General features: G+C 36.9%; 2 protein-coding genes and 1 long non-coding RNA gene across 30 annotated transcripts in view; 1 reads left to right on the top strand and 2 right to left on the bottom strand.

Moving 5' to 3' along the window:
- Positions 1 to 30883: 30883 nt before the first annotated feature.
- LOC114323250 (UTP--glucose-1-phosphate uridylyltransferase) lies at positions 30884 to 37783 on the bottom strand. Its single transcript, XM_028270792.2, has 21 exons — positions 37394 to 37783; positions 37222 to 37269; positions 36789 to 36880; positions 36555 to 36645; positions 35021 to 35081; positions 34847 to 34924; positions 34708 to 34758; positions 34535 to 34608; positions 34367 to 34439; positions 34189 to 34246; positions 34009 to 34055; positions 33868 to 33933; positions 32997 to 33029; positions 32208 to 32260; positions 32069 to 32144; positions 31922 to 31978; positions 31739 to 31822; positions 31551 to 31649; positions 31375 to 31479; positions 31129 to 31200; positions 30884 to 31038 (listed from the first exon to the last, which is right to left on the bottom strand). The coding sequence occupies exons 1-21, from the start codon at positions 37474 to 37476 to the stop codon at positions 31012 to 31014; spliced, it is 1428 nt and encodes a 475-aa protein (XP_028126593.2). The 5' UTR covers positions 37477 to 37783; the 3' UTR covers positions 30884 to 31011.
- A 1488-nt stretch (positions 37784 to 39271) lies between these two features.
- On the top strand, positions 39272 to 42147 carry LOC145820345 (uncharacterized). The gene is made up of 4 exons (XR_014361650.1): positions 39272 to 40411; positions 40891 to 40949; positions 41736 to 41785; positions 42089 to 42147. It is a non-coding gene; the product is annotated as an uncharacterized LOC145820345 (long non-coding RNA).
- Positions 42148 to 70410: 28263 nt separating this feature from the next.
- LOC114323251 (uncharacterized) overlaps positions 70411 to 72089 on the bottom strand; it is a 4630-nt gene continuing 2951 nt past the window's right edge. For 10 of the 28 annotated variants that reach the window (XR_014340018.1, XR_003651061.2, XR_014340042.1 and 7 more), the window contains 3 exons: positions 71062 to 71197; positions 70772 to 70958; positions 70411 to 70695 (listed from right to left, as the gene is read on the bottom strand). Coding sequence is in view for 11 of the 28 variants with exons in the window: in XM_082887156.1 (XP_082743282.1) it covers positions 70800 to 70958; positions 71157 to 71197 (200 nt within the window). In the remaining 17 variants the exon portion in view is untranslated. Of the gene's footprint in view, positions 70959 to 71061; positions 71198 to 71379; positions 71469 to 72089 lie in introns of all 28 variants that reach the window. The other 18 variants (XR_014340039.1, XR_014340033.1, XR_014340041.1 and 15 more) reach the window with 5 other exon arrangements.

Here is a 72089-nt window from a genome sequence, read left to right as displayed (position 1 = left end):
GATCTAAACACAAACAGGCCTAAAACATTGTGCAAGAAATGGGCCAAAAGGGAGACAAAGAAGCAAGTGATGGTTGCTGGCCTCAAAAAGAGGAGTGCCCTTCAAAAAAATTGAAGAGGGGCCCAAAACATGGTATTTTACAGTTAGTGACCAAACCCAAAACAGTGCACATGCAAGCTTACAATACTATGCAAAATAAGGCCTAAAAAGAGGTTTAAACACAAAGAGCAAAAAGGGAGCTTCAAAAAGCAAAATTTCCTTGACAAAACATGAAGAGGGGGTCAAAATAAGGCCATTTAAAGTTCAGACCAGAGCCCAAAAATACAAGCACAAGGGGCTAACAAAACATGCAAAAATAAGGCCAAAAGAGGGATAAAGAGGCAAGTCACAAAAGGAAGCCTCAAACAATAAAGATCCCTTAAACAATGTTTAAGAAGGGGTCAAAATAAGACACTTTACAGTTTATAACCAAGCTCAAAATAGTCTACAAATAGGCCTAAAATACTATGCAAGAAAGAGGCATACAAGAGAGGTAAAGAAGCAAGTGTAAAAAGGAAGCCTCAAACAGGGAAAGCCCTCAAACAAACATGAAAAGGAGCTCGAAATAATGCTATTTTCAGTTAGGGTCGGAGCCCAAAAATGGAAGCAAGTATGGCTTAGAAAGCATGCAAAAGAAGCTCAAAAAGAGGGAAAGTGTGGCTCACCCTTGTAGACCAAACTTCAACAGCCTCTTGGCTTGAGAAAAGGTGCTCCTTGCCTCTGGAAAACCAGCTCCAAGTGTTGGAAAGGATGGTGGTGGTGTGGTGCTATGTGGTGGTGTAGAAATGGTGTAGGGTTTGGGAGGTTTTGAGGGTTGGAGTGTAGGGAGAGAGAGATACAATATAGGAGGCTTAGAGCAAAATTTGTAACCCTTCAAATGGGAGCTGGAGGGCCTGATATATAGGAAAAAGTGTGGGAAAAAAGGGGGGGAAAACGGGAGGGAAATGGATTCAAGTTTCAAAAGTGCAGCCCCTCGGATACACAATCTGGGGGGAAACAAAATATATATTTGTAATGTTCCTGGAGAGAGGATCAAGTCCGGCTGGTTTGCTAGGGTTTAGGTGGCCGGCCGGCTCTCCCCATGACCAACCGGCCAAGGGTCAAAAGGTTCAATGAAGATTAATGGCCGGTCATGCCAAAAAGAGGGCCTCTCATGTGTGCACAACACAACCAAGTGATCAAAAACTGGAGAAAGTAAACCGGGAGAGAGAAATGCCCACTTTTTGGAGGGGTTCAAAAGGGTCACACACAATTATTGGCCGGCCATATGATATTGGTGGCCTCCCAGGTGTATACAACACAAATATGTGGTTTGGGGCAAGAAAAAGTGGCCTTAGGGTGGTCAACATTGGCTTTCAAGTGAGAAAAACGGGCGACGGAGGGCGTTGGAGGAATAAAACTGGTTGTCAGAACAATTGCTGGCCTCCCACCCTTCTACGACCTTCTTAACAATGAAACAGAGGTCCCTGCCAAAAATGAACCCGAACCGATGTAAAATGAAGGTTCGAGGGCCGAAACGCACAGCCCGAGGCCCCGAAAACTGACTGTTAGGCACCGGAAGTGGTGTTCGACCACAAAGTTGGTTTTTCAGACCGCAGTGTCCCTCAAAAGGGAGCAAATAAGATGCATGCCAAAAATCGGAGCAAACGGAGGTGGTTAAGCGGTCCCGAACCGAGACATACGGCCAACAGCTCTGAAAAATTGGAAACCGGACTCCAAACGGGCAAAATAGCCTACGACCACGAAACGTAGCCTACGGCCACTGAGAGATGATCTACGAGACCTCTCCCTCCCTTCGGGAAGAGAAAACAGAGAAAACAGAGCCTGGTTCGCAAACCGAGGCAAAGCATGAAAAAGTCCGGAAGTCCGGAGGCAAGGCTCGCAGCCGAGACTCTGAAACCTCTGAACGAGCACGATATGCAACATCACCAAGAGCTCAATCGGTGACGTCTGAGTCTTAAGGTCGGTCAAAAATGGGGTGTCTACACCTGTGGGTGATGGTTGGATTATTTGGATTGGAACAATTCATTAATTGTGAGTTTTAAAGCCCACTAGATAGTGGCAAAATCATGTTTTCTAAGCCCACCTGAGAGTGGCAAATCCACGTCTTAGCCTACTTGTGGGTAGCACCATCAAACCATTTTCAAACAAACAAACATGAAATGTTTTGTTCCAATTTAGGCGATCCAGTCTATACTTGTATGTTGTGCGCATCACATAGTAATCTAGGCTAATAACCGGAATAAGAACACATAATGTTTTCAAAAATAGATATCATGGTTAGTAGAGGCCGATCTTTGATCGGGCGAGCGGGGGTGCTCACGAAGTGACCTTCCCCAATCGTACCCAAGTTCCCAAGCCGAGGCAACTTTGGTGATGACGGACACGTGGCCTTAGGCAACGAGTCAGGGTTTCCTAAATTTTCCAAAAATAAAATATTTAGGTGGCGACTCTGTATCTGGCAAAGCAGTCCATGTTTGGCACTTCTTTCAAAATCTGTTTTCTCAAAACGATTTGCCGGATTTGGACTCTATGGTTCAGATTGAGAACCGTGACAATTTGAGAGTCCTGAACTGTAGTGAGCCCAATACGAACAGAATGGGACTCATCCCTCCCGGGACGTTCGGGGACGTCTACACCACCTTTCTGGGTGGCCGACCAGCAATTTTGCTTGACCCTTTTGACCCCTAGTCGGCCGACCAGGGAGAGTGGCCAGCCGGCCACCTCAGCTGGTCGGCCAGCTTTCTGCTTTTTGCTCTTCTCAAGTGCAACACAGCTGTGCCAGCTGTGAAGCACTTGACCCACTGTCCGAGATTTTGAGTCTTTTGTTGACCTTTTTAAGTTGGTTTTGACCCTATTGCTTAGCTTCTTAGGGAAGCTTGACTCTTTTGTCAAGCTTCTTGAGGAAGCTTAACCCTTTTTGGTCTAGCTTCCTCAAGAAGCTTGACCCTTTTGGGTTTAGCTTCTTTGAGAAGCTTTGAACCCCTCTTGAGGCTTCTCCAAGAAGCCTTATCCCTTCTCCTCTATATAACCAACCCTCCATCCCATTTCGCAAGGTTTAGAAAGTTTGGCCAAGGAACATGCACTCCACCCTCCATAGCCTTCTTCTCCAAAGCTCCAAACCCTAATTTTCTTGGCCATTTACACTACACCTCTAAGCCTAACACCTCCACCATCCATTCCAGCACCTTGGAACTCATTTTCAGAGGTTCAAACCTCACTTTCTTGGTCCAGGGTTGGCTGTATTGCTGTGTTACAAGGGTAAGTCCTCATTTCCCCCATTTTTGCATTATTTTGCTCTATTGCTTAGCTCCATTTGCAAGCATTTTCGAGCCTTGGTGTAAACTGAAAATAGTCTTATTTCGAGCTCCTCTTCATGTTTGTTTAAGAGTACTTTTCTGTTTGAGGTCTTCTACCCCCTTGTATGCTTTATCTCTCTTTTAGGGCTTATTTTGCATGATATATTGGCCTCATTTGTGAGCATTTTTGGACCTCGACCTAAACTGAAAAAAGTTTTTTTTTTTTGACCTCCTCTTTAAGTTTGATTCAGGTCACTTTTCTGTTTGGAGTCATTTTCTTCCTTGCATGCTTCATTTCCCCATGTTTTGAGCCATGCATGTGAGCATTTGCATTGGCCTTGTTTTGGCCTCTTAGCCACTGAAATCCAGTGGATTTTTAGTGGCCTTGATGTGTCTTTGAGCTCCAAAATCATAGAGGGGTCACCCCTCATTCTCTTTACTAGCATTGTTGGCCTTCCAAAGAGACTCTATTTTACATGCATTGAAGTCATGTTTCAGGCCTCATTTTGTGAGTTTTATGGTCTGCATTAGCTCTGTCCGGAGCCCATTTTTCCATATTTTATGTCTATGATGCATGTGTAGAACAATCCCACTCAAGGCCTTTCAAAAGGTCTTTCATTTGCATGCTTCCTAAGTTAATTTCAGGGCATTTTTGGTGAGTCTTAGGGCTGTCATAACTCATTTCTGGAGGTGGTCTTGCCATGTTACATGTCTATCTTGTATGTGCTTAATAACCCTTTGTATGGCCCTCTAAAGGAGCTCATCATTTTTGCATGTATTGGCTGCATTTCAGTGGTTATTTGTTCATCTTTTGTCATGTTTTATTCACTTTTTTTGGTTGGTTTGATGAGTTCTCATACGCTTCATATACATGCCATGTAAACCATACTTGCTAGCCGAATTTGCATGCTATTTTTGTCTATCATGTTAGCACTTTTCGGCCATGCTTTAAACTAGAAATGTGCATGTTTTGGAACTTCCTTGGCTCTGTCTTTATACTTCATGGCCAAATAATGCTTGCTTTGCATAGTTATAATTCAATGCATGTGCCTAACTTTGAGTTTCGGGGCTTATTTCATGCATCGGGTGCCATATCTCCATGTTTCGGGACTATTTAGCATCATATTTCAGTGCTGGAAATTACATGTTTGTATGCCACATTTCATCCCTTGTCATGCTTTGGTAGAGTGGCATTTTATGCCTTAGGTTCGGTCCTCGGTACGCGTGTACGTGCGCACGCATTTCGATTCTCTCATTTCCATCACATGGCCACTAATGTGAGTGTGGCTGAGGTCCATTCATGTTGGTGTAAGTCCATAATGCATTGTGTATGCCATTTCAATTCATAACATTGCGTATGCTAGGTTGCATGTTAAAGCGTTGTGTATGCCATGTTACATCGAGCATTGTGTATGCCATTTCATAGCATTGCGTATGCTAGGTTATATGTTAATCGCATTGTGTATGCCATCTCATTTGCATCGTGTTTGGGATAGGAGTTAGCCCAAGCACGAGAAACGAGGTACGTTTCGTACTCCGAGTGACGGAACGTGTCTCAATTCCCTGTCGCCGACACTCCGGATTGCCCATGATGGAGTTTAGGTCTTGTTGTGTTTTCATGTGCATTCATTTCATATTGAGTCGTGCAATTCAACTCCTCGGCCATCATGCATCGATATGCGTGATTGGTGGCACGAGGATCGAGGACTACACTCCCTGAAGAGTAGTCATGCATACATATGTGAAAATACTTTGCCATGCCCCTTTGTTGCTCTCTGTTGCAGTAAATCAGAAATCAGCGGCCTTCTAGAGCGTTGCGCAATATTCCAAGAACAATTGCAAACAGAGGCAAACTGGGGCATCGTAATGGATTTCTGCGCAAGGCAACTCAAGCATGCATCATTCATCATTTGGAACAGAGCTGGGCGGTCCATGGATTTGCGTGCTAATTTACCTACTTTCCTAGATTAATTTGTTAATTAATTAGGATTTTGTATTTATTCGGACTGTACTATTTATTCGGACTGTATATTATTTATTCAGACTCTCCGAGCGAGGGCACAACTGTAATAAGTGTGCGTGCGTGTGATGTATGTCTTCCAACCCCACGTCTTTCTCCTTTTTATTTACCAGCTTATGATGGTTAGATTAGGGCATGTTTCAATTAACATACAATATGATAGCATGTTTGCATTCATTCATCTGTCTTGCATGCACCGGGCTCGGCGCATCATACTAATTGCATTTGTATTTCAATTCCGAGTTGAATACTTGTTAGTTGTAGCATTTCACATGTCATCTTTAGAATAGCCGAGCCTATCTTAGTTGCATTTTGCATGTGTTGCATTAGGCATTTCTGTATAGTTAGGATCATGCATGGATTTCTAACATAGCTTTTGTTTTGGCTTGGAGTACTCAGTAAGTGTTTATGCTTTAGCATCCTTGCATGTGTGTAAGTGACTGCCATGATAGCAAGCTTACCATGAGGCTATGTGCTTATGTGATATACCTGCCTGAATGCCTGTGGGTGAAGGTTGGGTTATTTGGATTGGAACAACTCATCGACTACGAGTTTTAAGCCCACTAGATAGTGGCAAAACCATGTTTTCTAAGCCCACCTGAGGGTGACAAATCCACATTTTAGCCTACTTGCGAGTAGCAAACCGTTTTCTAAACAAACATGAGATGTTTTGTTCCAATTCAGGCGATCCAGTCTATACTTGTATGCTGTGTGCATCACATAGTAAATCTAGGCTAATAACCGGAATAAGAACACATAATGTTTTCAAAACTAGATATCATGGTTAGTAGAGGCCGATCTTTGATCGGGCGAGTGGGGGTGCTCACAAAGTGACCTTCCCCAATCGTACCCAAGTTCCCGAACCGAGGCAACTTTGGTGATGACGGACACGTGGCCTTAGGCAACGAGTCAGGGTTTCCTAAATTTCCCAAAATAAAATATTTAGGTGGCGCCTCTGTATCTGGCAAAGCAGTCCATGTTTGGCACTTCTTTCAAAAAAATCTGTTTTCAAAAACGATTTGCCGGATTTGGACTCTTTGATGATTCATCGGTCTTGCATTGCACTCCGCGAGATTAGATACAAGACTGTGACACAAATTGAGTCCGAACTGTAGTGAGGCCCGAGGGCGCGTCTACACAACCCTTTGTGGTCGAGCTTGCAGATGATTGGGCTCTCTTCTCAGTACCAACCTAGTTGGGATTGAGTTAGTTTGTTATGATGCTTTCTGCTCTTCCACTCTTTTTAATGTATTCCCATCTCTTTGTATGGTTTATCATCAATAAAGGTTTCTCCTTTTTTTGCTTATCCAAAAATAAATAAATAAATAATCTACACATTTTCATCTCCATAAATAATAAAATTAGCAAACAATCAAACCAATCATTGCAAAAAACCAAAGCTCATGTACTTCAACAAGTTTCAACACATATAGGAAAAATAGTACTGAAAAAACGATATAGGGTGCCTAATACCTTCTCTACGTGTAATAGAAAATTTCCAAAAATTTCCAAACTCATCTCTGATTCAAGAAGACCATTAATAAGAGTTGTGGGAGCCAAGAAAAATATATATATCAACTTAATGGGCTAACCCAAACAAGGCCTGCCAAGGGGCGAACTATTGGACTTATTCGGCCCACACCCTTCTATAAAAGAAAGGAACCTCATAACATATAGGTATGATCTCTCTCTACTCCACACAGAACACAAAACACTCTTTACAATTCTTGACTCTTCATTCATGGATTCTAACTTCATCATCGGAGTGTTCCCGGCCGGTAACCCCGGTTGGGTGGCATCAACCAGATTTATCTCTTGCAGAGCTGTCTTCGTTGAATCTCACCAACAATCCACGTAAGAGGATATTTCATGATCTCACAATTGGCGTAGTCTGTGGGAAATGTCTACAAGAATTCAACGAAGGAGATGACAAACACCACACTTAAGGTGCTCAGATCATCATTACACATTACTAGAAACAAGACCCACGGTTGATCCTATCCTTTTCCTCTTTGTTTCAATTTATTTTTCAATCTTGCTATCTATATGCAAATACATATACACACACACACATATATATATACGATTATGCTCATAGATTTGGTCCAATACATATTGATGCTCGATAGATTTGGTCCAAACATTTGTTTAATATCTTTCTCGACATTCTCTCTCGAAGAGTAGTCGACACATATTCATTGTATTTACTTTTGCATTCTCTAAAAATGGGTTTCAACTCTTTTCGGCATTACTAACAGGGTTTCTTGGCCAAATTCATGCATGATCTATCCATTTAATTCTTAACATGTGCGCACGTGTATATGCTATTAAAAAAAAATAAAAGTGGGTCTTCACTTTTTCTCTCTCTAGACTAAATTGACATAAAGAAGGCCATCAGTTATTATCACAAGTAATTTAGCATTTTTTACTTCATAATTTGTGAGAATATGAAGCAATCTATACTGTCTCTTTTCATAATTTTACTTCATAATTTTTTACTTTTTCCCAAGACAATCTATACGGCTCATGTTGCCCTAATAATTTTTGGAGTGTTACATAAAAGAGGTTTGAAAGCTCCATCATCGACCTCATAGACAGATAGTTCGACACTTCATTCATAGAGACCAACACCACAAAGCTCGGCACTGCGCCTTAGTACAGCACCAGCATCTCAGCTTCATTGCTCAGCGGTTTAGTTTGGCATCAAAATTAACCATCTTGGCCAAGCCAAGCTACTACTCGGCAAACTACTACTAAGATCGGCAATCCAACAAGGCTACTCAGTAGCTCTTCCGCCCTTCTCGGCATCATTATGCTCACCCAAGCTGCCCATTACGCTCACCCAAAAGATTTTTAACCGACTAACATTATTTTGCATTATTCGGCCACAAGACTACTCGGCAGCCCATACACTCCATAGCATTGGACATTCTCGGGAGCCAACTACACAATATTGCCCAATTCTACAATTCGGCGTCATTATTCATTATTCTACGAATATCATTACTCGACAAAATAATTCGGTAGTGTCGCGGTAATGCCGAGTCGCTACCACCTTGAATCTCACGATTTAATTCTCGAAAATATCACAGCATTGCTCGGCACTACTCTCTCGGCATCACTTTAACATCTCGGCTTCAAATTTGTCATGATGATTGAAGGTGTCTTGTTACGATGAAATTTTTACGATTGTAACAATCTAATTTTTGAGCATACCAGTGTGAAGTACTCATTGAGACGAGTCCAACGCAACAAACCACGTCAAAATCGGAGTTAAAACAAAGTCGTACAAGCCAGTTGAAATTTGCCCAAAACATCACATATTTTGCCGAAGAAGACGACGCAGGAGTTAGCCAAACGTAAGAAATTATTCGGTGGATTGCAGCTAAGTTACATACAATAATAACCAAACATTATTATTATTATTATTATTATTATTATTATTATTATTATTATTATTTTGTAGGGCTAGATAAATTGTACTATGAAATTAGCTGGGATAAAAGATTGATAAATGATAAGATTATGGGGATAAATTATATCATGAGATAATAGATTGAATAAATGATTGGATAGAAAGAGTGATGTACTATTTGGTTTAGAATAAAATAACAATATATAATTATTTTAGGCAGTTGGTTGAAGAAACAAATAATGCTTGTTTTCATTTTTTAGAAAACACTTTTCAGAAAATTCTACTTACTTATTTTCCATATTTTTTTGTTTTTACTGAATTTTTTTTAATATTTTAAGCAATTTTTTACTTTTTAGACACACCTAACATAAATACACCTAAAAAGTAAAAAAAAAAAAAAAAAAAATTGTAAAAAAAATCTTTTAAAAATTCACTAACTAAATACCAAAAATACAAAAAAAAAATACAAGAATTCAGTATATTTTTTTATATTTTTGTGTATTTATTAATTTTTTAAAATATTTTTTCGCACATTTTTTACTTTTTGGATACATCTAACTAAGGTGCATCTAAAAAAGTAAAAAAAAAATGTTTAAAATTTAAAAAATATTCACTAAAAGCAAAAGAATATGAAAACCAAAAAACTCAGTTTTTAAAAAACTTAATCCAGAAAACTCAAACCAAACACACTGAATAATTTGAAGAGGTCTCATTCAGTGGTGGAGGGAAGTGAGAACCCAAGGGGTCACGTGCCCCCTGGATTTTGGAATTTTTTTGTTTTTGCGAATATAAGGAAAATATTTTAAATAAAAAATTATAAAAATATTATCAGAGTGAAATGTCAATGACATTTTAAAAATTATGAGAACAATAATGGATGTTTTGATTGAAAATAAAGAGACTATTATAAACCATATTATCTATGAAAATTTTATGAAAAATTTTGAATGTAATGGTGATATCATTATTATTGATATGCAAGTATAAGTAATCCCACTATAAAGATATGAAATTTATTAGATTGTTAGTTATATTTGATGTGTGAGGTTCATTATCTATGTGCTTATTTACTATTAGGTAGTGATATCACATACTAATGATGGCATAGTATTACAATTATATTGAATTTTTAATCAAATTTTCTATAAAAAAATAATTTATCATTATATAATTTATTTTAAGACTTATATCTATATTTTTTATATTGTCCATGATATACTAGTTATAAATAATGCGTGTGTCAATTTTCGACCACACTGGCAAATTAGTACTAAGCTAGAGAGCACTGGCAGAATAGATTAGTCCCGAACAACCTGCAACAGAAAGAAGAGATTCTGGCGGTGGTTCGTCCACCCGGGACACTCCGATGATTAAGTCAGTTACCTCTCAAAGATAGCAAAAGAGCTTAACTTACTATTCAGAGTATAAATTGCGTTCTTTAGACCCATGGGGGTGCCTCTCTTTTATAGCCAATACAATCCTAGTCCCAATAGAAGCCTAGCCCTATTGGACTTAGGATTATTGCTAATATTGGACTCCTAGTAGGATTGGGATAAACTCTTTAAGAGTCTTATCTTTATCCAAACTGAAGTCTTCTCCCATTCTAGGACTCTTGTCCCTTATCCGCTTATCCCGAATTCTGATATTCTCGTAGATAACCTCGGCCTATCAGAGATCACCTCGACGTTATGACCAGGACACGTGGCACCCCGGCTGGCACTTCGGTGACACCTCGGCCACTTGTTGTCACTCAAAAATTATGTCCCCACAACTACTCCCTAGGTTCTATTACCTTGGCATCCTGAGGTGATGGAACCTATATTGTTTCTTCCATTTAACACGATGGCTAAGATCACTCCATTTGTTCATTACCGAGGTCATAATACGTCGGCTCAATATGACCAAAAACTTACAATCTGCTTTCATCAATGCCTCAAAATCATTAACCAAGTTTGTTCAAGTTTCTCAGCTGAGGTTATACTCCATTAAATCGAGAATTCTAAGAGCTTCAACACGCGTATAAGCTGTCACGCATGACTACTCAACCATTCTTGCCACGCGTCTCTCTCTCTTTGGGCCGTACCTGACACGCGCCACTAAGTCGAATTGCTCTTGCATGCGCCGTCTGACACATACGTCGTTTTAGGCACATTAATTGCCTTTTTGCCGCCGTTTTTGTGTTTCAACAAAATTTCCTTCCTCTCTCTGTCTTTTCACTTTACACCATCATTTCTGAAGCTTTTTCTCTCTAACTGTTTTCCCCAAATCTACCATTGTTGCTCTCGCGAGGCTTTCTGCAACTAGCTTCGCTCTCTCCCTCCGGCGAGGATTTTTGCCGCACTTCTCCGGTTTGTTGCCACCATCTGAGCTCGGCGACCCTAATCTTCCCTTGTAAGTCACTGTTCCTCCTAGTTTCAGTTCTTGATTTACTTCGAACTTTGTCATATTTGCGAACTTGCTCATGTCTTCTGATTGTTCAATCTGTACTTCAATTTCCACCATGTGTTTGAGCATGTTTACTTCGTGATTCTGTTTTTTGCCCAATCATTTCTTGAATACTCACATTGCTTACATATCTGCTGATTTTTGCCACTGTTCTTGGCTTCACACACCTGCACAAGATTTACCACTGTATTCTTGATGATTCATCACTGTTCTTGACTCTGAATCGCATTCCTGTTTCTATTTGCCATGTTTTTTTTCCAGATTCTTGCTTTCAATCTTCACTTGCCTAGACTTAGGATTGGGATTTTGTCTATAGAACTCATGAACTTTAGGAAAAACAGACACGAATTCCCTTTAGATCCATACAAACTCTTATCATAGTACAATTTTAGGTTTTAGCTGAGGTCCCTCAAACCCGTCCAAAACACTTCTTTCTGAAATCCAACTCCTCCAATTAAGCCGACGTCATGGGTATGTGGAAACATCGGGTAGATACCCCAACCAAGTTGGGATATTTTAGGCAGGAATTTTCCATCCCCGTCGACGTCCATCTGAGGTTGGCTAGGAAGGATGACTCCATTATGCCCACAACTGATTCTATGCCCTTCCCCGTTGTAGCTTTTATTGAGTGTGGACTTAGGCTTCCACTCAACATCCTCTTCCGTGAGATACTCCATTACTATAAATTGAACCCAATGCAGCTCTCCATCAATTCCTACCGAGTCATCAATGGTATAATAGCCTTAGCCAAACAAGAGAATGCTAGGGTTACCTTAGCCGACATTCAATACTGTTACACCATGTGTGGCCCCAAATTAGAGAAAGGCTATATTTACTATCTCAAACCGAGGTCTACAGAGTACAAAATTGTTGCCGACCTCCCAGACTCCAACAAGGAAGCCGGGGATGATTACTTCATTATCTCGGGGAACTGGGAGTTCGCTCCAAATGAGGACCTCCACCTCTACCCTCTTCCTCGAACAGTTTTTGTAGAGGGTAACGGTAAGAGCCCAGTGTTTATACTTTCTTATTTTTAAAGTCTTCAATACTTCATTTGTTCTAATGTCTGTTTTTCTTGTAACTCTTCCCTAACCAGCAAAAGACTTCCGCAAGTCCTTTTTCCCTAGCAAGGGCTTGAAGAAGTTGTTGAATTTACCCATTTCGAGGCGGAATTCCCACCTATAAGTCGGTTCTTCCCGACGTTCCGAAGAAGAAGAAGAGCCAGTCTCCTCCGTCCGCCACTACTCCTCCAACAACCTCATCATCTCGGCCAGATCAAGGATCGACCTCTGATCCAGCAGAGCAACCGTCAACCTCGACCCCATATCTGATCCCACCATCTCAACGCCAACGCCGTCGTAGAACTGCAATTGTCGCCGAGATGGGTCGCAAGAAGGCTGTCGCTGAAGATCTTTTGGCCGACATCCCTAACTCAGTTGACGCTCAACCAGCCCAAACCCAGCCTCAACCAAAGTCAAAGCCAAAACGTCTGAAAAAGGCTCAGCCCAAGGCAACGGTGACTTAGATTGACACTGAGGACACATTGCCAATTTCTAAATTGGCCGAGAGCGAGAAGAACCCTTCTGCTGCCGAGAAGAGGCCCGCCAAGGCCCAACCATCCGAATCTACTAAATCAAAAAGGCCGAGGTCGTCCTCTACGACCACCTCGAGGCCATTGAAACATGATTCCCCCTGGGCCCCTCCAATCACAATCGACGACAAGTCAGTTAAGGCTAGTGATAGCGCTAATGACATTGAGGTTGGCGTTGCCCTCTCCACCGCCTTGCTTCTGCCCGAAGATCTTAATCGTAACGCTCAGATGAGCGAATACGAAAATTTTGCTCTAATGTTGTAGCATTCTGTTCAAGTAAGTTCTTTACACTTGGTATTTTTCTTTCTTTTTCTTTTTATACTATAGAGAATTTTCTAATAACTTCTGTTCTGTCCATTTTTCTTTAGGCGATCCAGCACACCCACTCCTTCTCAATGCAATCTTTTAAGACAAGGAAGGAGTTGGCCGACAAGACTAGGGAGGTTGCTAGTCTACAAAGGGCAGCTAAGAAGACTGAGACCAAGATGAAGACTTTATCAGACCAGGCCGAGGAAGCCATTAAGGCTAAAGATGAGGCCAAGGAAAAAGCGGATACTGCAGAGGCCATCGCCATAGTCTTCACGGCCAAAAAGAAAGAGGCCGAGGCCAAGATGGCTGAGACCCAAAAGGAACTTCAACATGCCCTGGCCACAAAAGAGGCCGAGATCAAGGCCACTGATGAGAGGGCGTATGCTGAGGGGGCGGCCGACGTCAAGGAGGACTACAAAAAGCAAGTGAAACAGGCATGCAATAAGGGTTTCACCCTTGGTTGGATGGCTGCCCTCAAAAAGCTTGATGCCCTCGAGGACTCCCCCCTCAAGAATGTCGACGTCCTCTCCCTTCTATTCCCCCCTACTCCAAGCCAATCTAAAGACAATTCTAAGTCTGAGGAGGAAGCTTTGGTGAGGAAATCGAAAGAAGCTGTTGCGGCCAAGTCCCCTACTCCAAATAAGCAAGTCTAGACTTGACTCATGACGAGGACGGTGAGGTCTCCAAAGACACTGTTCCTGATAAGGCAACATCAGACGTGCCTATTGCCGACAAAAGCCTCAACCAAACTCTTCAAGAAATCGATGCTGAGCTCGCGACTGAGAGGGCCGCTGAGATGTCTTCTCAGCAGTCTTCCGAACTCCAGACCCAACTGCCTAAAGACGCCGAAGAGTCTTAGTTTGATGATTTTCTCATTTTTTCCCTGTACCTTGTACTTTTTTCGTTCTTTGAAACAATGTAAGCTTTTTGTCTGGCCGATGTGCCTTCTTTCGAATATAAATGCAACTTCCTCTTTTGAATGCTTATATGTTTGTCTTCATTGCATGACTCTATACTTATAATTTGCATGTCTTCAACATTCACCTTAGTCTGTGCAATCTTCTCGGGGTGAAATACCTCGGTTATACCCACCAACGGTTTACCTCGGCAAGTACATAAGTACTTCTTTTAACTTGTAAATTTCAACAAGTATTTAAACCAATATTTCTTTGTCATAACATTGGTTTCAACTTGTAAATTTAAAATTTCAACAAGTGTTAAACATGTCATTGGTTTAACTTCAACTTGTAAACTTAAATTTCAATAAGCGTATTACCTTAGTTTAACTTCAACTTGTAAACTTAAGTTTCAACAAGTGTTTAAACATGACCTCGGTTTAACTTCAACTTGTAAACTTAAATTTCAACAAGCGTATTACCTTAGTTTAACTTCAACTTGTAAACTTAAGTTTCAACAAGTGTTAAACATGACCTCGGTTTAACTTCAACTTGTAAACTTAAATTTCAACAAGAGTATTACCTTAGTTTAACTTCAACTTGTAAACTTAAGTTTCATCAAGTGTTAAACATGACCTCAGTTTAACTTCAACTTGTAAACTTAAATTTCAACAAGTGTTAAACATGACCTTAGTTTAACTTCTACTTGTAAACTTAAGTTTCAACAAACGTTAAACATGACCTCGGTTTAACTTCAACTTGTAAACTTAAATTTCAACAAGCGTTAAACTAACCTCGGTTTAACTTCAACTTGTGAACTTAAGTTTCAACAAGCGTTAAACATGACCTCGGTTTAACTTCAACTTGTAAACTTAAATTTCAACAAGCGTTAAACTAATTTTAGTTTGTAAATTCTACCTTTCTAGGAACCATTTCCCAACTCTCTGCCCCCTAATGTGAACTTAAGTTCCACTTGGGTTCTCATTATGCATGTGTTCCAGAGACATTGTCAAGTATCTTCTTAGTCACAAGTATAAAAATCAAGCTAAAACTTTATTATTACTTCAGCTAATAACAAAGAACAAGAAAGTCTAATAATAAAAAAATTTCAAATTGCAAGTATTTCGAGGCATTAGCAACTCTTTGCCTCCATTATCTTCAAGTCGATATGCCCCATTGCCCAAGACCGAGATAATTCTATAGGGTCCTTCCCAATTTGGGCCCAGCTTGCCTTCTCTGGGATCCTTCTTGTTGCCGACGACCTTTCTCAAGACGAGGTCCCCAACTTGGAACTCTCGCGGGTTCACTTTCTTATTATAAGCCTTGGCAAGCTGCTGCTGGTATGCCCCTAGTTGAATTGCTACTTTCTCTCTTCTCTCTTCTAGAAGATCCAGATCTCGGGCTAAAAATACATCATTAGTTTCATTTTCCACTGCCTAGGTTCTGATCCCTAGGATGCCGACCTCCAGTGGAATGACTACTTCTGTGCCATAAGCCATGGCAAACGAGGATTCCCCTGTTGATCTTCTCAGCGTAGTCTGATATACCCAGAGTACACTAGGCAATTCATCTACCCACTTTCCCTTTGCTGCTTGCAGCCTCTTCTTTATCCCATCCAAGATAACTTTGTTGGGCGCCTCTGCTTGTCTATTGCTTTGAGGAAAACTTTGGGGTCGAAAAGTAATTCTTGATTTTAAACTTTGCACAGAAGCTTTTGATTAGCTTACTGTCAAATTGTGTTCCATTGTCTGTAACTATTGCTCTTGGAATCCTAAATCTGGTAATGATGTTCTTCCAGATGAAGTTCTTCACATCAATGTCTCGAATCTTGGCAAGGGGTTCAGCTTCTACCCACTTTGTGAAATAATCTGTTGCCACTAGTAAGTACTTTCTTTGTCCAGTTGCTTGAGGTAGTTCTCCGACAAGATCCATGCCCCATTGGGCAAATGGTCAAGGACTGGATACTGGGTTTAAGTCGGCTGCTGGTTGATGTATCAAAGGTGCAAACCTTTGGCACTTCTCACACTTCTTCACATAAGCTTCGATATCTTTCTACATATAGGGCCACCAATACCCTTGAGTAATGGCCCTGTGGGCAAGTGACCTGCCCCCAACGTGGCTTCCACATATTCCTTCATGTATCTCGTATAGAAAATCTTCAACCTGTGCAGGATGCACACACCTCAGAAGGGGTCCAGTAAATAATCTTCTATAAAGGTGTCCTTCTGGGGTCAAACTGAATCTTGACGGCTTCAGTCTGATCTTGTGCGCTTCTTTTCGGTCATCGAGCAGCTTCCCGTCTTTAAGGAATGCTATTATTGCATCTATCCAACTTGGTCCCATCTCCACACACATTGCTTCACGCTCTGTGTTCAGTGGTTCCATACTTGGACCGGCAAGTAGTCAACCATTATCGTCCTTGCCTTTCCAGGTTGTATTGCACTAGCCAGGTTGGCCAGGGCATCAGCGTGACTATTATCATCTCGGCTCACCTGCTGTAGTCGGCAATTCTAAAATAAGGCCACCAATCTGCTAACCTTCTTTACATAGGCTGACATCCTTTCGTCTCCGGCAGCAAACTCGCGTGTTGTCTGGTTGACTATAAGCTGAGAGTCGCAGAAGACTATCACCTCATCTGCTTCTACTGCTACTGTCAGTTTCAGTCCTGCAATCAATGCTTCATACTCTGCGTCATTGTTTGAGGCCTTGAACCCCAAACGAATGGATTGTTCTAGTATCTGTCCATCTGGAGATACCAGTACTACTCTTACCCCCGCTCCTTGTCGGTTTGAACTCTCATCAACAAACAGTCGAAAGGAGTCGCTGATGTAAATGCTGCAGGGCCTGAGTTTTTCTTCCTTCCTTTGTTCCGTTGCCCTCGGCTGGGCTCCTCTTTGTTCGCTTGGACATCGTTCACCTCGGTTCAACGGAGCCCGATGTACGATGGCTCCTGGTGTGAACTCGGCCACGAAGTCGGCCAAAACTTGGCCTTTGATTGCTGTTCTGGGTCTGTATTCTAGGTCATACTGGCCCAAGGCCACTGTCCATCTGGCTATTCTGCCTGTCAGATCTCCCTGCTGGTTTCTGCATCAGCCAGGGTTTTGTTTATGTAGTAAACAGCCCCTTGTTCCCCTTTTTCTTCTCGGATTACCACTGCACTTACCGCATGTTCTGAAACTGCTAAGTATAGGAATAGCACTTCTCCAGGTTCTGGATTTGAGAGAACTGGAGCCGTGGTCAAGCACTTCTTCAAGTCGGCCAAGGCGACTTTGCACTCTTCTGTCCATAAGAAGTCTGTGGCCTTCTTCACTAAGCTAAAGAAGGGTTTGCATTTGTCAGAACTTCTGGTTATGAACCTATTCAGGGCGGCAGCCCTTCCAGTCAACATCTGTACTTACTTCGCCGATGTTGGGCTTTTCAGTTCTGGGATGGCCTTGATCTGATCTGGGCTGGCCTCAATGCCCCTTCTGGTCACCAAGTATCCCAAGAACTTACCAGATCCGACTCCAAATGCACATTTTGATGCATTGAGTCAGAGCCGATATGTTTTTAGGATGTTAAAGACTGCCCTTAAGTCTTCCAGGTGGTCCTTAGGTTTCACAACCATGTCATCGATGTATACCTCCACTGTTCGGCCAATTAAGTGTCTGAACATCTCGGTTACCAATCTCTGGTAAGTTGCTCATGCACTTTTCAACCCAAAAGGCATCACTCTGTAGCAATACAACCCTTTTGGGGTGATAAACATAGTCTTCTCCTCATCTAGGAGGTACATGGCTATCTGATGGTACCCCCTGTAGGCATCCAGGAAGCTCATCCTTCCATGCCCTGAAGTGGCATCCACCAGTTGGTCAATCTTGGGTAATGGGAAACTGTCTTTGGGACAGGCCTTGTTTAGGCTGGTAAAGTCCACGCAGACCCTCCATTTACCATTCTTTTTCTTCACCATCACTGTATTCGATAGCCATGTCGGGTAATTTACCTCTCGAATGGCTCTGGCCTCCAGACATCTGTCTACTTCCCCTTCCACTGCCTCAACATGCATCAACGTTGGTCTTCTTGCCCGTTGGATTACAGGTTTGGCCAACCTGTCTACGTTCAATTTATGGCAAGTGACCTCGGGGTCAATGCCAGGAATTTCGTAAGGCGTCCAGGCAAACACCTCAATGTTTGCTCTCAAGAAAGCCTCAAATTCTTTTTTCTCTTCTTCGGCTAAGCCCAAGCCGAGAAGGAAGAAGCGTTCCTCATCTCCTTGCTGGACAAGGATTTTCTTTAGGGTTTCTTCACTCTTCTCGACTGGCTCTTTGCCGACGTCATCTAGGACTTCCACGTCCTCGTCTTCGATCTCTACTGTCTCTGGTTCTCGTATGCTGCAGGTGGATTTCATTGCTGCCATAAAGCAGTTCTTTGCCTGCAACTGATCCCCTCTGACCTCCTCTATCCCATACTCTGTTGGGAACCGCAATAACTGATGCAATGTTGAGGGAACAGCCCCCATTGCATGCAACCATGGCCTTCCCAAGATAACATTGTAGGGGGAGGGTGTGCCGATTATGGTGAATTCTGTTTTTATCTTTTTAGTGTCAGCCTGTACCTCTAAGCTTGCTGATCCCAATGGCCACGTCGGCGTTCCATTGAACCCGACCATTGGGCTGTTGGACTACTCCATATCGTCTGCGTGAAGGCCAAGCTCCTTGTAACACTTGACATACATGATGTCACAAGAGCTGCCTTGGTCAATTAGGATGCGCTTCACTTGTCACTCCCCAACCTGGAGGGATACTACCAAGGCATCGTTGTGTGGATGTTGCACCATCTCAAGGTCGACTTTAGTGAAGGACACTACTGGTCCCTGGCACTCCTAGGTCCGAGGTCTTTTCTCCCAGACCTGGTACACATGTTGTAAGTGCTTTACCTTTTGGGTCTCCCCCCGTATTTCGTTTTCGTTGACCTTCGAGTGAATTACATTAATTACCCGAGGTCCGCCTGCCTGCAGTTGCTGTGCTGGGGAAGGTGGAGCTGCTGGTGCCTGTGGCAGTCTTGCCTGCTCTTCCCTTGTCCTGGCTTCATCTACAAGGTCCCTTGAATGGCCTTGCCTTACCAGGTCTTCCAGGTGTGCTTTTAGGGCTCTGCAACCCTGAGTCAGATGCCCATCTTCTTTGTAGTAAGCACAATACTTACCAAGGCTTCTTCCCATAAACTCTCCTAGTACCCTTGTTGGTGCTCTAAAATAGGGATGGGTTTGGATTTTTCCAAGACTTTGTAAATCGGAATTCGGAATACGGTTGTGACTGCCTGTGCAACCCTCAGTCCTATCTCTTCTTTCTTGGATCCATTGCTACCTCAGCCTCGCTTCGGTGAGCCGTTTCCTTTTTCTTGCTTTGTCTCCTTAGTCCCTGGCATGTCTTCCTCGGCACTAGCATATTTCTCAATTTTGGCCATGAGCTCTTCCATGCTTTTTGGCAATGTTTTTGCCAATGACTTTTGTAGTGGACAAGCATCTTTTAAGCCGTTCTTGAAAGACACGACCGCCACCTCTTGGTTGCACTCGGGTATTCAGTTGAATGCCTCATAATACCTTTTAGCATAGGCTCTCAGGCTTTCGTCCTTGCCAATTTTCAGAGCCATCAGGGCGTCTACCCTTAACGGTTGTAGTTTGTTTGTCACAAACCTAGCCACAAACATCTCGGCCAGGCCTTTCCAGGCTTTCACAGTTCCTTTCGGCAACTTGTGAAACCAGTTTGATGCAATTTCTCTGAAGGATGAGGGGAACACCTTGCAAAGCAACGGCTCGTTTCCAGTGTATAACGCCATCGAGTTCAGGTACAAACCGACGTGAAAGTTGGGGTCCGACTTCCCGTCGTAGATCTGGAATCTCGGCATGCTAAACCTCTTGGGGGCTTCGAATTTGTCCAATTCTACCGAGAATGGTGTTCTCGGCTTGACCACGGAGGTTACCTCGGCATCTTGTTGCCTTCTTTGTAGGTAATCCCTTAGGTCTTCCTTGGTGCGACCAGGAGCTCGGCTATCTCCTGACTTCAGCCTTTTAGGTGCACTACTCTCAGCTTTGTTGTGAGCCCCCTTCGACCTTTCTCCATTAGTTACGTCGAAGCACAACTCCTGCCTTTGAACATGCCGATGTTCTTTGGGGTCTACTTCCTTGGTGCGATGTGTCCTTCGAGACTCTTCCCTTCTCGACTCGCCTCGCCCGACCTCCCTTAAAGGCCGGTGAGAGTGTTTTTTGCTCCTGGTGTGCTGGGGGGGCTACAGGGATTGTTTTCTGCCCTCCCTTCTGGGCATTGGCTGCTGGAATCGGCGTGTCCTGCAGCAGGAATTGTGGCTACATGACGTTGTTTTGCATCATGAAATTGACGACCGATTGCAGGTCTGCCAATTTGTTTGCCATCCCCTTCATCTCATCGTCCCTCCGTAGGCATCTATCGTTCCATACCTGAAGGTCGTCCTCATTGTCATATCCGCTTTGGTCCGTTTTCTTTGGTACATCGCCTTCCTGGCCGACGTCCTTTCCTCCGTGATTCTGATCATGAGTCTCTTCGTTGTAGTTGTCTTCTTCGACGTCAAGGTCAACAGGTTTCCCACTCCCAGTAGGAGTGGCATCCCCAATCTTCTCTTTATGTCCGTTGTTGGCCATTTATTCTCCTTTCTTTCCCACAGATGGCGAAAAATTGTGTGTGTCAATTTCCGACCACACTGCCAAATTAGTACTAAGCTGGAGAGCACTAGCAGAATAGATTAGTCCCGAACAACCTGCAACAGAAAGAAGAGATTCCGGCGATGGTTCGTCCACCTGGGGACACTCCGATGATTAAGTCGGTTATCTCTCAAAGATAGCAAAAGAGCTTAACTTACTATTTAGAATATAAACTGTGTACCATAGACCCATGGGGGTGCCTCTCTTTTATAGCCAATACAATCATAGTCCCAAATAGAAGCCTAGCCCTATTGGACTTAGGATTATTGCTAATCTTGGACTCCCAATAGGATTGGGATAAACTCTCTAAGAGTCTTATCTTTATCCAAACTGAAGTCCTCTCCCATTCTAGGGCTCTTGTCCCTTATCCGCTTATCCTGGATTCCGATATTCTCGCAGATAACCTCATCCTATCCGAGATCACCTTGGCATTATGACCAGGACACGTGGCACCCCGGTTAGCACTTTGGTGACACCTCGGCCACATGTTGTCACTCAAAAATTATGTCCCCACAAATAACATTATTTTTTTGATATTTTCTTAATCAATCGTAAAAATTTGCGTGAAATATTTTTATAAAAAATTTTGATATTATATTTAATAAGTACCTCCTCTAATTTGATTTTCTAACTCCGTCACTAGTCTCATTCTACTAATACCACACTGCCTATTATATTTTTTAATCTCCCATTTTTTTCTATTTAATTCTCCATACCAATACTAAAATTATCTGAAGTTTAGTATTATGCAAAACAAACACTAAGTTAGACTATCCGATGAAACCTACATATTCTCTACATTCAATCTCTTCCTCCTCATCTTGCGATCAAATACGTACTTGATAGACCCCACATATTTCGTCTACTTTCAACACGATTAATAGTGAAACTTGGGATGACTATTGTATTTTATGCACAGTGGTCACTATTGTGTGGTCAATAGGACCCACTTTGAATATTTTGATAATTTGAATCATTCATTTTTTACGATACATTAAGTAAAATATACTTACAAAAAATCAAGTTAATCAAATATCGATAACCCTTTCATCAAATCATATTAGTATTTTATTTTTTTTTAAATAATGGTTAAAATTGAATACAAATGTGAATGATTTTGTGTATAAAATTGAATACAAATGTACTTAGATTAAAGGGCTATCAATATCCAATTAATTTGATTTTTTACAGGTAGGTTCTGCTCGACATATCTTAAAAAGTGAACATTTAAATTATCGAAATATAACCCAAAATGGGCTCAATTGGGGGCCTCATTGATGATTTAAATCATTCATTTTATAAGTCTCTATATGCTAATCATTTTTTTTTTAAAAAAATTATCTATTTTTTTAAAAACAAATATGATGAAATTGAGTGACTAGGATTATTGAATTTAGGAGAAGTTACCACTCAGTGGTAATTTGAAGGAAAAAAATTACATATTAATAAAAAAATTTATAATTTTAATTATTAATATTTATAATTTTACCATTTATTTGTAATTAATTTTTAAGTTATAGACTGAGATGTAATTCCCCTTGAATTTAAGGGGTAATCATAACCCTAAAAAAATCAAGATTTAATCCTTGTAACAAAAAATTGGTGCCAAAAAAAATACATGTAAAAAAATAAACCTTAAGTTTTTAATTTTGTTAATTTAGATTCTAAACTTTTAATTTATTTTCAATTTAAACCATCTGTCTATTTTTGTTACGTAACATTGAAGAAAAAAAAAGATATTTTAATCATTAAACTCAACGAAAAATGTATTTTAGACCATTTATGTACACCCACTTTGAGTTCAATGACTAAAATATCATATTTTTCCTGATTTTACTTAATAGAAATAGGTTGATGGTTTAAATTGAAAATAAATTAAAATATTATGAAATTTATCAACATCTATCACTCCATGTTTTTGTCAACAACAAAGCCAGAAGCGTGAGGACGTTGCATTCAAAACTTAGGAAGAGGTTGATCAACTGTCAAAAAATGATAATGTAGACGAGGATGATGAGAATGCAAATGCAGGGAAGGAGGAAATGTTAAGGAAACAGATGATGTAGCAAGCAAAGAGGACATGGTGGACACAGATATAAAGGAGAATGAAGGAAGTAATAAATGGGAGTCTATATCAGCCGTAAAAGAGTCAGAGTGTGATGTGGGAAATCCAAATAATGGAGGTTATTGTATGGAGGTAGGTCTACGACAGGTGGATAACCCAAGAAAAGAGGTAGCAAATAAAATTCAAATAGTTGAAGGTCAGATATGTTCTCCTGGGTTTATTAGGAGTGTAAGTGGGCCAGAAAATATATGGCCTGATATAAATTTAGAGGTAGTTTTAAATGAGGCACAGCTTGGGGACTTGGCAAATGGGCCTATCATTGAGGCTTCTAACCTAAGTGAATGTGCAGATCAAACTCAGGTAAGTCCACTGGTTATTTCTTCGGCCCAACAAGGAGTGAACAATAGAGGCAATACATCAAAAAGGGGGAAGACTATTGAAAAAGTCACCGATCGAAGAATGAGGAAAGGAGCTGAAATGAAGAATAGGGGAAAGCTAAACTGAAAGCAACTGAAGAACAAGGGTGTGTTGTTCAGTAATTGCCTGCAAAAGGCAACTATATTTCGAGCAACAGCTGTTGCAATTTCATTATCAGTTTCTCAGAGTACAGATTCAAGGAGAAGGAGGAAGTTGTTGAATGAAGCGCAAGCTACAGCTCAAGTTGGAAAAATTTTAGGGCTGAATTATGAAGGCAATGAGGAGGAGGTGGTAAGAAAAATAATTGAGTAAGAAGAAAATGACCTAGAAAGAATGAAAGGTATAATTGTAGCTTCATAAGCCAATTTGGTTGCTACAAGGAGGTTTGGTGTATGTTAGTAGTTTCCTTATGAAGATATTATCTTGGAATGTAAGAGGTCTAAGAAGGCCTGAAAAGATGAGGAAAATAAAGACTTTGGTTAGGGATAGAAAGATTGATGTCCTACTATTGCAAGAAACAAAGAGGTGCAGTGTTGATGAAAACTTTGTTAAGTCATTATGGCCATGGGAGGAGATAGACATCATGGAGGCTAGTGCAGAGGGTAGTGTCGGAGGTATGCTATGTTTATGGAATCTAGAAATCTTTTTATTAAAGGAGTGTTGCAATAATAGAAACTTCATTATGTTGTCAAGTACTTCACACCACTCTTTTGATTGTGCTATTGTAAACATTTATGCACCAAATGAAGTATTGAAAAGAAGACAACTATGGGAGTCTTTAGTAAAGCTCAAATCTACTTTTTTAAGACCTTGGTGTGTAGGAGGGGATTTTAATGAAATTTGAATTATGAGTGAAAGGAAAGGGTGCTTGACGAGGGATAGAGGAATAAAGGACTTCAATGATTTGATTGATAATTTGGAGTTACCAAATATTCCAATGATAGGCAGAACATTTACATGGTGTAATGCCTTGGACGGGTATAGGTGGAGCAAGATTGATAGATTCCTAATTGACCATAGGTGGTTGGAAAAGTTCTCATTTAAGTAGTGGGGGCTACCTAGAAGTATATCTGACCACTGCCTAATATTGCTAATGGAAGATGAGAGGGGTTGGGGACCAAGGCCATTTAAATTCATAAATGCTTGGTGCTTGCATCCTAAATTTAAATCTGAAGTGAGGAAATCTTGGGAAAACAATCAGATCAATGGTTAGGCTAGTTACATGATAATGAAAAAGTTGGGGAATCTAAGAGTACATCTTAGAAGGTGGAATTGTGAAGTGTTTGGAAATATTGATGAGCAATTGAAAAAAGATGAAGATGAACTCCATGAATGGGATACAGAAGTTGAAGGTAGGAACCTGTAGGATGAGATCAAAAGAAGAAGGGAGGTTAGAAGGCAAGTCTGGGTATTGAGCAAAAAGAAGGAATGGTTATGGCATTAAAATCCCAAACTGGCATGGGCAGACAATGGGGATAAAAATACAAGGTTCTTTCATATTATGGCTAGTAGAAGGCAAAGGAAAATTTTGCTGGATTCTGTAAATGAGAATTGTGTTATCTATGATCAAGCTGATGTAATTAAACAAGTAGTGGTGAGATATTTCAACCAACTATTTTCTGATGATTGGAAGAATAGGCCAAAATTGTCAAGTGCATTTGTCTCAATTAGTCCTGCAGAATCTAGATTGTTAGAGGCAAAGTTTTCAAAGGAGGAAATTTGGGAAGCAGTCAAAGATTGTGATGGTAACAAAGCTCCGGGGCCTAATGGGTTTAATTTGTCTTACATTCAAAAATGCTAGAATATAATGAAAAGGGGAGTTAGAGTAGCTTATGAATGAATTCCATGCTAATGGTAAGTTGGCTCGATAAGTGAACAGTTCTTTTATTACTTTAATTCCCAAAAAAGATTATCCCATGGGTCTGAGTGATTATAGGCCTATTAGTTTGGTAAGTTCAGTGTACAAAAAAGTTGCCAAGCTTTTATCAAGAAGATTGAGAAAGGTGCTTTTAAAGATTATTAGTGAAGTGCAAACAGCCTTTTTGAGTAGAAGATGTATCCTGGATGGGGTGTTAATTACCAATGAAGTGGTGGATTGGTGGAAAAGATCAAAGAAACAAGGTATCATCCTAAAGTTGGATTTTGATAAAGCATATGATTCAATGAACTGGGAGTTCTTGTATTCAATGATGACCAACTTTGGTTTTGGATAGAAATAGGTGAGGTGGATGAAGACTTGTATCTCTACAGCTAGAGTCTCAATGCTAGTTAATGGTTCACCCACATCAAAATTTTCTCCAATGAAAGGCCTTAGGCAAGGTGATCCACTTTCACCTTTCCTTTTTAACATTGTTGCAGGGGCCTTAATTTATTGATGAAAAGAGCTAAAGAAGTGGATTTGATTAGAGGAGCTTCCATTGGACCAAATGATCTGAAATTATCTCACCTTCAGTTTGTAGATGACACTATCATATTTTGTGAAGCAGATTTGAAGGAAATTATTGCTATTTAGAAAATACTAAGATGTTTTGAGGTAATGTCAAAACTTAAAATTAATTTCCACAAAAGTCAGGTGTGTGGTTTAGGTGTACAGGATGATCTAGTGAAAAAAAAAAAATGCTAATAGGCTCAATTGCCATAGCCACAAGCTGCCTTTGAAGTATTTGGGTTCGCCTTTAGGAGCAAATCTAAGGAGAAAGAGTACCTAGCAACCAATGGTGGATAAATTTAAGAAGAAGTTAGCTTTGTGGAAAATAAGGTGCTTGTCTTTTGCAGGAAGATTAACCTTGATAAGATCAGTGATGTCAAGTTTGCCAATATATTTCTTATCTTTGTTTAAAATGCCAATGGGTATTGCAAGATCACTTGATATAATTCAATCTAATTTTCTCTAGGAAGGATCTGAAATAAAGAGAAAAGAGCATTTAGTTAGTTGGAAGGAGGTATGCTTGAGTAAGATTCAAAGAGGGTTAGGGGTTAGGAATCTGAGAGAGGTAAATGATTGCCTACTTCTAAAGTGGTAGTGGAGGTATGGTAGAGAGGAGAATGTTTTGTGGAGACAAGTGGTGTACAGCAAGTATGGAGGAATTGGTGGCAGATGGAGTCCGTTACCAGTGGTTTCAAGTATGATGTCTACTCTATGGCAAGATGCATTATCAATGAATTTAACTAATCCTGCTTTAAGTGAATTCTTTTTCAACAATGTTAAAAAAGTTGTGGGTAATGGTAGAAGGATTTAGTTTTGGGTTGATAGATGGTTTAACAGTGAGAGTCTTAGTGAAGTCTTTCCCAGATTGTTTTCATTATCAATTGAGAAAGGTGAGTCACTGCTGCATTTTGTCCAAAGGAAAGAAGAGGGTCGTGACTGGAAGCTAGCTTTTAGAAGGCCTCTTTTTGCTTAGGAAGAGGAGGAAGTGTCCAAGTTGAATGATATGCTGCATAATGCACATACTCTAAATGCATTGGTTGAAGATTCTTGTTATTGGTTAGCGCACTCTTCTGGGTCTTTTACTGTGGCATCAGTGTGGAAAAGAGTGGAATCATCCAAAGGTCTTGCAAAATCAATTACAAAGAGCATTTGGAGGAATGTAGCTCCGCCCAAAATGCAATTTCTGAGTTAGCTAGCTTAGAGAGGTTAGGATTAAATCCTCAGCTTTTTTACTTAGGATAAAATTGTTGAATCCAAATGCGAACCCACTGTATGTATTTTGAAAATCTAAAGTGGAGAGCATGAATCATGTGCTACTACATTGTCATTTCATATGGAAAGTCTGGTCTGATATTGTGAATTGGTGGAATTTGAGTTGGGTCATCCCTGGTTCAGTGGAGAAACTCTTACAATGGTGGTCAAGTATAAGACATAAGTTTCAAGTGAAGGAAATTTGGAAGGTAGTTCCTTTAGCAATGATGTGGTCTGTGTGGAAACACAGGAATGAGTGTTTATTTAAAGAGGAAAATCTAGATTTTGCAGAATTGACTAAGTTGGTGAAGGTTAGAGTTGCTTTATAGGCAAAATCAAATTTGAAAGAGTTGAAGCACGCAGTTCATGACATAGTATCTAATCTAAAGCAGGTATGCTATTGTGTATAGTTGGGAGTCAACCTTGTTGTTGCTGTAGATATGGAGTGTAATGCTTGGCAGTTGCTGCTACAGAGCTGCTGCTAAATGCTAAAGCAGGATTGTATTCTGTTCTTGTCTGCTGCTGTTGCTGCTGCCAGTTGTTGCTACTGATATTGTTCTTGCCTACTGCTGCTGATATTCTATTATTCTGTTCTTGTCTACTGCTGCCGATATTCTACTAGTTGCTGCTGCTGATAGTATTCTTGCTGCCAGTTGTTGTTTCAGAGATGTTCGGGCCCTGGGTGATTATCTGTAGTTTATGGGACTATTTTGCCTTGGTGGTGTTCTGTTCTTGTCTACTGCTTTTGTTTTTCTTGGCTGTTTGATTGGACTCTCTCCAATCTTGGGTTAAGTGCTGGCAAATGATAGAGCTAGCTCTTCAATGCTAACCTAGTTGAGATTGTTGAGTCTTGCTATAATACTCGATGCACTTCCCTGTTTTATTGATGTAAGTTCTGCATTTTGTATATATCTTCTTTATAAAAATTTTCTTTTTGTTGATCCAAAAAAAAAAAATTTGATAAAATTAAAATTTCAGAATTTATTTTGTTACAGGCAAGGTTCTGAAAAATGGTTGCAATTGTCGTAATGGTAGTGGTGGCGCGGTTGCGGTTGCAGGATGTAAAAGTCATAGTATAACAGTTGCAGTAATCGGGACCGTGAATTTTTTTTATTTTTCGCACAATTTGGAAAAAACTTACCAATACGCATATTTTTTTTCCATAATCATATTTATTGGGTTTAAAATAAATATTGATCAATTTTTGTAAATTTTTAAGTATGATTCACTATATTTCATATTTTTAAATCACTATAAACTGAGTTTTTTACATTTTATTTTAATAATTAATGACTTTATATTATACAAAAAAATCAATCACTAACTATTATATATAAGATAAATAATGACAAAAGTAAAAGAATAAATAAGAGCCTAAATATATATATATATATATATATCTTAATCAAGCCAAATAGATAATGACCACACTTATTATTATTATTATTATTATTATTATTATTATTTTCAAACAATATATAGATAGACACAAACAAACAAAATAGTTGAGTGATAGCAGCTGAATAGATAGCATAGGTCTTACAACTTCAACAAATCAATAACATGTTCTTCATCTTCCCTCCTCTCTCTATATCTCTTGCTCCTCCATCTTCTCTCTTTATCTTCCCTTTTCTCTCTATCCCTCTTCTCCCATTTTCAGCTTTTTTTTTTTTTTTTGTGTTTTTTTGAAAAAAAACAGTTCGGAACCGTTACGTAATGATACGTAACAGGTCATTACGGCACCGTTACGACCGCTACGACAGCCGTTACGGCCGACACACCTGTGAATCTCAATCATACTGCAAAAGCGACGGTAACGGATGGCGGTAACCACCACAACCATTACGTAACGGTTGCGGCTTCTTTTTAAAACCTTGGTTACAAGATAAAACTTTTTTGTAATATTCGCTTGAAATAATTTAACTTTTTTTCATATATTATCTACCCACAAAAAACTTAAAATATCAATGAATCAAATCAAAGTCTACGCAAGCTCAAGATGGACAATTCAATTCACTTAGGCCACATTTAATTTTGGGATTATCAATTTTTTTAATTGTGTATCGTATTTCTAGCGGGTAAAAAAAATCAATGAAACTGAACTAACAGCTCAAAACTGACCGAATATTGATTTTCAGCATGTTTTTCATAATATACTATTTGTTTCAATTTTTAAAATTTTTATACCAATATAAATTGAACTAACCAAAATATTATGTATAAAGACTTTATATTTTAATTATTTGACTATTAGAAGATAGGTGACCAAAAGTGCTGGGAATCAATTTCGAATGAAATGAAGACTACTAGAAGGAATTTGAGGCTGCTTCGATTTCTTGGTATAGGAATTTCAGGTGTGATTTCTCCAATGGTGGTGTGATTTTTTTATTTGTTTTGTTTTTTTAGGTGCCTTTCCTGTTTAATTGTTTGTGGCTAGGTTGTCTTTATTTTATTGTTCTGTTGGTTGTGAGGCTTTGGTATAGCTCCTGATAAGCTTGGTGCATGTCAACTTCTTGATATATGTGGAAACTGTCAGTCGCATACTGCTGCAAGCCCTTTGGTATGAAAAATAAGGTCTAAATTATTGGATTGGTGGAACTTGTCTTAGGCAATTCCTGGGTCTATTGGAGGTCTTTTGGAATGGTGGTTAGGTACAAGTGGCAGCAGGTTTGAAAGGAGGATATGACATTCTATTCCTTTTGCTATCGTGTGACCTGTGTGGAAGCTCAGAAATGAATGTTTGTTCCATGAAATTCAACCACCTGTTAAATCTACATTTTTCTATTAATGATGTGGTGTTCAACCTTCAGCAAGTAAGATCTTGCTCAAGGCAGCAAAATAGGATCAGAGGCTAATTTTTGGATCTTGAGATTGTTGTTTGTTGTTTGTTGTTTGGTAGATTTAACCGGTGGGGTTAGTTGAATGTATGGTACTCATCTGTTTTGGGGTGATTTTTCTATTTTTTGGTTGGTTTCTCACCAACATTTAGACTTGAGCTAGCATATGATTGGGTTTCCTTTTTGGTACCAACCTAGTTGGGATAGGTTGGGGTGCTATGATGCTATCTTGCTCTTGTCTTTTCTTTATTAATGGTTTCCCATATGTAATGTATGTTTTGTTATCATCAATAAAGTTCTCTTCTTTCGTTGATCAAAAAAAACTTCTTGATATATGATTTTTTTAGAAATGTTAGACTCACGGTTTAAATCTTTAAATTTATTCATAATGATATGATAAGATAGTGAAATCCAATGGTTGTTTTAGGAAGTAGGTTAAAAGCTAGTTTTTGACTTTTTCTAGCTTTTTTTTTTTAAATGTGTAAAAAAGTAAAGAGGTAATATGACCCAAAAGATGTTAAAAATGCTGGCTTTTAACTTCTTGCCAAGAGAGGCCTATATAATTGAGTGTTTGATAAATCAAAAGTTAATATCTATCATGATACATCATTGTGGGTCAAATTGAGAGAGCTCTTTTAGGGATGTCAAACATTTTCTATATTTTTAAAGCTTTTATGCTATTTTCTTGCCCTATTCTTTTTATTGATGTATTTTATTTGTAATTCTTGTACTTTGTTTTACATCAATAATTTTTTCAAAACAAGAAAAAAACAAGTAACCAATATAATACAATTTTTGTGATAAAAACTAGGAAGAGATTGGTCTCTGAACTTAGTCTTTGAATTGGTAATGTCCTAGGGAGAGACTGACAAAATTGTATTAATTTTGTAATTATCAATTAGTCAAAACCTGTTTTTAACCTCTCATTATGTGTACCACTCCTTTCTCGGGATTTAATAGTCTCTCATATAAGGAATACCATGTCCGAAGAGTACTAATCCACATTCCAATACCATGTCTCCAGGCTCATTTTATTAACTAAACTTGATATTATTATTTTGTTAAACTATTAATATTAATGCAACCATAAACGCACGTCCTCCACCTTAGCGGATTGGACAAAAACCCAACCGCTTCAACAAACACATCTCCATGCACGCATTGTAATTGCCATCGGCAGCACAAAATCGTGCATTTATTTTAACTATCAAAAATATTACATGGTCAAAACAAACAATACAGCACTCAACCTTCAAGTAAACTCAGTGTTACAATATGAGCTCAGTTTCAAATATCGTTAGGACCATTGATCTCCTGCACATTGATACAACACAACAAAGTATTAAGATAATAAACTTCCTATATATTAATGTCTAAAAAAAATTGTGGCCTCAAGAAAACTACCTTGTTAGCAATTACAGCTCCATCAGGGATTTCCAACTTTACCCCGGATTTTGCAGCAATTACCACTTTTCCCTGAAAATAACAACCACATTTTAAAGGAGTTTTGTGGTGGAACTTGCAAAAATAAAGGAAATGAAAACAAGAGTGTATCTGTGTACATATATGTATAGTTTCCAGACTCCACCAGCAAAACCTCAGGTAAAAGAGTGGCAGAAATGGAACAAGAGCGGACATATTGTATAATACCTTGAGAGTAATGCCAGATCCAAACCAAACATCACCAGTCACCTTTAAGCTATCAAGTTCAATGATACTAGGGATGGACTTGAAACGACTCAAGAAGTCAGCAACCTGGAAAGAAAATTTGATGACCAACAGTGTAATATTAAAAGGTGCTGCAATCCAATGGAATAAATTACTACCTTTTTAAATTCAGGTCCCAATTCAATAGAAGGATTTGCAGGATTTGCTCTAGCTTTGTTTCGGGTCACATAGCCATCATTCAAGGTGTAAAGATCAGACTGCAAAAAGAGCAAATGGATATCTTAAAACAACCAAATAATTGGATCAATAGGCAGAAGAATCCTAAATTTAGCATTGGAAGTTTAACCTGGACAAGAAGCAAATCAGAAGATGCTTTCACTGGAAGGAATCGAGATCGAGGACCATTAATACCAATAGCATGATCGAAGAACTGGTTCACAAAAGATGGAAACAAATAATGTTTTAAAACTTTGAACACAGCAATCAAAATGGCAGATATCAAGAATAATTTGATGCATGTAGAGTGTACCCGGATTGCAGCACCAGCCGCTGTTTCCAGCTGCATAACTTTTATTCCATCCACTTCCTGAGAACCAGATTAATTTCATCAAACACTAGACCATTAAAATTGACTTGTTAGTTGCATGACCATCGATGTAGAGAAACAAACAGATACCTTAGGGTTTGGAATAATCTCCATCTTCAATGCATTTGTTTCAACAAGTCGTTTAATTGCATGCAAGTTCACCCACCTGGCGCAATATGGAGTTAGTGTTTAATTTCTGCATGCTTACATGTAAAAAAGCATGACTTACAAGTTGTTGGTATTGAAAATTTTGAACTTCTCAATAGATTTGAATTCATTGACCTGGACAAAACAATTGCATCAGCAAAAACTTTGCAAAGAAATTTAAAACTAGTGAGCATGCATTTCAAACTATGATAAAAGAGGACACTAGGGCATTGTTTTAAAGAGAATCCAACTATCCCAAACTTGGAATTCATTATCAACACCAGAAACATACATTATTTGTCTTTGGTTATTAAGCTAAATTGGATTAGTATACTTGAGTGACAGGCTAGTGAGTCTATACAAATGTACCCACCCTAGAAATCATGTTCCTAATGTTCTACCTCATTAAAATCTAATTTCATGATAGCAGAAGCAAACACCTTTCTCCACGAAAATTGGTATACCGAATTTCCTTATCTGGTCCAAAATTTTCTAAATTTATCAATGGAATAAGGCTACTCAAGTCCCCATAATGTAGAATTTAGAAAATTATACATTACATCCTCATTTCATCCCCCTCTTTCTCTATAACCCCAAAGATGGGCACCTCTGCATATTAAAGAGAAGAATTTCCCCAACATGATTTACCTATTTCTTGTGGCTTTTCTAGCTGTATGAACGTTAAAAAATTAAACAATAAAAAAAAAAAAAAAAAAAAATTGCAAAAAAGGGAGAAAAAACTGGTCTAAGAAACCACCAAAAGTACAAATTGCTTCAATTAATTAAGCTTTAAGTGTGGATGCAAGTATAACAGAAATAAGGTCGGACAAACAATAAAAGAAAAAAGCAAAAGAGGGGGACTAGAGTTCACATGTGAATCAGGAACTTGTGCAATCTCCAGGAGCTGCATCACACAAAGGCAATGAAAACATGAGTAAGAAACTTGTATTTGAAGCATAAATTCATGTAATTAATTTATAGCACCAGAGTAAAATTTAATATTTTGCAGGTTGCAAACAATTAAACATGGCACAACCTGAAAAATCTTTCAACCGAAAGAAAAACTAAACAGTACCCAAGAATATTTAACAAACACAGATTAAACTACATCAGGCAACTACCAAATGCTCAAAATTATTCAAGTAATATAACAACAGGAAGTATTTTGTTGATAGTAGGAGTTGTTTGATGTAGGAGGTGATACGTTTGGTGGCACCGAAAGAAGTTGGGCATGATGATTGACCAAAGAAAAGCTTAAAGAGTCCAGCAGTGGAAAGCACAAAGAATACCTAACACAATTTTAGAAAGCTCTATTCATAAATAAATTGGAAGTTTTGGGCTCTAGAATTCCTAAAATTAAAAAGACTACAGGAAAAGTGATGTAATAGGTATAAATCCACATTATTTTTATTTTCATTTAATCCCAAGTTATTTTCTTCATACTTGCCACATGTTTCATGTGTGTCTATGCAATTGACATGTGTGCCCCCCCAACTATCCAGAGGATGTCTAGTTCTAAGAAAATTTAAAATGATGGGACACCTTTGAATGCAATTCAATTGAAACATAAAACCGACTGTCAATATCAACCTCACTTGTATCTTATTAAGAAATTCATCATATTAATGATATTTATCAAGAAATTATACATAAGTTGCTTTATAAACCATGCTACACATTTTAAGGAGCAAAATTATAGAGGTACTCAGGAAAACCATGAATATTCAATGACAAGTATATACCTGAACCTTTCCGTCATAGGAAATCAGAGTACCGCCTTTCACATCAGCCAAAGTTTTGGGTGTCACCTGCAATAGTCAAGAACCTATAGAAATAGTTTTGGAGAGGAAGAAGTTTGATTTACAACCACCACCTTTAAATACCTCCATACAGTACTCATTCTTGTTTCGAATCAAATGATTCAGGATTTCTGCAACACTAGATTAAGAAACAACTATTCAAACGATCCACTATTCACCTTAGTTTGCCACTAACAATGCATATAACTAGTAAAAATGTAGAAGGTATGAATGAAAGGCCAAAGAGAACCATAATGAGGATACTCAGATCAACGACAGCCCCCAAGTTATCTGAGTTTGCAACAAAGACATATTCCTTTCCCTGTGAAAGGATGAAATGAAATTGACAAAAAATTATAAACTAAAGATATCTTACAAATTGAATGTACTAGAAGCTCTTGTCAAAAAATTGGAGAAATAAACTAGAAATTAAAGCAAAAACCTGAGACAATAATGCATCGAGCTTGCCACTATTCTTCAATGATGGAAACACATCACCATGGCCAGGAGGATACCTTCACAAGCAAAACGTTTTGTAAGGTGAAAATAAGAACTAACAGAAAAAATATATTATGTAACTAAAACAATCAACACACGAGTTAAACACTACCATCCATCTTTGCTAGTATTTCCTTTGCACGGAAGTGGCATAAAATCTTCAACAACCAGACGAGGATACTGGCTCTATGTAAATCAAAAGAAAAAAGACAACATTCAATATTATAGAATTCCAAAAAGTACCAGAAATGGTTACTGGGGAAACTTCTCATAAGGTTTACGAACCTGATTAAATGTATGGACCTCAATGTTTGATTTAGCATATTTTTCTACAATCTACATCCATAACTTCAACCAATCAGTATTATACTATAACAAATAAAAAGATTTAAAAATAAGAAATGTAAAACAAATTTTTGTTCACCTTCTGTGTATCATCATGGGTGTTGAATGAGTTCATTAGTAGCAGCGGCACATTGCATCCATACTTGGAGTTCAGGGACTATGCAAAATGGGAAGACTCAATTGCAAGGAAAATAGAACAACAAAAACATTAACCAGAAATATAAACAGATGTATGTAATAAATTGTTAAAGACCTCAATTTGGATGACAATTAAGTCTAGGAATGTCAACTCATTACGAACTTCAATGACAGATCTGCATCACAAAAGGACAAATCAACTACATCAAGAATTACAACAAATGATCAGGGACTTTAATGTATGAAAATTTTACGTACATTTGGTAATAACGACAATTGCAAAAAACAAAAAATAAAAAAATTGCAAAAGTTGTGCTCGAAGGGAGATGCAGATACCAGTTCATAGTTATCATCTGTCAATAAAGGTTACTGAAACTTGTGGTTTAAAAGATGGAAAAAAGCAATTCATAGATTTAGAGATAGCTACGAATTGGTATTAAAAAATTAAATAAATCAATATTCTTGAATGAATTTTTATACAAATTTGTCATCTTCGTAAGTTTAAGTTTAGTCAGTTTCAGATTTACAGAAATGTACTTTAGAATTAAACAAGAAACCAACTGCGTCGACTCACATATGAGTGACAGATGGGGTGGTGTCACAAGGATACTGCAAGATGATGTGAAGAGTTTGTGTAACAAAAGGAAAAGCTACAATCTTCTACACTAAAGTCATTGCAGCTCCATCTGGCAAGTAACACATCCTAGTTCGGACATACGGAAAAATGAATGACAAGGGAAGAAGTGTTTTAAACAACATTCCCAACCAATGGACCTATATTCTAGATGTTGCATGGCAATCCCAAGGTGAAATAAAAAGTCCAGGTAACAAAGAATGAAGCTATATCAGTTTCACCTATAAAGTAACCCGGTCTACTTTCTCTTCGAGATACCATTACCAGTTTCGCCTATAAAGTAACCCAGTCTACTTTCTCTTGGAGATACCATACTTCACCTGATAGCCCAATAAATTATTTTAATATACGTAAATAGATGCTGGAGCTTTTAGCATCTGTGACAATCACGTAGTTGAAAATGGGTTAGGTTAAACCATATATTGAAAGGAAAATTACCAACCCATTCTAGGCTGAAGAAAAAAGTCATCAAAAGCATAATGCAGGTCAATTTTGGCAGAAATAGACATAATCCTAACTGCAGTAACTATTCAGCCGAAGAGCATAATTGAGATCAGGACCCCAGACTATGAGTGCTAGATTGCTAGTACAAGGCAGCAAAAAAATTATTCAGAGTTCTGTCAGACAAATACTATCATGGAAATATAGAGAGACCATTGTTAAGCAATTATAATCATTGCAAATATAAAGGAGACCCTTATTAGCAACTTAGATATGGTCAAATGAATAAGCATTCATAACATCATATTTAGCATCACAATTCACAATTAGCACATGGTCAAATATGTTGGCTTCGATACCCACTTGAGATGACCAAAACCAACAATAATAAACAGCATTGAAGAACCACACCAAAACAGAGTTCAGAAACACAACGCCATTCAGATAAGTTACAGGGGAGCTAAAAGGTGCTAAGTAATTCAACCAGAACAAGAGAAAATCATAAAACAATTTAAATAATTTACTTGTGAGAATAGACAAGAAAACCAAATATACTGAGGAGGTGGATGCATACTTAGGACCAGTACAACCCATTGTTGTTCCCAAGCCTCCATTAAGCTTTAGCACAACAAGTTTGTCCAAAAGCTTCTTGGTTTCGGCAGGATCTGTAACAATTCAGAGATTCACAAACAACGTTCTTTAGAAAGAGTTCGATTGCATCAAAAATACACACAAAATTTATTAGCGCAAAATTTGTAGTAGCATAAACATGTTAATAAGAAGAAACCCCCCATAGTGAAGAAATTACCTTCCGGTGTGGGTGCCAAACTGTCATAAGGAACCACCACCTCATCAGTAGGAGTCTGAATCTTACTCCATTCTACGTGCTGTGCTTCGCCACTTCAATGCAATGTGACACAAGATTTATTAAAAATAAATGTCAACGCATCCATTTTGTTTGCTTGCTAAGAAAAATGAAAGAAAATAAATTTACTCAACATTAGCACCTAAGAAAGAACACTAGACATCATCACCGTTTACATAAGTTGGCCCCATACGAGCCAATTCAATAATTGTTAAAATAGTAAACATCACATTCATTCACATTTGGAATTGTTGTGTTCATATTTCTCAATTCAATTTGGCAATAACGAGGACACAGATGAGAGAAGACTAAAACGATTCATATATAGTAACGACAAGATCAATCAAAGGGAAATGAATTGCTATTGCATTTATACCTGAGAGAGCGAGCGACTAGGTTTATGAATCCAGATTTCTCATTATCACTGCAAATCAAAACAATGCAAACTCAGATCTGTTGTGTTCCAGTGCGATATCGAACACTGAAAGCCTTGGAATGAAACAGAAAAAAAAAAATGAAGAAGATTGCGAAGAAGTAAGTAGAGTAACCTGATTTGAGAGAGGCCAGCTACAGCAGATTGGAGCTTGGAGAGCTTCTCGGAATCTGCGGCGCTCAAAGTGGCAGCAGCCATTGCAGACTGATACAGAGCTCCGATCTATAGAGAGAGAGAGAGAGAGAGAGAGAGAGAGAGAGAGAGAGAAAATTCGATCGAGAGAGAGGAGAACGAAGAAGTGACGAAGTGGGGGTGAAAATGTTTAGATGCATATATATAGATATCGTGGTGGTCCCGTGGTAATATCTATGTCTATTTGTATATATATAGTAGGTAGTACAAAACCATCAGAGAAAGACAGAATATGAAGGCGAATACAACGTGAGCCCAAGAAGTGAGACTTGGCGCCCAAATTTCACGCAAACGGTCCCTTTTCTCCGCGTTTGGCCCACCCTGGACTTCCCAGCTACAAGCTCGTATAAATGGGACCGACTTCCCTCTATACCTTTACATACTAATCTAAGTAATATTAGGAATTTTTTTAAAAAAAATTAAATTTTTTATTAGTCTTATTTGAAATAATCTATAAAAGTTAAAAATTTTAAAAATGTCAAAAAATTTATACTATTTGAAGAAAGCTTAGAGGACAAAATTATTATTTTGCCTTTAATTCAACTATCCAAAAGTCAAAAAGTTTAAGTAAAAAAGACAACAAGGGTAGAATGGTTATTTTGATTTTATTACAATATTTTATTATACATCTTTTCGTAAAAAGTTAAAAAATGATCCCAAACATACATATTTTTTCTCTACTTTTTTAACAAAAAAGTCAAAAAGTGCGTTTATATAACACATCTCAAACAACCTAATATGGGATTCATATTTCCATACCTTTGTGAGTGTTTGATAAATAATTTAGTAATTTTGTTGGAGTCTTTAACATTTTTCTTACCAATCCAAGTATATAGATGATCTGAACTATCTATCTCGTTATTTATGAAAGATATCAAATTCATCCGACATCTATATAATAAGGGAAGATAGTTTTTGAAAATGTATACAAATATCTTAGAGATACATTTAATTTGGAAACTGAGATGATTTGTTTTTATTAATTAAAGGCTGAGATGCTTTGTCACATTTTTGCATTCCCGCCCAAAACAATCCCTCTCTCCCACCCACCCACCCAGCGTCCCACCCAATGCTGAGATGATTTGTTTTTATTTGCACTTCTCTCTCTCTCTCCCTCCGTCTCCAACTTCTCAGGTGTTCTCTCTCTTCAGATCTCTCTCTCTCTCTTCCTCTTCCACTCCTTCCTTTCCACTGCCGCTCCGCTTCCACCGTTGCGCCGCCTCCGAACTCCACTGACAGCAACTCTTCATCTTTTCCCAGATCTCAGATCTTCTCTCTCCTCCGATCTCCACCGACGGCAACTCCTTCTGCCTCTCGAACTCGGCTTGCAAAAGGACAGTTTTGAAAGTGACACGAGAGGACCTAGCAAAAGAAAGGGAAAAAGAACACCAAAGGCATCTTTATTCTTGCAGGAAAGTAGACTTTAGTTATATTTACAGCTTTTCTATATATCTATGTGTAAGAAGCACTTCGATTGAGGTGTACCACATTCAGAGAAGCTTCTTCTGGTATATATATATATGAACCATCTTCAATGAAAATTTACAAATTTTGAAATATAAATTCTTCTCTCTCTTATCTCTCTCATTCATTGTTGGAGGTCCTGTATGGGCAACAATTTTACGCCAAGCAGATTCTTAGTTTGAAATTGAAACGTGCATTTTGTGAAAAAAAAAAGCCAGGGATGCATACAAATTAGTGCGCCACTGGACCTATTTGATAATTTCTGCATAGGCGAGGCTCACGTTGCCTAGGTATTATGTGGGTCTCACTTTTTTTTGATTTTTTTCTTTCTGTAAAGGTGAAACTCTCCGTATTTTGTTTGAATTTGATGGGAATGTTTTCAGATTTGTCACCTTTCTTTGTCACTTGAGCCCATTTTTGCGATATTCCCTTTTCTTAAAATGTAAAATGGACACTCTCCGTATTCTCTTTGGTCAAACAAAGTTTGATGTTAACTGTAATTTCAATCTATGAACGAACAAGTTTCCCATCCAATTGAGAAAATAGTCGGCACATGGAAAGCTCCAGATTCCAGCATGTATAGATGGTCATTTTTTTGTGTTAGTTATAATTTCAATCTATGAACGAACAATTTTCCCAAATTTTTTGATAGACCAAATTTAGAAGGAAAATTCTTTTCTACTAAAATTTTCATACAAATTCAGTTAATTAGAATGATGTGGCAGTAAATTTTTTTGAAATTTAGAATCATCTTGGTGGGTTTTTTTTTTATTTTTTAAATGATAATTTGAGAATTCAACTATATCGTTCTGCATGTATTTTTTTATTTGTATATCATTACTCAATTTTAAAATGAAGTTGTAAGGATTGGAGTTAATTGTTAGGGACTTTGAAAGGAGATAACTGCTTTGGTGTCTAAAAGATTTTGGAATGTAGTGGAGATAGATCATGTGGAGGAACTGAATTCTTGGAATCAGTGGTGAACATCGATCAAATTGGGATTACACTACATAATAAGAAATATACATGTTACTTTAAGCCTAAACAGAGCCAGACTAGCATCAACCTAATTTAGTCATCCAAAATTTAGCAGAAAAGAATTATTAAATCCAAGTCCACCCGCTTAATATATATTAACTATTATCGTCAACCCACTAATTTAGTCACACTTTGAATAGATATTTATATTTGAGCCTAAAAAAATTATTATGTTTATTCTTTTATTTTCTAAACAAATAGAGTCATACATCAGAGAAAAAGAGATTAAACACAGAATAATTTATTGTATTAATAATTGTTTGGTCTTGAAATATTTGGTTTTTGTTAGGTTTTGCATTTATTAGAGGAAGAGGAGTCGTTCGTTTGCTATGAACTTGAGGACACAATGTTGGACATTCAACTGATGTTTTTAAAGGGAATCCTGATGAAGTGGTTGATAATTACAGTGGTAGAAGAGATGGGAGCAACAGAGAACCAGGTGTGAGAGAATAATACATCAACAAGTGAACATGAAATTAAGAATGCTTAGACCAGGATGAATCTTTTAGGTGTTGCAATAGACAATGAAGTTATGGAAATAAGGGATTCTTCCAACAGCTTATTTTAGGGTTTTGTTTACGTGTCATTTGTTTACAGGTCATTTTTTCTTTCTATCTAATTTTTTGGCTTGCTAATCAAACAGCTTTTGTGAACTGGTTGTTGGCCTAGGTTTCTCAACCCGCTACGGTGCCTCTGTCCTCTACCGTCGAGAATATGATGAATTAGCCACCATGTCTTCCCAAAGCAAACGTAAAGAATCCCTAATTTGATGAAACTGTAAATCTTCAAAAAAAATTTCTAACACTGTTGGCAACAGATGACGTCTATGGTCTCCAAGTACTGATATAGTTAAAATTTGAAGTATATTTCCACTATATTTTGCGAAAAAGGGATTGTAATCTTTTCAATTTATTACAGATATGCAGGGATAAGGATGCTAAACCTCAGAAATGGGAATTTGTAGCACCATTGAAAGGGTTAGTGAATAGAATCTTCACAAGATTGATTTGTTTCAAAGGGCCCTGCTAGGATTCGTTCTCAGTTATTAAAATAAAGTAAAAAATAAAAAATAAAAAAAAAGAAGAAAAAGAAGAAGAAAAGTTTAGATAGTTCTGCACAATATTAAACACCTTTATTGGATGTAGTCTAAGTATTGTAACATGCTTTTTGTGATTATGCACTGAAGTTACATGAAGGAGACCATATATTACATTTAGCTACTAGCCTACTACAATTTGATGTAGAATGAATATTTTACTATGTTATTAGTATTTTCTAACTTTCAAAGCATTTATATTGTAGAATGAATATTTTACTATATTTTTCATTCAAATTTTAATTTATTGTTTTTTTGTTTTGTTTTTTTTAATTGTTGGGTTTTGATTGTTGTGAAATAATAAATCTCCAATTTTTTTTGTTCCATATAATTTATTATTTTTTTGTTTTTTTTAATTGTTGGGTTTTTTTACAGTTTATTTGTTATTATAATTTTTTTCATGATTTTGCTGTTCAAATTTGGTACCGCTGTTCAATTTCATGATTTTGCTATTTTACTATGAAGTTGAGGGCTTAGTTGAAGTGCTCTGTTTCTATAAATTTTCAGAATTTGGAGTTTATTCGGTGTATTTAGTTTCATGTCTTCATTTAGGAAACCGTCAGGTTTGGTATCAAGATCACTGACATTTGTATGTGTATGAATTTTTTTGTTCATGTCTTTGTTCAATTTCATGATTTTGCTGTGAAATTTGGCTCTCTTTTCCCAGATTTCTTTATTCCAGCCACAACCACATCATCGATGTACTGCTGTTCAAAGGTAATTTCATAATCATCGAGTTTCATGATTTTGCTATTCGAATTTGGTACAGCTGTTCAATTTCATGATTATGCTGCTACTTTGGGGTTAGATTGTTTTACTATGAAGTTGAGGGCTTAGTTGAAATGCTCTGTTTCTATAAATTTTATGAATTTCGATTCTAAATTTTGAGTTTATTTGGTGTATTGAGTTTCATGTCTTCATTTAGGAAACTATCGAGTTTGGTATCAAGATCGCTGACATTTCTTCATGTCTTTGTTCAATTTCATGATTTTGCTGTGAAATTTGGCTCTCCTTTCCTAGATTTCTTTGTTCCAGCCACAACCACATCATCGTTGTACCGTTGTTCAAAGGTAATTTGATTTCTCTTTTTCTCCCTTTGAGTAATTGAGTAATTTAGTTCGCATGTTCAAGTTTGGTATCAAGTTCGCTAATTTTCTTTGTTCAATTTCATAATTTTGCAGTTTGAAGTGTTGGTATAGGGTTTGCTGACTTCTTTCAGGTATGATTTTTTGTATGTGTATGATTTTTTGAGGGCTTAGTTGAAGTGCTGGTAAAGTTGGTGTTTTCTGAATTTAGTTGAAGTGCTTGGTTGGATTTTCTATAAATTGGTGTATTGAGTTCCATGTCTTCATTTAAGAATTTTTTTTCTTCCTGTGAATTCACTCCCTACTCTTTGAAAAGAAAAGAAAAAAAAACAAAACAAAATTTTTTTGAACCATAATGCATCTTAAGGTAGTCTGTAGTTTACGGAAAATTTTAGTTGTTGATTTTTATATTCCCCCCCTCCCCTATTAGTTGGTTCACTTTTATTTATTTTTATTTTTTTCAAGTACATTAGTTGGTGTCATTTGGTTTTTATTAGTTGATACTCCTAATTAATGCTTCATATCACTACTGCTAATTAATTATTGAAGTGATTAATAAAGCAGGTACTTTTTAGGTAATCTAGATGTTTGATAGGTTGGATTTGCATCTTCAGGTATTTTTCAATTTGATTTTCACAGTTCTCATGCTTTGAATATGTTCTCAAATAGAGGTATTCACTTGAAATTTCGATTTTGATTGTGAATTGTATAGGGTAAGGATGAATCTAATGATCCGCTCTCTGGAATGGGTTTTGTATTTCTTACTAATGATTTCTTAGTGGTGGTTACCAAAATAAAATATCACTTGGCTGGTTCTGTTTTTGATTAAATAGACAATGGTTGTTTGCCTATGCCATTTTCTATTCTGAAAAACATTTTTGGCTTCTTTTGCTAAGTCCTCAAACCCAGCATTTTTTGGCTTCTTTGGCTAAGTCCTTAAACCCAACTTCCCAAACATAGGCTATGTAATTTATATTAGATCTGCAGCTCTTTTCCAATAAGTTTGCTTTATTGTACTTAGTGCTTAATACATGCATTATTTTTGATACATTATTTGAAAATGGATATCCATGTTGGATTAATGAAGAAATTAATTGTTGTAAACAAAGGTAATGCCATAGAATTTTAGTAATTCAGTAAAGGGGAAATTGTACCAATGATAGCTATTCATCATTATTTACACCGTGCCTTCAGGCACGGGTATACGCTAGTATAAGAATAAATCACATTTTATTTTAAAAAATAAATGTTTTAAGTTTATAATAATATTCATTGTTTATTTTATCAAATAAAATGTGATTTGTTCATAAATTTATAATTATCCAATAAAATTCATCTTTTCCATGAATAATCTTTACTCCGTGACTTTCGATTTCGTATTTGTGTTTGGTATATCTAATTTCAACTGCTAACCTACTCCATTCTTCCCACTTGTTTTAATATTTATAAGAAGGAGAAGAAGAAGAGTTGTTAAAATACAAAGTATTTTCTTTTCTTCTTCTTTTTATGGGAAGAAATACAAAAAGCATTAGATCAAGGGTTGATGCTGAGCTGTTTATGGGTTTAAGTTTTATTGTTAGGTTATTATGTTTTTTTTCTTCCTCTATTTTTGCCTATCAATTGTTAAAAAATAAAAATAATCAAGCACATTAAGAAACAAAAAATTGCAAAAACAAAATCCACATATATCTATCAAAATTATGTAATTATTTAATTTACATTTAAAATATTTTCCCCAAAAAAGATTGAGGAAATTTATTTTGCCCTTCAAACTACCACTCAAAAATTATTCCAATCACTGTCATTTTAATTATATCAATTTTACACATAAATTATTCGATTTTAAATCAATTTTACTCTTGCCATTAATTATCGTCTAAACCAGATGAAATTTCCTTATATGACACAAAATTTTATTTGAAATTTCATTTTACCCTTTAAACTATCTTCAAATATGAATTAGACCCCTACATTAAAGAAATTAATTTAAATATTAAATATTAAATTTTCATCTAAAAATGCAAGAAACATAAATTTTAGGGGTATTTTTTTTAAGGTCCCTGATATTATGATTTTATAATATAAAGGACATCAAATATTTTCATGATGTCTAAGGTCCCTTAACAGGATCCAGAGAAATTTCAGTCCCAGAGAAATTCTCTCCAGAGAAAATTGAAATCCAGAGAAATTTCAGTCCCAGAGAAATTCTCTCCAGAGAAAATTGAAATCCAGAGAAATTTCAGTTCCAAAGAAATTCTCTCCAGAGAAAATTGAAATTTCTCTGAGTACCAAATAAATCCAGAGAAAATTGTGGAAAGGAAATTTGTATAGCTATCCAGGAAATTTCTTTGACTTCGCAAATTTCTCTGGCTCTAACCCACAAATTTCTCTGGTCCAAAACCAGAGAAATTCTCTTCAAACCAGACAAACCAGAGAAATTCTCTGGATTGAAACCAGAGAAATTCTCTCTATTTACAGTAAAGTTGTATTTTTATGAACAGAACTTGATGATTGAGTTCAAAAACCATTCACCAAATGTTAATGGGACTATCAATATTGTGTAACTCATTATTGCCTCTAAATTAAAAATAAATAAATAAATAAATGATCCAGTGCATCAACAAGTACTCAAAATCAATAAACAAAGTTGCACAACAATCAAAACACAAAATGAAATTGATGAAAAAAACAAAATACACAAACTTTAATCTCAACTTTAATCAACTATCTTGTGGTTCCATTTCTCAGCTTCTCTTACAATGGAATCCGGTGGTGGCGCCACTGTGTTTGGGTGGATTTTCTTGAACATTCTGGGAAAACAACCACAGGAAACTCTTCTTTATCTTCCCTTTCCTTTTCTGTTCTCTTCATCTTCTCCTTATGGAGCTTCCGCATCACGTAAACTTCGGCAAGATAAGGTCCAACCGTTGCCATGAATTAAAAATAAACACCAATATATGCGTGTGTATGTGTGTATATAGTTGTGGATCAGATCAGAGAGAGTATTAGGGGGAAGCCGACTGAAATTTCTCTGTTTTATGTTTAGGGATCTTAGACATCAAAAAATAATTTTGTGGATCTCTTCCATTATGAAAAGTAGGAGAGGGACCCTAGACCAATTTTTCCTAAATTTTAAATAAAAATATTTAAGTATTTGTGCTATTGAATATTCTCTGAAGAGTTGTTAATTTTAGCATTAGAGTGCTCTTGGGTCGGTGATATGGCTGAATAGGTAATAATCTCGATTTTGTAAGCGGAAATCTCAAGATATTCATTTTCACCGTTTAATATCACTTCCCAAATTTTGAAAAAAATATGTTTATCTCAAAACACATGTGGTCTAAATTTTAGCCAGACAATTTTCAACTTACTATTAGTTGATCAGTCATATTAAAATTTATTTAGGGGATAAACTAGTTGCAAATGATGTGTGTATGAGAGAGAGAGAGAGAGAGAGAGAGAGAGAGAGAGAGCATGATCTCAATTAGTTTTTTTAGGGTCGACTGCATGTAATTTGAGGCATAAAATGATAATTTAAAATGAGGCTTTTATATTTTTTAATACTTTTTTTAAAGTCTATTTTTCTTACTTTATGAGATAAAATTTATTATTTAGAATTTTAATATATCCAGAGATTTAATTGATATTTGAAAATAGTTTGGGAGGTAAAATAAAATTTTAAATAAAGTTTTGGTTCCACATCAATATATTTCGTTTAATTTAGATGGAAGCTAATAGCAAGGGTTAATTTATTTTTTTTTAAATTAAATAGTTTAAGTGTAAAATTGATATAATTTAAAAAATAAAAATAAATTAATTATTACGTGATAGTTTAAGGAGCAAAATCAAATTTTAGAAGTGAAAGAAACTGAAAATACAAACATAGATCCTTTTTTTTTTTGTTTATTTTGTCAACAAACTAATATGAGATAATACATTAATTAATTACCCAAACTATGCACGAACTAAAAAAAGACCCTGTCAGCATCATCAATTATATCTTTTATATTTGATTGTGCGATGTGCGAGTATTTATTTTTAAATTTAAAAATTGATTTTGACTTTTAATATTTTGTGCAAAAAAAATTAATAATTGAAAATCAAATATAAATAGATTTGATATTGTCTGATAAAAAATTTGGAACTTTTTTGATGAATCCATTTTCTAAGAGCTTTATTCCATCTAACCCATATTCTTTTTTACTATTCCATTAGGTCCAATTTGAGATAAGAAGACCAAAATACCCTTTTCATCTACTTATGTTCCATTTAGTTCACATTATTTTCTTATGTTTCAATAAGTCCTATGAGTGACATAATTACCAAAATACCCTTAATGTGAATGTTCACACCGTCAATGTAAATGTTCATATCGTCAATGTGTAAGGGCCCGGCCCATGTCGATCCTCGTGGGTGCCCGGAAAAATTCGAGTCGGGCCGGGCCGGCCCGCAGGCCAAAAAAATAGGCCCAGCCCGGCCCGGCCCGTTGATAATATGAATATTCACATTGACAAGTTAACATTCACATTGATAGGAGTGTAAAATTGGCCTGTGGCCCATGGGCGGCCCGAAACCAACCCGCTGCCTGGGGTGGGCCCGGGTAGGCCCGTTCACAATGTGAATATTCACATTGACATATTAACATTAACATTAACATTGACAATAGTGCAAAATTGGCCCGTGACCCGTGGGCAGCCCGAAGCCCGGGCCCTTGTCGGGCCCGGCCCGGCCCGTTGACAATGTGAATATTCACATTGACATATTAACATTAATATTAACATTGACAATAGTGCAAAATTGGCCCGTGACCCGTGGGCAGCCCGAAGCCCAGGCCCTTGTCGGGCCCGGCCCGGCCCGTTGACAATGTGAATATTCACATTGACATGTTAACATTCACATTGATAGGAGTGTAAAATTAGCCCGTGCCCTGTGGCCGGCCCGAAAGCCGCCCGCGACTCGTGAGCTGCCTTGGGTGGGCCCGGCCCGACCCGTTGATAATGTAAATATTCACATTGACATGTTAACATTCACATTGAAAAGAGTATAAAATTAGCCCGCGCCTCGTGGCTGCTCGAAACTAGCCCACGGCCTGGGGCGGGCCCAGCCCGGCCTGTTAACAATGTGAATATTCACATTGACATGTTAACATTCACATTGATAAGAGTGTAAAATTGACTCGCGTCCCATGGGCGGCCCGAAGCCCGTGGGCGGCCCGAGACGAGCCCGGTCCGGCCCGTTGACAATGTGAATATTCACATTGACATATTAACATTCACATTGCTAGAAGTGTAAAATTGGCCCGTGGCCCGTGGGCGGCCCGAAGCCCGCCCGATGCCCAGGGCGGGCCCAGCCCGGCTCATTGACAATGTGAATATTCACATTGACATATTAACATTAACATTGATAAGAGTGTAAAATTGGCCTGTGACCCGTGGGCAGCCTGAAGTCCGGCCCCGGGCCGGGGCGGGCCCGACCCGTTGACAGCGTGAATATTCACATTGACATGGTAACATTCACATTGATAAGAGTGTAACATTAGCCCGTGCCCCGTGGTTGTCCGAAACACGCCCACGGCCCGTGGGCGGTTCGAGGCGGGCCCGACCCGGCCTGTTGACAATGTCAATATTCACATTGACATGTTAACATTCACATTGATAAGAGTGTAAAATTGACTCGCGTCCCATGGGCGGCCCGAAGCCTGTGGGCGGCCCGGGTTTGGGTCCAGGCCTACCCCGGGCCGCGGGCGAGCTTCGGGCAACGGACAAATTTTACACTCCTATCAATGTTAATGTTAACATGTCAATGTGAATATTCATATTGTCACGGGTCGGGCCAAGCTCGCCTATGGCTGCGGTCGGGCTTCGGGCCGCCCACGGGCTGCGGGCCAATTTTACACTCCTATCAATGTGAATGTTAACATGTCAATGTGAATATTCACATTGCCAACGGGCCGGGTCCACCCCAGCCCGAGGTCGGGCTTCGGGCAACCCACGGGTCATGGGTCAATTGTACACACTTATCAATGTGAATGTTAACATGTCAATGTGAATATTCACATTGTCAACAGGCCGGGCCGGGCCCGCCCCGGGCCAACCACAGGCCGTGGGCGGGTTTCGGGCAGCCACGGGGCGCGGGCTAATTTTACACTTCTATCAATGTGCATGTTAACATGTCAATGTGAATATTCACATTGTCAACGAGCCGGGCTCGCCCCGGGCCGCAAGCGGACTTTTGGCCGTCCATGGGCCGCGGGCTAATTTTACACTCTTATCAATGTGAATGTTAACATGTCAATGTAAATATTCACATTGTCAACGGGCCAGGCCGGGCCGGGCCCGCCCCGGGCCGCGGGCAGACTTTTGGCCGTCCATGGGCCGCGGGCCAACTCTTATCAATGTGAATGTTAACATGTCAATGTGAATATTCACATTGTCAACGGGCCGGACTGGGCCCGTCCCGGGCCGCCCATGGGCCGCGAGCGGGTTTCGCGCCACCACGGGACGGGGCCCAATTTTACACTCCTATTAATGTGAATGTTAACATGTCAATGTGAATATTCACATTGTCAACGGGTCGGGCCGGGCCGGGCCCGCCTTGGGCTGCTGTCCAGTTTTATACTCTTATCAATGTGAATGTTAACATGTTAATGTGAATATTCACATTGTCAACAGGTCATGCCGGGCCCGTCTACGGGCCGTGGGCGGGTTTCGGGCAGCCACGAGGCGCGGGCTAATTTTACACTTCTATCAATATGAATGTTAACATGTCAATGTGAATATTCACATTGTCAACGGGCCGGGCCGGGCTCGCCCCGGGCCGCGAACGGGCTTTTGGCCGCCCATGGGCCGTGGCCCAATTTTATACTCTTATTAATGTGAATGTTAACATGTCAATGTGAATATTCACATTGTCAACGGGCCGGGCCGGCCCCGCCCCGGGCCGCCCATGGGCCACGGGCGGGTTTCGCGCCGCCACGGGAGGGGGCCAATTTTACACTCCTATTAATGTGAATGTTAACATGTCAATGTGAATATTCACATTGTCAACGGGCCGGGCCCGCCCTGGCTCGCGAGCGGGTTTCGGGCCGTCCACGGGTAATTTTACATTCCTACCAATGTGAATTTTAAAATATGAATGTTTACATCATTAAATTGCTAATCGTTCAAAAAATATTTATAAGGGTATCAAAATTAAGTATCAAAATTAAATATAAGAGCATAAGTGTCCAAGAAAATAGTATAAATCAAGAAAATGGACTTTATGGAATAAAACTATACATACATGGGACTAAATGGGTTAAAAAATTCCTTCATGAACTTCTTAAGTTAAAACACTTCTAAATTGGACTTTTCAATAAAAATCCCTTTATTTTAACCAAGTATAGTATGGGTATTATGTTAATATTATAAAATATAATATAAAATAAATTCCAACACTAAGCCGTTGGATTGTTTTTACAATTCTATCTTCCATCCGGAAAAGTGAATCCCATTGTAATATAGGAGTAGCATTTCATCCAAAGTAAGAACATCTCTGACGGTTACTCAAAATTTTCATCAAATTTGACTAAAAAAAAGTCAATTTTCTCAATTTGATACCGCTTGTTCCAACCGTGCATCAAAAGGAGTGGTCGACCGGTGGGTCAACCGGCCGGTTGACCGGTTAGAACAATTTTTTTTTTTTTTTTAAACCTGTTTGAACCTACCAATTTGAAAGGGAACCGGTCGACCGGTTAGTCTCCTCCAACAGTCCAGAACAGTGAAATGCTAAAATACAGAGTTTGTCCTCAATTTGGTGAAATGTTTGAGTAATTCTCATTTTGATATCAGTTTGATGAAGCCGTTGGAGCCAAAAAAGTTACTTTTTTTCACCAAATTCAAATCTGATGCCAGGTTTGGTTCACCGTTGAAGATGGTCTAACAATTCAGGAACTAATAAATTAATCAAACAAGTTATATGTAAATTCCACCTCATTCATACGCCAATCTTGCCTCGGAGCTAGTTAAACAAACGAGCCCATAGGGTTTATTATGCCAATTAGGGATTGTGTTGCATACAACGAGAGTAACAAAAGCCCAACAATTGCTCTTGAATGGTTGTTAAAGATTTTATTATGGGAGCTTTTTTGATAAATCCATTTTTTAAGAGTTTTATTCCATCCAACCCATATTCTTTTTTACTATTCCATTAGGTCTAATTTGAGATAACAAGACCAAAATACCCTTTTCATCTACTTATGTTCCATTTAGTTCACATTATTTTCTTATGTTTCAATAAGTCCTATGGGTGATATAATTACCAAAATACCCTTAATGTGAATGTTCACACCGTCAATATAAATGTTTATATCGTCAATGTGTAGGGGCCCGGCTCATGTCGATCCTCGTGGGTGCCCGGAAAAATTCGAGTCGGGCCGGGCCGGCCCACAAGCCAAAAAAATAGGGCCGACCCGGCCCGTTGATAATATGAATATTCACATTGACAAGTTAACATTCACATTGATAGGAGCATAAAATTGGTCTGCGGCCCGTGGGCGGCTCGAGCCGGCCCGTTCACAATATGAATATTCACATTGACATATTAATATTAACATTAACATTGACAAGAGTGTAAAATTGGCCCATGACCCGTGGGCAGCCCGAAGCCCGGGCCCAGGCTCGGGTCGGGGCGGGCCCAGCCCGGTCCGTTGACAATGTGAATATTCACATTGACATGTTAACATTCATATTGATAGGAGTGTAAAATTAGCCCGCGGCCTGTGGCCGACCCGAAACCCGCCTGCGGCTCATAGGCTGCCCTGGGCGGGCCCGGCCCGACCCGTTGATAATGCAAATATTCACATTGACATGTTAACATTCACATTGATAAGAATATAAAATTAGCCCGCGCCCCGTGGCTGCCCAAAACTAGCCCACGGTCCGTGGGCGGCCCGGGGCGGGCCCGACCCGGCCTGTTGACAATGTGAATATTCACATTGACATATTAACATTCACATTGATAAGAGTGTAAAATTGACTCGCGGCCCGGGGCGAGCCCGGTCCGGCCCGTTGACAATGTGAATATTCACATTGATAGGAGTGTAAAATTGGTCCGTGGCCCGTGGGTGGCCCGAAGCCCGCCCGCTGCCCAGGGCGGGCCCGGCTTGGCTCGTTGACAATGTGAATATTCACATTGACATATTAACATTAACATTGATAAGAGTGCAAACTTAGCCCGTGACCCGTGGGCAGCCCGAAGCCCGGCCTCGGGCCGACGCGGGCCCGGCCCGTTGACAACGTGAATATTCACATTGACATGTTAACATTCACATTGATAAGAGTGTAACATTAGCCTGTGCCCCGTGGCTGCCCGAAACACGCCCACGGCCTGTGGACGGCCCGAGGCGGGCCCGGCCCGGCCTGTTGACAATGTGAATATTCACATTGATATGTTAACATTCACATTGATAAGAGTGTAAAATTGACTCACGTCCCATGGGCGGCCCGAAGCCCGTGGGCGGCCCGGGTTTGCGGGCGAGCTTCGGGCAGCGAACAAGTTTTACACTCCTATCAATGTTAATGTTAACATGTCAATGTGAATATTCACATTGTCACGGGTCGGGCCAAACCCGCCTCGGGCTGCGATCGAGCTTCGGGCCGCCCACGGGCTACGGGCCAATTTTACACTCCTATCAATGTGAATGTTAACATGTCAATATAAAAATTCACATTGCCAACGAGTCGGGCCCACCCTGGCCCGAGGTCGGGCTTCGGGCTGCCCACGGGTCACAGGCCAATTGTACACTCTTATCAATGTGAATGTTAACATGTCAATGTGAATATTCACATTGTCAACAGGCTGTGCCGGGCCCGCCCTGGGCCGCCCACGGGCCGTAGATGGGTTTCGGGCAGCCACGGGGCGCGGGCTAATTTTACACTCCTATCAATGTGCATGTTAACATGTCAATGTGAATATTCACATTGTCACGGGTCAGGCCAAGCCCGCCTCGGGCTGCGATCTGGCTTCGGGCCGCCCACGGGCTGTGGGCCAATTTTACACTATTATCAATGTGAATGTTAACATGTCAATGTGAATATTCACATTGCCAACGGGCCGGGCCGGGCCCGTCCCGGGCTGCGGGCGGGCTTTTGGCCGTCCATGGGCCGCGGGCCAATTTTATACTCTTATCAATGTGAATGTTAACATGTCAATGTGAATATTCACATTGTCAACCGGCCGGACCGGGCTCGTCCCGGGCCGCCCATGGGCCGCGAGCGGGTTTCACGCCGCCACGGGACGGGGGTCAATTTTACACTCCTATTAATGTGAATGTTAACATGTCAATGTGAATATTCACATTGTCAATGGGCCAGGCCGGGCTGAGTCGGGCCCGCCCTGGGCTGCTGTCTAGTTTTATACTCTTCTCAATGTGAATGTTAATATGTCAATGTGAACATTCACATTGTCAACAGGCCGAGCCGGGACCGCCCACGGGCCGTGGGTGGGTTTCGGGCAGTTACGAGGCGCGGGCTAATTTTACACTCCTATTAATGTGAATGTTAACATGTCAATGTGAATATTCACATTGTCAACAGGCCGGGCCGGGCCCGCCTCGGGCTGCGGGCGGGCTTTTGGCCGCCCATGGGCCGCAGCCCAATTTTATATTCTTATCAATGTGAATGTTAACATGTCAATGTGAATATTCACATTGTCAACAGGCCGGACCGGGCCCGCCCCGGGCCGTCCATGGGTCGCGGGCAGGTTTCGCGCCGCCACGGGACGGGGGCCAATTTTACACTACTATTAATGTGAATTTTAACATGTCAATGTGAATATTCACATTGTCAACGGGCCGGGCCCGCCCTGGCTCACAGACGGGTTTCAGGCCGCCCACGGGCCAATTTACATTCCTACAAATGTGAATTTTAAAATATGAATTTTCACATCATTAAATTACTAATCGTTGAAAAAATATTTATAAGGGTATCAAAATTAAATATAAGGGCATAAGTGTCCAAGAAAATAGTATAAATCAAAAAAATGGACTTTATGGAATAAAACTATACATACATGGGACTAAATGGGTTAAAAAATTCATTCATGGACTTCTTGGGTTAAAACACTTCCAAATTGGACTTATCAATAAAAATCCCTAAAAAATTTTGTCACTACGTGTGACCCTATATAAGAACTTTACAAAAACAATTTATTTCAAAGTTATAAAAAAAAAAAATGGTGTATTCTCAACTTAAAATCAAATTCTCATTTGTGTTAATCAAATTTATCAAAAATCTTGAATTCCACTTGTATCAAAATATTTTTTTTCTAAAAACATTAAAAACAACAGAAAATTCTATAATATATAAATTTTGACTTGGTTATAACTCCAACTCGTGTATTATTTTGATTAATATCGAAAAGGTTTTTACTTATTTCTTATGTTTTTGGTTATATCTAAAGTGATACATCAGGTGTTTAATTATACTTCAAGTGATGTTTGATTATGATCTATTATAATATATTTATGTGACAATATTTAAGTATTTTATTATACAAAAAAATGCTTAAGATAGGTTGACTTAAAGGTAAGATATATGCTTATATTAGTAAGATCGTAAGAGTTATTCACATTGATGCATAAAAAAAATATAAATTCAAATCATAAATAGTGTTTGCAAAGGGAATCAGGCAAAATCTCTATAACCTTAATAATATCAGTTCTCAAAAGAATTCTAATTAATTACATGACACGTTATAATAACTGCAAAATTTTTATTTCATCCAAATTATTTTTTCATATCTTTTCTAAAAAAACACATGAAGGTATATTATCAATAATACTATAAATTCAAAATATTTACTTAAAAGTTATTCAAGAAACATCAATATATGCCTTAAAAATACACAATCATTTTTTGATGAATCATTATTCTTTAAAAAAATACTTCATACTATTTATCATTTGACATTTGTTAATTTATCTTCTAAAAATTTAACAAACAAAAGTATTGAGTTCTATTATTTTAATCAATCAATATCAAATTGGATGTTATACATATATCTAAGTCGCTTCAAGAAATATAATGTCTGACATAAAATCACAATGGAGTTAACTTTAATTAATATAATGATATTTTATATTATGATATGTATTACAAAAGAATAATTTAAATTTAAATTTAAATTATTTATTTTAATAATAACCTTATCATTTTATAAAAGTGTTATTTGAATATTTATATATAATAAATTTAGTTAAATTATTTGTTTATTTTGATAATTTTAGTTCTATTGTGCTATAAAAGTGTAATTATTATATAATGATTTTATATGATATATATTAAATTATAAAATAGTAAAATAAACACTCATTTTGATACTAAAAATAATAATTAAATTAGAAAGAGAATTAATAATATAAAACTAAAAGTGATTCTAGCTATTTATTTTATTTTTTATTTTTATATTTATTTGAAAAATAAAAATATGTAGAAATAGAACTACACAAAATTTATTTAAAAGATTAAATATAAATATATTGTGATTGGATTAAGAAGAAAATACATAAATTAATTATGTAGAGTATTAATTTTTTGGAAAAATTGGCCTAAGGTCCCTCCCCAACTTTAAATAGGAGGAGAGATACACAATAATATGTTATGATGGCTAAAGTCCCTCAACTTTATTTTATGTTATAAAATACCTAATTTACCCTCGTTATAACATAAGATCGTTTGGATTTTGGCAAACTGCTGACTTCACGATGAGATTTTGGAAACTGATTTCACGGTAGAGATTTTGTCGGAGATTTTATAGGAATTTCGCAAGTGTTGCAGTGGACTTGACGATAGAGATTACGACGATCGTGTAGGTGTTATAGTGTGCTGATCGCGTAAGTTTTTCAGTGGAGTTGAATCAAGTATGGTTTCGATAGCGATTCCACATGAATTTTTTATTTTTGTTTTGAATTTTATGTAAGGATTCCTATTTCATATTAGTTTTTCGAGTGTATTTTTGCATTAGGTTTTTGTTTTCAGTTTTGATCAATTTAAAAGAGAGGCTATCTCAGTGAAGTTGTTTACGATTTTTGGAGTTGATTTTTCATTTGCTATTATTGATCAATTTTAGACAGATGCCAGCTTGATAGAGTTGATTTTTATTTTTGGAATTAATTTTTCATTCTATATTTTTTGATCAATTTCAAAGAGTGTTGACAGTGTAGTTAATTTTGATGTTTAGAATTCATTTTTAATGCTCTGTTTTTCATTAACATGCTGATCAGAGTTCATTTTTCTTGCTCTGTTTTTCATCAACATGCTGATCAATGATAATTTTTGTTCTCTATTTTTTCAAACCAGAGAAATTTGTTTAAACCAGAGAAATTTCATTCTCTGCACTTTTGTTGGTATACTCCAGAGAAAATTGTAAGTTTGTTATTATAATCCAAAGTTTCTAATGCAAATAGAATCTGAGAAAGTGAATGTAAGTTCTTAAATTTCTCTGGACTTTTATTTGTAGTTAAGAGAAAATTATAAGTTTGTTATTCACTTTCAGTTTGTAGTTCAGAGAAAATTATAAGTTTGTAGAAAATGAATATAAGTTTTTGTTTCTCTGAGCAAAAGTTATTTTTTGTGTTTTTTCTTTCAGTTTAGATGGGCAGTGCACTATTTTTTTGTTATCTTGAATGTGTATATGAGTTTGTAAATTTCTCTGGATTTTGATACGAGTGTAATATTGCAGAATGACGCAAAGAAAATTGTAAGCTTGTACTTCAGCGAAAATCACAGAGAAGCTTATAATTTTGTAACAGATCTTCTGTGTAATTTTTGTGTACAATTGTGTTTAATAGTTAGCAGTAAATTTCTCTGTGATTCTCTCTGAATTCATTAATTTTTCTGTGATTTTGTTTTTGTTATCTTGAAGGTGAATATAAGTTTGTAAATGTCTCTGGACTTTTATTTGAGTCCAAAGAAAATTATAAGCTTGTTATTATAATCTAGAGAAAATTATAATTATTAAAAATTTCTCTGGACTTTTATGTTGTTCTTGTGTAGTGTTTTTATGTTGAACAAATTATTTATCTTGTTTTTTTCTTTCAGTTTTGATGGACAGTGCAGTGTTGTTGCTTTGCAAATATGGGAATGGTACTATTGTCATTAGTGTTTCATGCAAATTGAATTTTGAGGAATTGGTTGGCATTTTGTGTAAAACATGATAGAATTTTCAACCTGAGACGATATGTATTTCATATTCTATTGTGGGCCATCCAAATTGTATGGTTCGAAATGATATTGATTTTCTGAATATGTTGAGAGTTGTTTGTGCGCATGGTGTTGATATAGTTGATGTTTCAGTTACTAGGTGTAATACTTTTGATTAAGAGGATGAAGTGGGGTCTAATTAGGTAGATGTTTTGGATGGTGAATGTGATAGGTTGGTGGATATTGAAAGGAATTCACTCTCTAAGTTTTGTTCTCACCAAGAAAAGGTGTTATTGTCAACCGGTTGGCAAAATAATATTACGAGTGTTGGACAAAAGTTTGAGGGTAGTGTGGTTGAGTTCCGTACTGTTTTATGCAAGTATGCTATTGAGTTTGGCTTTCAGTTTACGTATGTTAAAAATGACAAGCTGAGGGTTACGGCAGAATGTGCATATAAGGAATCAAGAGGATGTATGTGGCATATACATGCTTCAGTTGAAAAAACAAATGGGTTCTTTTACATAAGAACTTTGAACAATGAACATACGTGTGGTGTGGCGGTTCATACTAGTAAACATGCTAGGATGACTTCCAGCTTAGTTTCTGGGCTGATACTTGAAGAGGTAAGTGCAAAACCTTTAACTCGTCCAGTGGATGTTGTCAAAGAAATGAAAAACAAGTATGGGGTCTCAATCAGTTATAACTGTGGTTGGTTGGGCGTTGAAAAAGCAAAATGTAGTACATATGGGGATTCTTGTTTGTCATTCGATCAATTACGGTGGTATTTTGATAAGGCATTGAAGAACAATCCAGTTGTCATTTTAAGTTAGATTTTGAAGATAATAAGCGTTTCAAAAGAGTGTTTGTGGCTTTTCATGCATGCATTGCTGGTTTCAAATATTGTCGGTCATTGCTTTTTCTTAATGGAACATTTTTGAAAAGACGATACAAAGGAGTTATGCTTGCTGCGACGGGGAAAGATGGGAATAAAGGTAATTGTAAATATGTCTAATTTTATCTAAGTATGTGAATTTTCTATACATGTAGAAATTGAGTAAATGTGATTTTTTTCTGACACTTTGAATTTTCTCTACTTTTGGCCACTGTGTGGATTTTCTCTGGTTGTGGCCACTTTGAGAATTTTCTCTGCATTTTGGTCAGTGTGTGAATTTTTTTTGGATGTTGTCATTGTGTGAATTTTATCTGTAGTTGGTCACTAAGTGAATTTTCTCTGGATATTGTCACTAAGTGAATTTTGTCTGGATGTTGCCAATGTGTGAATTTTATCTGTAGTTGGTTACTAAGTGAATTTTCTCTGGATATTCTGATTGTGTGAATTTTCTCTGTAGTTGGTCACTAAGTCAATTTTCTCTGGATGTTGCCAATGTGTGAATTTTTTGTGGAGTTAGGCACTAAGTGAATTTTGTCTGGAGGTTGCCATTGTGTGAATTTTCTCTAGATGTTGGCAGTGTCAAATTTCTCTGGTTGTTTATTGTTCTAATTTTCTCTGCATGTGTATATCTAATATGCTTTATTTGTTTTGTAGGTTTTTTTCCTATAGCTTTTGTTGTTGTTGATGCTGAGAATAAAGACAATTGGTGTTGGTTCCTTGAACATTTATGTGAAGTATTAGGATCAGAGATGGTGATAAGTTTCATATCAGATCGACATTGCGATATTGTGAAAGGAATTGCTAGGTTTTTCCCTAACTGTTTTCATGGATTTTGTCTTGAACATCTAAAGATAAATTTGAGGGATTAGTTGTCATGTGGAAACACAAATTTGATTAGGGAGATGATTGTGTCCAAGTTTTCAGAATATGCATATGCGCCAACAAATGTATCATTTCATTTCAAGTTAAATGAATTAAAAAGTGAGGGAGGAGACGTTGTGAGTGTTTTCTTGAGAAGTTTACCATATGAAAATTGGAGTGATGCATATTTTAAGGGGAAATGTTATGGTGAGATGTATTCAAATGTTGCTGAGTCATTCAATTCATGGATACGAGAAGCTCGACACTTGCCAATAACAAATTTGGTGGACATGATACGGTTGCAAATCATGAATATGAGGTCTGATAGGAGGCTACTCTCTAGTAAATGGAATAAAGTTCTCTGTCCTCGTATGGATAGTGTATTGGAGAAGTCTTTCTTGGATGGGAGGACATGGAATGTGAGTTTATCATCTGATAATGTCTTTGAAGTGCATTGTTTTCCTTCGGTTATGGTTGATCTTGGGTTGAGAACTTGTTTATGTCGAAAATGGGAAATAAATGGGTATCCATGTCAACATGTTGTTGCTGCAATTTTTAGGAGTGGAAAGAATTTGAATTCTTTTGTTGAACCATTTTTTCATGTTAATATGTATCGTCAAGCATACTCGTTTTCTATTGGCCCAGTTCCAACTGTTGAAAAACCTGTGTGTAGCATTGATGATGCTATGATTTTACCTTCATTGAGTAAGAGACCAGCTGGGAGGCCAAAGAAGAACAGAATTGCTTCTACTGGAGAGTTTAAAAGGGAGATTAAGTGCAGTCGTTGTGAGAGTATTGGTCGCCATAATAAGAGAACATGCAAGGAACCTTTGTTAAATAGTTGAGCATAATACATTTTATTGATTGAATAATACATTTGATGATTACTTTTGTGTATTTTGTTTTATGAAATGTATTTTTTAGACAATATATATAATAATACCAATCAAATTCATCCAGAGAAATTTTCCAATAGCAGTGAAAGTGTGCATTGTGTTTGTTGATACATACTATAGGCAGTGGGTTTGTAATACCAGTCAAATTCATCCAGAGAAATTTGCCTATGGCAGAGAAAATTCTCTGTGCATTGTGTTTTGAAGCTTCAAATTCATCCAGAGAAATTTGCCAATAGTAGAGAAAAGTACTGTGTTCATGGTGTTTTTTGAATTTGATAATTGTTTTGTACTAACATAGTGCATTACAAATTGCATGATCATATAGGCATCCTCTTTGGCACGATACGAGTTTAATTTCTCTGTAAATTTCTAGTAACTTCATACCAGTCAAATTCATCCATAAAAGTTTGCCAATAGAAGAGAAATTAACTATGGGCATTGTGTTTGTTGAAATGTGCATTGTGTTTTGTGAGGTCCAATTCATCTAGAGAAATTTGCCAATAGCATTAAAAATTACAGTGTGCATTGTGCTTGTTGAAACATACTATGGGCAATCTGTTTATAATACAAGTCAATTTCATCCAGAGAAATTTTCCACTAGCAGAAAAAATTATCTGGGCATTGTGTTTTGAAGCTTCAAATTCATCCAGTGAAATTTGCCAATAGCAGAGAAAATTATTGTGTGCTTTGTGTTTTTTGAATTTGATGATTGTTTTGTACCAGCACAAAGCATTACAGATTATACGATCATATAGGCATCCCCTTGGGATGATACGAGTTAAATTTCTCTGTGAATTTCTGGTAACATCATACCAGAGAAATTTCTGCAGACAATTTTCTCTGTGTGGATTGTGTTGACAATCACAATAAAAAAATATATACTTAACCATTGATAGGTATGAAACTTACATTAGTCAAAAAAGGATATATACATATATGTCAAGCATCATAATTCCTTCAATGTATGAAAAAACAAATTGAATGGTTAATCCTAATTATATTGTGTACATTGTCTTCCTTGCATTAGTTTCACTATTACACTTTTGGTTCTTCTTCTGGAGGGATTTGAATTGGTTTTGTCCATGACCGACCAACTTCGATCACAAATCTCTCTATGATTTCTGCCCTCATCAACCTTATGTCTTGTATGGACAATTTCGAGCTAATATTTTCATGCTTGCTATATTGTCTCATTATATAGCATACAAAGAGGCCACAATCCAGACTGCATACAAATTATAGGTATTGTTAGTTTTAAGAAACATTCAAATCAGATTATCTTATTTATAGATGTTGTATGAAACTTACGAATCACTGTCTTGCTGTGGAGCATTGTTGACATACTTAAAGTCGTAATTTGTGTATTGTGAGTTTATCAATTTGAAAGAGGGTTGTGATTGTGCCTCTCTTTCAAGGCAAGCTTTCAAAAAATTCTTCACATAATCTTGCTGCAAAAAAATAATTTTTAAATAACAAAGAAATTTACAGACAATCAATGGGATTCTATGAAAATTATCATCACATAAACATTATAATGGATCAGAGAAATTTGCACTCATTACCAATTGTTTTGCATCTTTGACATATTTGTCTTCTGCATCATCCCTCCTTGGTCGTAGTGAGTTGTAGAACCTCCATAAATTGTCTTGCTTGTCCAGGACAAGCAAGGTCCAGTGATTTCCATGTGTTGACTTCTCATTACCCCCAATATTTATTGGGAAATGGAGGAACATGTACATGTTGTTTCAATATGCTTGTCAAATAATGAGACTCGAAAAGTTTGATTTTCCGTCATCTTGATGAAATTCTGTGGTAAGAAAGAATCAAAAAATGGTTATGTTATGAGAAAGTTGAAATGACAGGAATTTAAGAAATATACACATAGAGAAATTTTAAATGCACACAACTAGCCAGAGAAAATTAGAGTAGTGACACAACTAGCTTCAAGAAGTATCTTAACAAGAGAAAGTAGTAAGTAAATTTCAGAAAAAATCAAATAAAAGGGTAGTAACATACTAAGCTCATAGATGTGGAAAAAAATGAAGTTGGTTGTCATCTTTCTATCCTTTGGTTAGCAAAAAGGATCTCTCCATAGCCATCAATGACCTGGAAAATATCATTTATAATTGTAATATTGGTTTATAAAGGCTGATGGAACATTGCAGAGAAATTTTGATGAAAGACTTACATTGTTGGCAATTTCCTTTTGCTTTATTAGGTTTCCAATGTCTTCGAAGGTAATGAGATTCAACTCACTTGTCCAGATTAAAGCCCTACGAGATGAAAAAGAAGGGATTTAATAGTTATTAATGCAATATAAGTTAGTAAATTATTGTTTGTTATCTTCTATTTTATTTGTTGTTCTTACTCAAGTCCAGACACATTTGATATGTGCTGCAAGATGTCTTTTACATGACCTTTTATCAATCTTGAAACCGGTAGAATTTGTGGAAAAACCCAAGATTTTCTGATGCTTGTTGGTTGAGACAAGACGTACGCATCAGCATCAAGTACTTCTTTGTCTTTCGTTGTTTGCTCGGTTTGCTTTGCAGCTTGCTTCGAACCTCTAGTCACTTTTGCAACTTTGGGATATTGAAATTCTGGATCGTGCTACTTTTCTTTCCTTTCTTTTGCCTTCAATTTTTTTATCATTGAGGTAGGATCTTTTTTGACTGTAGACAGTGAAAATATCATTAAAAGTGAAATTTCTCTGAAGTAACAAATAATATTTCAATATGTAAATTTATTTGATTCAACATTTTCCAGTTACCATAGACTTTTGTCTTTTGTTTTGGTTGTTCTTTGTGTGCCATTTGTTCTTGTTGGGTTGTTGGTTGTTGTTCCACTTGCATTTCAACTATACACAGTGAAAATCAAATAAGCAGTAGAAATCAATAGAAATAAGCAGCAGAAACTAATGTGTTCAGAGAAATTTAACTTCCAAAGAAAATTACTACTGACAGAGAAAATTATAATAAATAGAAATTTCTCTGAGTTATGTTGACACAAGAACATAACTTTTTGTGACTCAAGATTTTCACTGACCTTGTGGTTGAACTTGTATTGGTGTTCGGTATGGTTGTGTTGCTAGTTGGACGGATAGTTCTTGAACTTGTTCATGCAATTTAGCATTTTCATTTTCAAGCTCCGAAATTGAATACCTCAACTGTTGAATTATTTTTGTATCATCTTCTTTTTGAACCTCCAACATCCTTAGTTTCATTTGGATTGTGCTGTCTCTTTCTTGAAGTTCTGAGTTAAGTGATGTCAAGGTTTTTATTGCAATATCCTTTTCTGCAAGTAATTCATTCCAATTTCTCTCTTCTTCTATTTTAGATTTAGAAAGTGCCTTTAGTCTTTGACATAGATCAGTAATTTGGGCATCCTTTGATTCCTTAGATTCTTGAGGCTGATGCATTGTTAAGCCACAAATGCTATCACGATGTTGGTCCATCGGCTCATTATGTTCTTCTTCATCACTTTCCTCATTGTTTTCTTTTTGCTGTTTAGATTGAGTGCCTTCATCTTCTTCTTCACTGTTTTCTTCTTTCTGTTCATTTTCTTCTTTGTCTTCTGCTTCTATTTCTTCGCTTTCTTCTCTGGCTTCTGCTTCTCCACTGCTTGCTTGATCTTCTTGTCCATTGCTGGCTTCGTGTTCTTCTATGTTGCCTTCTGCTTCTTCATTCCCTCCTTCTTCAGATGAATCTTGTAATGTCTCCTTGAATTTGACAATAGCCTTTTTTGATTCTTTCTTCGTCTTTTTACCAAGACAGAACTCCTCTAATGGGTTTTTGACTAGCTCCTTGTTATCTATCTGTAACAGGAGATTAGAGAAATGTTACAAAATTCACTAAGAGAAAAAATTCAAATAAGGAAAATAAAATTCATCTAAATGATACTAATGGAAAACAAACTTCAGAGAAAATTGTATGGGCTAGAGAAAATTACAGACAAGGAGTTAATTTTATGAGGCAGAGAAAATTATGAAACAAGTAACATAATTTAGATATCAGAGAAAATTAATCAAGGCATATAAGTTAATGTTTTACTATAATTGTGTCAGAGAAATTTGGATTTTAGAGAAAATTCATTAGAATGGTAGAAATAAACAGTGTTAATCAAAGATGCAAGGCACACAAGTTATGGGCCAGAGAAAATTACACACAAGGAGAAACAATTTTATGGGCCAGAGAAAATTATGAAACAACCAACATAATTCAGATATTAGAGAAAATCAATCAGGGCATATAAGTTAATGAATTACAATTGTGGTCAGAGAAATTTGGATTGCAGAGAAAATTGATTACAATGGCAGAAATAAACCAGTGGTAACCAAAGAAGAAACATAAATTGATAGGTCAGAGAAAATTGATCTTAATCAATCAAGGCACAAGAAGGGAAACAAACCAGTTGTCAGAGAAATTTTGAAATTTCACTGAGATTTCAGTAGCGATAGAAATCTAACCTGTCGAGGTACAAGAGAGTGGACTGGTGTCTTCTGCAGTTGTTTCGTCAAGGTTTGTAGGTTCCACTTGGCACATCTTGGGAAGTCAGTTGTGTTACTGTCTTCCGAGTCAATGATATTTTCATGTTCACATAGCCAATACTGTGATGAAAATTAAAGTAATTAAATTTTGCTAAACACACAAATTTGTAAGTATGATAACTGCAAATTTGAATGGATATTATACTTACCAGCAATGCAATGACACACCCCGTAACTTTTTCTGGAGTTTTGTGCAATGCTATGATAAAATCAATCAATGTTTATGTGATTGCTTCTAGCCAATCATACTGTTTAATTGATTCAAGAGGTTCCACATACTTTATAAAAATCCACCCTATTGAATTCCCACTTGTTACAAAAACTAGAGTGAGACACAAGTACAATGTAACAATGATTACTACATCTTTGAAGTCAGTTGGTTGCTTGCCTTTCATTGCTTTGACCAAGGCATTTTTAAGAACAGGACCAGTGAGCCTTGTATCCTTTTGGAATCTTCTCCTTAGGAATGCAGATTTTGGCTTTTTAGAGTATCTTAATGACATAGCTCCTTTACCTCCTTGCAAACCAAAAATCAAGGTCATGTCATTGGTTGTAAAGGTCAAGTTCTTTTTACCAACTGTGAATGCTTTTGCTTTTTCATTGTAACATTGGATTATTGCAACTACATCATCATCAGATTTCCTAGATTTCCTTGGATCCATCCTTCCAGTGGTTAGAGCTTGGATCAAATACCAAAATAGGGTCTTTTGAAGCTCTACAAGTTGGTTTGAATTGAATTCCAGTGTTTGAAAAAAGGAGACAACAGATGAGAGGTTGGATCGGTATTGAATGTTGTAGTGAGCTCTCTTTCTTTGGAGTTTAACAGGTTTTTTCCCCCTTGAGCTTGAGTCTGTTGAAGTTGGGGTACTCATCTTGATGCTAGTTGCTTCATCACCTTGGACTTGTGTGTTTTGGCAAGGAGTTTATGGTGTTTTGCTGCTGGTTTTTTATCTTAGATCATAAGAAGACTGAGCGAGTTTCTGTTTCTTGCTTGGTGTTTCCGGTGTTTTGCTGCTGGCTTTTTATCTTAGATGATAAGAAGACTGGGAGAGTTTCTATTTCTTGCTTGGTGTTTCTGGGGTTTTGCTGCTTTTACGTTTTGTCATTTCTAGACAATGATTAAAACAAAAAGATGTCGACATTAAATCCCAGAGAAAATTGAACATGCCAGAGAAAATTACACATAAGGGAGAAAACTAAGGTGGCCAGGAAAAATTATAAATGTCAGACAAAATCAGACACTAAAAATTAAATGTCAGAGTACTAATTATTTTCCTGTGGAATATATCTAGCCACAGAAAGTTTCCATTGCTAGAGAAAATCAACAAAGCATCATAAACATGGTAGAGAAATTTTCAATAATTGTTAAAATTACATATAGAAGTAAAATATAGCCAGAGAAAATTGAAAAAAGAACCATATATCTAGCAAGCACAAAGAATGAATGATAGAGAAAAGTAAACATGGCAAGCCAAAGAAAATTTTCATTCCACAATTAGTAAGATTAAATAAACAAAGTAATGTAAACATGCCACTGAAAATTATTCCACATTGAAACCAAGAATTGAACAAAATAAACATACCGGAGAAAATTACACATTCGTGAGAAAATTTTCATTCCAGAGAAAATTTCAAATTCATAATATTAAAATGCCAGAGAAATTTACATACACAACCAAAGAAAATTAAACATGATAGAGACACACAAGGGAGAAAAGTGATGTGGCCAGAGAAAATTATAACTTAAACACAAACAAGAGAGTAATAGACATTCCAGAGAAAAATACATATTCCAGAGAAATTTACAAAGCAGAGAAATTTATAGACAAAATCACAGAAACATGTTCAAGAATAAGATCAAAACACAGAGAAAATAACTTTTTTTCAAAATAAACATGCCAGAGAAAATTCAAAGAAGAAACATACATTTCAGTCCATAATATTAAAATGCCAGAGAAATTTACATACACAACCAGAGAAAATTAAACATGATAGAAACACACAAGGGAGGAAAGTGATGTGGTCAGAGAAAATTATAAATACCAGAGAAACTTAAGCAGAGACAAGAGAGTAATAGACATTCCAGAGAAAAATAAAATCACAGAAACATGTTCAAGAGTAAGATGAAAACACAGAGAAATAGCTTTTTTCAAAATAAACATGCCAGAGAAAATTGAAAGAAGAAACATACATCAAGCAAAAACCAGAGAAATTTACAAATAAAACGACACAAACATGTTCAAGAATAAGTTCAAAACACACAGAAATAACTTTTTTCAAATTCATGTAGTTTTTTATTACGAAATTGAAACCCCTAATTTATGGAAGGTTAATATAAAATGCAATTAACTGTGTTTCTAGAGAAAATCTAGTTGTATTGTAGAAAAACTTACCAGAGTTAGGATGAAACTTTAATGACGAGCTGCTATGTCCTGAGATGAAGATGCGACGTAACGAAGATGAACTAAGATGACGATGAACAGTAAAAACGGGGTCAGAGAAATTTGTGAGGAATGAATGAGAATGATTTTTGCAGAAGATAACGAAGCTCTAATGTCGATGGTGAAGATGATATGGAATCCTAGTTCTGTTGTTCTCTTGTTCGTAAAGATGGTTGGATGCTTGGAATGGAACTCAGTCGTCGGAATCAGTTTCGTCTGTGTGTTGATTGTGTGAAGGGTATTTTGGTCCACGAAATAATTAAAAATACGCGTCATGTTGTTCAGGGACCTGATGCATCACTCTCTTTTTTGGTGTCCTTTATCCTCTAAATTACTATTATTAGGGATCTTAAAAAAAATTCCCCTAATTTTTTTCTTTAATATTCTTTTTGAATTATTCATAAATATTGTATATAGGTATACAAAATTTAAATTAAATATAAATATTTTGTAATAAATAATCTCATGTTAAATAAAAAAAATTAAATAGAAATTACTATTAAGACATCAATAAGATAGAAAAAAATAAAAAGAAATATTAAAAAAATTAATTTGATCCATACGATGCACATAATTAAGCACATTCTGTCTTATTTATTTATTTATTTTTATATCGAGATAATTTTTTTTTTCAAATATCATAATAGTTAAATTAAAATATCAATTATATAAAAGAAATCTAACAACAATTAAATTAAAATATCAATTATATAAAGAAATCTAACAACGACGAAACCAAATATACGATGAAAAATATATGAAAAATAAGTATTTCTCAAATAAAGTTTATATATAATTGATTATTATAATTGAAATTGAATTTGTATAAAATTTTATATATAAATAGAAAATATATATTGTTATGGCACTTTTAGGAAAAAAACTAAAATAAAATAAACTTTTAGAATGTGTCATATGAAAAAAAGGGGAAAACACACTTCGCGTGCGCGCGCGTGAGAGAGAGAGGGGGTAGGGCTGCAAACGAACCGAGCCGAGCCGAGCTTTGCTTAGCTCGAGCTTGACTCGTTTACTTATCGAGCTCGTTTATTGAGCTCAAGCTCGGCTCGATAAGGAACTGGGCTCAAGCTCGGCTTGACTCGATAAATTTTTTTTAATATTATTTATATTATTTAAATATAAATATTTAAATAAAAAATATTATTTATATTATTTAATATATAAAAAATGTATTTATATTATTATTTATATATATATTTATATATTTTTTAATATATAAATAATGTATTTATATATTATTTAAATAAAGAAAAACGAGCCGAGCTTATGCGAGCTCAAGCTCGGCTCGTTTACTAAACGAGCCTAATATTCGAGCTCGAGCTCGACTCGTTTACTAAACGAGCCGAGCCGAGCTGAGCCGAGCTTGTTCATGAACAATTCGATTTATTTGCAGTCCTAAAGAGAGGGAGGTATATTGAAGTCGGAAGGAATTGTGCTTAAAGGGACTCAAAAGGCCAATTAATTATAAATTATGATTAAATTGATTAATTATTCAATTTTAGCCTTTGTTCGCATTACCACACCAACAAGCAATCACACGCTAATAAAAAGATTTGACGTCAAAAACTCAAAAGAGAAAAATCACAATCCCAACACTTATATTAGTAAATATTATATATATATATATATATTATATTCACCATATATATTAGGTGTTGTAATTAGATGTTACCATATTAAGATATTTTCATAATTTTCTTGTTGCCTAATCTTACATTATCTACATATAAGCCTTTTCATTATATTGTAAGATATATAATATTAAATATACACATAATATAATATTCTCTTTCTGTCTCTATTAGAAATTGTAACATGATATCAGAGCTAGGCTAAGTACCTTGTAATTTTGTTTCACTGGCAGGCGACAATCTTGCCTTGGTCGCCTGTCGAATCTGAACCCATTTTGCTGTCATATTTCTCTTTCAATATAACTTTGTGACGACCCTACCATGTATAATATTTTACATTTAGTTAATCAATGTGATTTGAATTTTAATTAGTTATTATTCTGATTTAATTGTGAAATTGATGAACATTATTGGGTCTGATTCGTTTATGATTTTATAAAAGAGTTATTATGGAATTAGAAATTGAAAGCTAAATAGCTTAAGAAGATGAAATTAATGAGTTAAATCAGTTTAATTTCGAATATTGGACCATATGGAAGTTTAATTAAATATGCAATTCAGTTGAATAAAATTAAGATTTGATTAATTGGGTCCGGGTTGGAGTTAATTAAATTATGAGGATTGAGAGTTGTGGTTATTCTGAATTAAATTTACTTGTGAGGTGCCCAATTTGAAAATGAATTTATTGACGAAAATTTTGAGTCTGAAATTGAAGGCTTAAATGATTTGGGAAATCAAATTTGAGGATGGAAATAAGTTTAATTTAATATTTGAAACTTTTTAAGAGTTTGATTAAAATTCTGATTCAGATTGATAAATTTAAATATAATTACTTCGGCTCTAATGAAAGTTAAGTAGACTAATTAAATTATGTAGGATTTGTGATTTGTTATAATTAATTAAGTTGTGTTAATCAAGATTAAATAGGACTAAATGAAATTAGAATAAAATTAGGAATGATTAAATTAAGTCTTAATTGAGATTAATTAAATTAAAGTGAGCCTAGTTAAGCCAATTATGATCAAAGATTAACCCTAATTAATGAAACTTAACCATGATTAATTAGTTGAGGGGGGGGGGGGATTAAATTGGTGTTTGATGACTCATATGTATATCACCACATGAATTAATCTGGTAGAGACAAGTGTCCCACTATCTAATAATAATAATAATAATAGTAGAGTTGAATGAAATCAAGAAAGGAGAGAAATTGTTAGTAATCTGGAAAGTTTGAGAGGCTGTGTTGTTGGGCTGAAATCATTTTTGTTGGAAAGAGAGAGAGCACCGAAAGAGAGAAGAGAGAACCGAAAGGGAAAAAGAGGGGGAGAGAGGAGGCTCAGGAATTTGTGAAGGGATTTACCAAATTGAAGGTTATTGGGCTCAAATCATTTTTGTAGGAGGGAGAGAGAGAGAGAGGGGCTCAAGAATTTGTGAAGGAATTCACCAAATTGAAGATTATAGGTAAGAAATTGCATCCTCTTTTTGGTATTGTTTAAATAATCTAGACATAAATTCAAGATGGATTTTGAAAGAATTAAAAATAAAGATTTGAAGAAACTTTGAGTTGAGATAGGTTTTAAAAAACTTCATGAAAAGTATGTTTTAATTCAATTAATCTCCAAATTCTTTATAGACAAATGTTTTCCTAAAGATTATAATCCTCTATGCATGAATTAAACATATAAATCTGAAATTGGGGTTTAATTTAAGAAAGATATGGAAATCTAGAACTAACACTACAACAAAATTGAATTTTTATGACTTGCAATGTATGCCGTAAAAACTCTTTCACGGCATGCACACAAATGCCGTTATATGACATGCCGTGGAAAGTTGAGCATCTTTTACGGGCATGCAGGTGAAGTTGTAAAAAGTAATAAATTAAACATCAATGACATACTTTGTATGTCGTATATAACTTTTTACGACATTTTTGTCATGCCATAGATCATCATACTTTCCATAACATAATTTTGCATGCCGTAGAAAGTTATTTTAATATATTTATAACATACTTTTTATGCTGTATATAATATTTTACGACATTTTCTTGCATGTCATAAATCATCACACTTTTCACGACATAATTTTGTATGCCGTCGAAGGCCATTTTTAATCTATTTATGACATACTTTGTATGCCGTATATAATCTTTTACGGCATTTTCTTGCAGGTCATAAATCATTATACTTTTCATGACATAATTTTATATGCCGTAGAAGGTTATTTTAATATATATATATATATATAGAGAGAGAGAGAGAGAGAGAGAGCAAATTCAAAGTTTATTATATGAGTAAATTCAATATATGAACACACGATATCATTAAAATGCCCGTTTTAGTACTTGAAAAGCAAATCACAAGATCAAATAGCAAATTATATATACAAATGAAAGCAAAAAGATTATATACGATACAAGCAGTCAAGTCTAATTCATTATTAGGAGTATTAGAGAGAGCTAAAGAATCAATTAACTTGGCCACTAAAAGAGTCTCTGCCCCAATACCAATGGTAGGGATTCGAAGAGCAGATGTTGCAGTAGCAGCAGGTGCAAGCACACATTTCAGAACAACAAAAAAGCACTCAGCTTCCTACAAAGCCAGGGCAACAACTTATAGAAGATTAGTATTATAAATGTCCAACACACAAAGATCAGGGTTCCTGCATGTTAACATCAATTGGAGACTTCTTTTCCAAATTATCACTTTGATCTCAACATTCCAAATGGGAATTTAAAAAAAAAAAAAAAAATAATAATAATAATAATAATAATAATATTTGACAACAGCTAGTTAAAGATTAGTATTATAAATGTCCCCAAATCAAGCAAGAAATAATCTGGTCACAACTAATTTATACATGCTGCCTACAACCTACATAGATATCTCATATCATAGGTATATATATGACATCATAGAATGCTAAGATAACAAGCAACAAGGAAAGAAAAGGAAGAAAAGGAACTTGAAGCAGCATATAACAATTTGCCATGTCCCATATCTTGAATGGCTTTGAAACCAATTTATATCGCATCCCCACTTCCCAAAGCATTATTTCACCAGTAGCAGAACCAACTGTATAAAAGAGAATCTACGTCAAATAAAGGAAAGAAAAGGAAGAATTCGTATATTTATTTAGCAGGCGCTCAACCATTGAAATCATAGGTGGTATGTTCAAATCATTGATCAAAGACCATCATAGCAAGAAGCAATGTGTGATGAGAATGATGAAAATCCATGCTGGTGACAGCAGATCCTTGATGCATGGTACAAGCTACTATTCTTGGCAAGTCATCCAAGGACCAAGTGGCATGTTGATGAGATGTCGGATATGTAACCTGGCAAAAGGAGCACCATTAGTAATGAATTCATTAGTAAGAGAAACTTGTTCAAAAGAATAAGTGAATCACTTCAAAAAAGAGATAAGGGAGCCACTTATACCAGAAGACAAGACTCGAGCTGATGAAGAAGATGGCTATGGTCCCAAAGATTTGAGCCACAAAAGCAGTTCTACGGAGCATGAATGGATGGTTTACCTTAGTACCTTTGCAGTGTGTGGTTCTTATGCATTTGGAACCTGTGTAAGTGCCAATCATTTAATCAAACTTCATTTCATGTTTCACTAAAGCTAAAAGAAACAGTTGAAGACATTACAAACCAAAGCAAAAATTCAAAACAAGTTTCTTAGAAAAGTAGAATTTTTTGGTGGCAATTCTGAGGTGTCATAATTTGTTGGTTTTCAGGCAGGTTATTCATTACCTACTCAATTGGCCATCACGGACAATCTCGATCTATCACTAGCAGAGGTTTGTTAAACATTAATTTTCCTTCCTGTGAAAGAGGTTATCCTGGACATATTTCCATTATTCACAAATCCTATCAGAAAAACCATAAATCACAAAGGCTAGTGAAACAATATTCATAGATGAGGATGATAAATGGACATATCTAGTTTCTGTTCATTCAGAATAAGTCAACACAAGGCAAATTCTACTGCTCAACTCTGAATATTAAGTTAACATTAGTTTAATTTTATAATCAATAACCTCAATAATTGCATATCTAATCTCACAAGATTTCCTTCCAGCACTGGAACTATAATCTACGCATGTATTCAGGTTATCAACGTTCACGCCCTTAGTTTTCTGGAGATCTAGATATCTCTTCTTACAATGAATTGGTTCTATTGTTCTTTTAGGTACCTATTACTGCTCTAGGTGCAACCTTAATCGACAAAGATGGAAGAAAACCCCTTTTCATTGGTAAATCCTAGTATGAAGTACTATTAGCTGGCACTGGCAGTACCAACAGCACCATGCACTGGCAGGACCAACACTGGATAATAACCTTCATTCTAATTGAAAGACTGGAGGGCTTGTCTTGAAGCATTTCCCATGTCCAGTTTCCAAATAACCAAAGACGTATAAGTCCAAGAATGGTGTCATAATCTAGGAAACTAAACTTCCCCA

Source organism: Camellia sinensis, chromosome 1 (assembly GCF_055761805.1).
Source record: "Camellia sinensis isolate YWXY chromosome 1, ASM5576180v1, whole genome shotgun sequence".
Lineage (NCBI taxonomy): Eukaryota > Viridiplantae > Streptophyta > Magnoliopsida > Ericales > Theaceae > Camellia > Camellia sinensis.
This window is presented reverse-complemented; position numbering and strand designations above follow the sequence as displayed.

Excerpts from the sequence above, each read along its gene's own strand:
- LOC114323250 (XM_028270792.2), bottom strand. The coding sequence starts at position 37,476 with ATGGCTGCTGCCACTTTGAGCGCCGCAGATTCCGAGAAGCTCTCCAAG. Across the intron at positions 34,247-34,366 it reads TCGATGCATTATTGTCTCAG|GGAAAGGAATATGTCTTTGT; the intron begins GTTTTTGCTTTA and ends ATCCTTTCACAG. Across the intron at positions 31,823-31,921 it reads CGGCTGGTGCTGCAATCCGG|TTCTTCGATCATGCTATTGG; the intron begins GTACACTCTACA and ends TTTGTGAACCAG.